We start from the raw sequence: 57,719 nt of genomic DNA, 5'->3' as shown, positions 1-57,719 counted from the left end.
AAGTATTTCGTTTCATTGAGAGGGCGTGGTCGGGAGCAGTAAAATTGAAAATAAAATGAAACTAGGCGCATGAAATTAAAAAAAATGGTTTATTATGCTTATTTTTAATAAAAATACATAAGTTAAACCCAAAATTCGCGGATTTCCACTATCCCTTTAAGTCATACAATGATTCGAAACCTTTACTTTTCATAAAATGCAAGATGTAACTTTCAATGTGGCTTGTGTATTTATCACATTTTCAATGTAAATAGATCTGATTAAATAAAGAGTAAAAGCACAATCTTAAATGTTAACAGTTATCATTTTCCTATGCTTATTGTTAATGTAGTGGTGTTATGAACAAAATGTTGTCCTAAAGGAAATTAAGATGTTTTTTTATTTGTTGACAAAAGATTTAAAGTAGATGCTCACAACATGTGGGAACATTTATAGAGAAAAAATGTTCTATTGTAAAACAAATATTTATCTGCATACTGAACAATTTAGAAACTCTCTAAAAGGTATTATCTTCTGTGACGGTACGACCCTGTAGGGATTGTGGGTATTGCACTTCATAATTACATTCTATGGTATGCTTATGACATTGATGCCAACATACATGGGACTAGGGGAGACCTTCCTGTTGTTTGCATTGTCATGATAAATGACAGTGTAGTATTCATTGTCAAGATTTTGTGTTTTTAAACTTGGGACTCTTTTCAGACTGCTCCGGCTTGGGAAAAGATTTGAGCCTTAATGTGTAATGTTTTCTGTATTGTATGGTAAGCTTATCCTTTCATTTGATAGTCCCATTTGGATGTGATAGCTAACATTTTCAGTAAGCAGTAGACAAAAGAAGTGAAAATATGAATGTAATTTATTTTCAATATTTACATAAATACATAATTATTTTAACAAATAAAATAACAAAAAACATCATAACAAATACAAAATAAAAGGTTTGACAGACAGCCATGCCCAGCATGGGCCTGGAGAGCTGCAGAGTCCATTGGGGGAAGAGGGGGGGGGTGGGATGTGGGGAAGAGGAAGAGCAGCCATGTTAACAGTGTTATGGCTACAGATGTAATATCTAACTCAACATTAGCCATGACAGTCTGGGCTTAGCAAGGGCCTTAGAATACATACTCTAAAGGCCAAATCCAAAAACAGTGATACTGACATTTTAGCAGTTCACAGTCTTTGGAGGTGGTCTTTCAGGCAATTGGCTGGTGACTTTACAAAAATATCATTTCCCCAAGGGGTGAAATTAACTCCATCTCGCAAAAACAGCCCAGGACTGTCATGTCTAATGTTGAAGTGGTCAACAATGGCACCATTTAGGCTATGAACAAAAGTAGCCATAACACTGTTAACAAACTTCCGGGCCTTGTCCATTTTGACAGGATTTGCACCAGCCCTCCACCGGCGCCTCTGGTTCATCTGGGAGAGCATGATCTTCATGCCAGGGTGCCGATGGTGAAGCTGGTGCAGGTCCTCCTTCATCTGGTTCAGCAACTGAACACTGGGCACATCCCCCAAGTCATTGCCGCCACAGTGGATGAGGAGGACATCCGGGACTGCTCTTCCTCGCAGGGAGTAGGAAAAGAAAGGGAGGACACCTCTCCAGCGCAGTCCACCCCAACCGAACCAGCACACCCTCAGGTCGAGGCCAAGGTTGCTGCCGATGGTCTCTGTAGCTCTCTGGGCTCCATGCCGGACATAGCTGTCTCCGATTATCCATACAGTCACTATGGGAGGAAAATAAATGAGAGCAACAAATGCTTCAGATCATGAGGAATATCAAATCAATTATAAAGGGTTTCTCATTTTGTTCCTTTGACAATAACATGCAAAATAACTATGAAATCACACCTGTATGGTTAAAAGTAACAAGAGAGCAAAACCTCAAAAAACAGATTAACAGCACACAGTTTATATATATATATTTATATACTGTGTGCTGTTTATCTAAAATTGTGCACACATGTATATGTATAGTATGTTTGTGTGTAATGTCAACCATCTGAAGTCATGTAAAGTAAGCCAGGACCATCAATTTACAGGTTGTGCAGTTTGGCGTGGAGGAGGTTGCCATCTTCATTTTTCTTAATGCTGAAATAAATAAAAATGGTTTAATCAATATAAAAGCACCTTTCTTTTTCTACAGTCATATTTCATTAATCACATTTAATTCACGCAACACTGGCCATATCTCTGCTAGTTTACAAAGTTTAGTTACAAATGACATTTATATTTGAAAAACGGTGAAGCACTTAAAAAACAATTGTATAGTGTAGGTTCAAGAACATTTAAATCAAAAGAACAAGTTTTGTAAAGTTACAGGGTATCTTACCTTCAGAATATGCCGGGAACGAGGAGCAGTGACCTCAAGCTGGGTTGTTAGCTTAATACTGAATAGAGCATGTTAGCTTAGCTTCTTAGCCTGAGCTAGGTCTGGAACGTCACGCTCGGTGGCAGCAGGTCCCGCCCTGTCCAACCTCGGCTCCGCCTCAGCACCGCCTCTTTGCCCTTATTTGGAGCAGGCGGGAGAAGGCGGGAGTTAGACTCTGACGTCGCTGTCGAGCCGTTAGTGGCCGACTCCGCCTACTAAGGGCTTCACGGCAACTCTGCAGAATCCTATGGGTGACGTCACGGACCCTACGTCCATTTATATATACAGTCTATGGTTCAGACTCAAGTCCTGTGTGTGATGCCACATTCAGGACATTCAGTGTCCTTTCTTTAACAGAAGACCGTTGCTAGAAGCTGCAGCTGTATTAGTTTTTTGTTTTTGAGGATGGAAAAATGTCACACACAGATATAGGGAGGCTAGACCTACAATTGATTCATTATGGTTTATAATTTCATGTCAACACGAAGAAGAAGAAAAGATGGCTGCACTGTTCAGTGTCAATCCTGTGGAGATGGAGGTTATAAATCTCCAAAATCATGTTCAGCTTAAGTCTCAGCAAAACTCACAACATTTCTGGAGCCTTGTATACGCCCAGAAAACTATAAGAACATTCACCAAGCAGCACTGAACATGTCTGCTTTATTTGGTTCTGTATACATCCCTTTGTGAAGCAGCTTTTTCTGGCATGAATGAAATCTAAATACAGAACAAGACCGACTGATGAACATGTAAATGACTCTATTAGTGAACCTAAGTGGGTCCAGCATACACCTGTATGGTGGACTCCATGCAGCGCCATTCATCTCACTAACTGTAAAAAAGAGTGAATGCACTTATTTTACACACGATGCTTGCAAGGTGGTGATTAAGGCGATGTATTTACGTGGGCCATAATAAGAAGTGAAAACATTGTAATTTGCTCTTCGACATGTATGTGAATCTTCAGTGAAGTACTTACTTTGTTGTCCATATTAATATGTTAGAAATTCTCGTTTTCTTGGACCTTGATGTGAAGTTAAGATTTTGGATAAGCTTTAGGTATTGCAATTTCACACAAAAGTAGCTTAATTCAACTGATGAGTGCTATGTGAAGTAGCTCTTGGCCACTTTCATTTTTTCAAAGTAGCTCTCAGGTGGAGAAAGGTTGGAGACCCCTGCTATAAAGTATATTCATTACTCGTTATTCTCTACTAATAGTTAATTAAAGACTGTATATAATGACTATTTTGCACATCCCTTTCAAGATTTCAAGATTTGCTAAGGTTTATTGACATATCATATGGACGCGGTGGACCCGTTCAAATCCAGTTTTGGACAGTCTGCAGTGGTTCCATCCCATTTCAAGTGCTGTTCGAGACTCGGTGTAACCCTCGTAGCACACTCTCCAATCACAGAGCTTGAGGACTATCGGGGTTTTTCAAACAGAGCACATGGTGTAATCCAAACGATAGCTGGGGATTCTGGGTAGTGTAGTGTCTTCTGCCATCCTTTACTCCGAAAAAATATTTGTTTCTCCGAATCGAAGGGGAAAAATACAAAAGCATTGCACACAATTTAAGCCAATCAATGTTGTGTAATTAACAAGGATAATCTGACACAAACGAATGCCGTGCTTCCATGAGCGTCCATAGAAGCATATGGACATCCCGGAAAGCTGAAAATGGACGCTAAGGGCCCCCCCTTGCGTTGAAAATGGACGCTAAGGCCCCCCCCCCCCCCCCCCTTGCGTTGGTAAAAAGCCGACACAGGGGACTTGACATAACGTCAACATAGGCCGACCTGGGAGTGAGGATGTGTTGGTGTGTGTGGTACAGTGTGTAGGTGTGTGCATGGTACAGTGTGTATAGGTGTGTGTGTGGTACAGTGTGTAGGTGCGTGTTGTACAGTATGTAGGTGCGTGTGTAGTACAGTGCGTACGGCGGACAGACGGGTCTCAGTTGGTTTGGTGTCCACTGCTTACTTTTAATACTTGTAAATACAACTTTTGGCCCGTAATTTCAATTCCCCATTTCAGCGATCAGAGAGGGGGGGGGATATATCCAGTCTCTGGTTGTGTTTCGTTATTATGAGAGTGCTCTCATACTTGTTTGATTCTGAAATTGTATATATTTATATAAATATATGTATGTATGTATGTATGTATGTGTGTGTGTGTGTGTGTGTGTGTGTGTGTGTGTGTGTGTGTGTGTGTGTGTGTGTGTGTGTGTGTGTGTGTGTGTGTGTGTGTGTGCTCGCTCCAGGTAAAATCTAACTTTGCTGTTACTCTCAGAGGCGCAGAGAAGTGGGGCAGATTGGTGACAATCCTGACCAGCGCTTTTTTCATTAATGGAATATTCTCCGCGACGCAACGAAACTCGCGTCCCTACGGATTCCAGCTTCTGAAATATGTCGCCAGAATCCTGAAGAAATTCCCTCTTTCTGCGACTGCCCGGTGGACCTTACAGCTGCCTCGCTGACACCTTGGATAGAAATGCAGCTTCGCTTCATCCGTGAGAGAATACAACCAGCGCTGCGGGCCGCCGGGACAGAGACACAACGGCAGCAAAGGAAAGTTTCCAGGAACAAGCTGGCATATCTCTGGCAACACCGCAAATCAAAGGCAATCGATATAATTTTAAATAACAGCTGTGTTGTATATGTAAGACTATGGACTACGACATTTAGGTTGACCGTTTATTGAACACGTTGTTGCATACGCTTCCATGACAACACCACAACAACACAACTGTATCCGGTTCACACATCCCAAAACTCCCGGTGCCATCTTAAAGGCACAGTCACACCTGATGTGACACATACATAACATTTACCCCTCCCCACAAGGAACCCAATTAACTTTTAGCTATCTACTCTCGATTAACTGGGTAGACTGCCAGTCACCAGCATAGCCATGTGGATTATTCTGCCACGCAACAGACTATGCTCTGAACATTACCCCTGAGAGTCACAAGCTCACAATATAGTCCTCCAAGTATCTTGGTCTGACCCGGACACGGGCCGGATGAGCTTCAAAACGAACCACTGGCTCAACCGGCTCAGGTGGGAACCCGGCTGGACCCTGCAACTGCTCATCAGGAAAAACAAAGTCCCCGTCCTCCCTGGGCCCTGGGTCCACGATGGGGGGCGGTGCCACCTTCCGAAGCCGGCTTGCATGCCACCGTGATCCGTCGGCCAAACGAAAGGTGGCTGACCCCAGTTGAGCGGTGACCTTCATCGGCGCCGTCCAGAAGGATAGCAGCTTGTGGTCCCGGTTAGGACGGTGAATCCCGACCCAGTCTCCCACTGTGAAGGAAGGTGCTCTCACCCTCCGTCTCTTGTCGAACCGATGCTTCATGCGACGCTGAGCCTCTGCAACCCTGGCACTCTGGCAGGGTGTGGCTGTTGGCGTGACGGCCGCCGGGGCCCGTAGCCGATCCAAAGGGAGCTGCAGCTCACGGCCCATCATCAAGAGAGCTGGGGAGCTGCCGGTAGTTGAATGCGGCGTCGCCCGGTAGTGAAGCAAGGTGCGAAGCAGCGCGGCTGAGAATGGAAGACCATCTGCCAGGTGTGCTCTGATCCCGTTCTTTAGGGTTTGGTTGAACCTTTCCACCCCCCCATTTGCTTGCGGGTGGTAGAAAGCTGTACGGATGTGTTTAATCCCCCTCTCTTCCACAAAGGTGGCGAACTCAGAGGAGACAAATTGTGGGCCGTTATCCGTAGTGATGGCGTTAGGACTGCCCCACCGAGCAAACAGAGAGGAGAGGAAGTCTGTGACCACCCGAGCCGTTACGGACCCTGTGGCGACCACCTCTGGCCATTTCGAATGGAGGTCGTAGGCCACCAGGAGGAAGCGTTGGTGGTGTGGGACGCCATGCAGCTCCCCACAGATGTCCAGCTGCATGTGCTCCCAAGGCGCGTGTGGCCACTGCAAGGGCTGCAGGGGCGGTGGGAGTGGCGGGCCAGTTTTGCCACTGACCAGGCAGGCCGTGCACTCCTTCACCATTGTCTCTATATCTCGATCTATGCCCGGCCACCACACCAAATCCCTGCAGCGCTGTTTTACCTTCACGATACCCAGGTGGCCCTCGTGCGCCATAGAGAATACGCGGGCCCTGAGGTCGATGGGAATGAACGTGCGGAGGCCCCGAGCCACGCAGACACCGTTCCAGCAGGTCAGCTCGTCCTTGACCCGATGAAAAGACGCCAGGTCATCCGGGAACTTCGCAGGCCATCCCTCCCGGATGTAAGTGCGGAGCCGGGAGAGCGTGGGGTCCTCCTCCGACGCGAGCCGAAGGTCATCCAGGGAAACCGCGGCCTGAAGCGGGGCGTGGAGCATGAGTATGAGCTCTGACTCTGTTGCGTCCGGGCCCTCGCCGGGCGCTGGGGTGGGGATGGCGCGGGAGAGCAGGTCAGCCACCACATTCTCCCTGCCGGGAGTAAACACTGTGGTGAAGTCATACGGCAGGAGTCTCTCTGACCAGCGGTAGATCCTCAGCGGTTTGTGCCCCGACCCCGATGTAGCAAGCAGGGCTGTAAGAGCCTGATGGTCAGTACGCAACGTAAAATGCCGCCCATACACGTACATGTGCCACCGCTCGCACGCCCAGACACAGGCCAGCGCCTCCCGCTCCCCCACTGAGTATTTCTGTTCGGCCGAGTTGAGGGACCGAGAGGCGAACGCCACCGGGCGTTCTGTGCCCCCCTGGATCTGGGACAGCACCGCCCCTATTGCCGTATTGGACGCGTCACAGGTCACGAACGTGGGGCTCTTCAGGTCAAAGAATGCGAGCACCGGCGTTGAGGTGAGCTGCGTCTTGAGCTGGCGAATAGCGGCAGAGCAGGCCGGGGTCCACTCCCAGACCGCATCCTGTTTCAGGAGTTCACGTAGTGGGGAGGTGGTCGAGGAGTACTGAGGAAGGAAGCGCAGGTAGTAGGCCGTCATCCCCAGAAACGAAGAGATCTGAGCCGGACAGGACGGCTCAGGCAGGCGCAGCACCGCCTCTACGTTGGAGTGTAACGGGCTGAGGCCGTCGGCGGTCAGGCGGAACCCCACAAACTCGATGGCTGGAACAGCGAAGGTGCACTTTTCCCCATTGAGTGTTAGGTTGTGACTGGCGAGGACGTCCAGCACCCTCGCCAGGCGTTCATCATGAACGGCTGGTGTAGCACCATGAACCACTGTGTCGTCCAGGAAGACGACCATGCCCGGGATGCCGGCGAAGATGGTGGACATGATTTTTTTAAAACAGCTGGGGGCCGAGCTGAGGCCAAAAGGCATGCGGGTGTAGCGAAACACTCCGACATGAGTCACGAAAGCTGTAAGGCTGCGGCTGTCAGGGTGCAGCGGAACCTGCAGGTAGCCTTGACGAAGGTCTAGTTTCGTGAACATGGAAGAGCCGTAGAATTGTGCGGCTAGCTCCTCCACTGTGGGCAGCGGATACCTGTCGGGTATCACGGCCTTGTTCACCGGCCTGAGGTCGATGCACGGGCGCAGGCCCCCTGACTTCTTCTTCACCACCACCAGGTTTGAAATCCACGGGGAAGCATCAATGCTTGGACGATGATGCCCGCGTCCAAGAGTTTTTGCAGCTCGGCGGTGACGTCGGCGTATGGGCTGAATCACGGGGTGTACCTCAGGCTTGAGGAGGGGCTGGTGGTCAAAGGCGGTGAGGCAGCCCAAACCACTGAACAGGGCAGGCCAGCGCTGATGCCACGGCGAGCCAACAGACAAGATAGCGGCCCCAGAATTGTCCACAAGGGTGAAACCCAACTCACAAAACAAATCAAAACCCATGAGGTTGGCCCCCTGGTGAGACACTTGAAAGGTGAATGCGGGGAGAGTCTTAGTCCCGTAACGCACAGCCAAGGTGATTGTGCCCGCCATTCCAATTTTAGAGTGTCCATACCCGTACAAATCCTCGGCGTCGGCGGTGATTGTTCGGAGCGGAAAGAGACGCCGGACCGTGGAAACATTCAGGAGGGACTTGGAGGCCCCCGTATCCAGCAGCAGCGGGAGGCAGACCCCATCCAGCTCCACCGTGCAGCACTTTAGCCGTCGGGAGATGGCGCCCACGGAGTGGATGGTCGTCGGTGCGTGTGGCCCAGGCGTACGTGGAGGTGGGCCGTCGGCTGCAGGAACAGAGCGACAGACCCGTGCAAAATGGTTCTGTCTGCCACAGTGTTGACACCTCTGTCCCTTGGCAGGGCAGTTCGGAGCTCGACTCTGGTGCGATGATGAGCCACAATTATCACAGGGCCGGCGTGCTGCCGTACCCTGGCGTGCTGCCGTACCCTAGCGTGCTGCAAAGTTCACATCAAAGTTGTCCTCAGGGAAAACCCCCCCGTGAGGCTCCATGGGTAGCGCCACCGTTTGAGTTAGTAGCATGGGTCTGTGGGGAAAAGAACCGGAGGAGGGAGCTAGCTGGGATGCTAAGGCTGCTGCTGACTCAAGCTGGAAAGCTACCTCCACTGCTCTTGTTAAAGTGAGCTTGTCTGTCATCATTAGCAGCTTTTCTCTGAGAGTCGGGCTGTTAGTGTGCTCAGCCAGCTGATCCCGTATTAGTTCATCCTCCAGCGCCCAGAATTTACAGAGGCTGGCTAGTCCCCTCAGATCAGCCACGTAATGGTGGACGGACTCACCCGCCTGTTGCCGGCGTTGCCGAAAAACAATCCGCCGGAGCATAACATTTTGTGGGGCAGCAAAGTGTCCAGTGAGCAGTGTAACACAGTCCGCATATTTCGGAGCGAGTCCGAGAGTCCGAAAAATCCGCTGTCCCTCGCTGCCCAGTGAGTGTATCAGCAGGGCTTTCTTCCTGTCGTCGTTAGCTTCAGCTAGCCCCGCGGCTACTATGAACGTTTCGAAGGACTCAAGCCAGCGAACCCACGGAATCGGCGGTTCGCCCGGCAGTGCGAGGAACGGGGAGAGAGGTGATAGTAGAGAATCCATAATCCTCGTCGCCAATGTTGTATATGTAAGACTATGGACTACGACATTTAGGTTGACCGTTTATTGAACACGTTGTTGCATGCGCTTCCATGACAACACCACAACAACACAATTGTATCCGGTTCACACATCCCAAAACTCCCGGTGCCATCTTAAAGGCACAGTCACACCTGATGTGACACATACATAACAAGCTGTTTTCCGGAAACCCCGCCCACTGTTAGTGATACAGCCAATGTGTATGAATACTATAAAGCCAAATGTCAAACTGTGCCGAGGGCTACTCCCCTGGCCACGCCCCCTTGGTACAATTTCATTGACAGAATAGAGCCAGGTTATTTCCCAGATACCCAGGAGTTTACAACAGAGGAGGTGATGCAGTTCTGGCTTCTCTTCCTAATAACAAGGCTAGTGGATCTGATGGGGTCATCTATGAGACGCTGAGAGCTACCAGGCCCACGTCAACACAGACACTCACACACATCTTCAATGCCTGCCTGATCAATGAGAAGGTGCCTGCTTCGTGGAAAGGGGCCCTCATTCACAGGATACCAAAAAAGGAAAATGTCCCAGATGAGGTCAAGGAATAGGAGATAGGGTTAGAACTTAGGAGCTGATTTTTAAACGATCCGACCGCAACCCTACAGTAACTGGCTGAGCGCGCTCCAGCCAGTTACTGTAGGGTGAGGTGAGGCACAGATGAGCTCTGCCTCACCTCAGAATGCGTCACCCCACAGAAACTGTCTGGAAAGCGGGCCCTAAGCGCATGCCTGCACCATCTATATGTCACCGAGGAGGGGACCCGAGCAGAGAGGAGGGGAAGCAGCAGACGTTTAAAGAAATGAGAACTCCTCTCCTCTGAGCGGTCATATTAAAGCGACGTCCGTTCATTATTACATGGCAACAGCTGCATCAGCTGTCGAGTGTTTTGTCATATTTTATAAACTCTGTTAGATCAGCTGAACATTGTTCCCCCCAGGGGCGTCGCCTGGACCTGGAAACATTCGGGGCTTAGCCCACAGTGGCGGCGCTACAGTCGAATTTTCTACTGCAAGACTCCCCACACGCAGATACACAATTGCGCCATCTGGTGTCACAAACGTGTGCCTGCATTAGCTTTGTTATGGCAATGGATTGTGGGAGATTCTCATAGCACGTGAGGATCTCTTGAGTGTAACGGCCCGTCCACACTACAGCGTCGACAGCGTCGGAAGCGTCGACAACTCCAATATGCCCATTCACTTTGAATGGGGTGACGTCACGTTGCCTCGCTTTTTCGCCGAACTGAATTGTGGGTAGCAGAGCGGTCCGTCTCCGCCGGAGACGCCAGAGTAGCCAGCGCCAGCCAATCAAATCTCCCATAAAATCCCTGGGGTTTTTTGCTTTGTATGTCGGGGACGGGAGATTCATGTGATTGGTTGTTGGTCGCATTACTTGAATAAAATCCCCAAGCTCCAGACACGCCCAGCTCCAAGCTTTTTTTGAAGCTGTAGTGTGGACGCTCCGTCAGGTGCCTGTATTATGTCGGTGGACAAAATGTATGTTTTTATTTTATAAGGACAATAACATACTGTTGTGTTTGTTTAGTTTAATGTTAATTGTTTAATGCTCACAGTCACAGCAACATGTTTTGTGTGTGATTGGCTATTTGTTTTATTTGATGTATCAACGTGATCATCAATAGCTAATCTGAGCTAATAAGCTAATGTGAGCAGCATGGTGCTATTTCTCCAACAGAACCCAGCTCACATGTCCTTTTATGCTGTCCATTGAAATGCAGGTATGTGAGTTTTGTACACCAGTTTATTTATGTTTAATGTTTCACATTGCTCCTGTGAAGCTGACGGTTGAGCGGCCCAGACCAAGCAAGGAGGCAGAACGTCCAAAAATATAACCCGGCGTGGGCATTTATTAAAACCATACACATGACACAGACTCAATCTGCTGCTCCTGTGCACACATCCTGCAGCCACAAGGATCTCACACACACCCAGTCCTCCCAACAGACAGGGCAACAGAGCCTAAATACCCACACTCCCAATCATCACAACAAGACACAGGTGAGGGGGAAGGAGACAACACAGGACACCAGGTGCACACCGTCATCAGCCACAGACAACATATACTGTGCAATCACGCTAATAAAGTGCCCTATCACCCGGCCTGAAGCCGTCAGTCCATAGTGACGAAGTTACCTTCGTCACAGCTCCACATGATGCCTCGACTACAAAGTCTTCCATGTTTCTACGCTTCTTCCTCTGTGTCACAGTTTCGTGAATATCAAGATCATTGCACAGGGCCTTGGTCTTGTCATAGACCTCATGTGCTTTCTCGTTACTTCGGTAACTTTTCAGTGTGTTCTCAACTGCTGTCTTGTAATCTACTGCCTGCACCAAGTCAAGAGTTTCTTTCTGCAGGTATTTGTGCAGGCCCTGAGTGGTTGAGAGCAGTGTCTGGAAGCCCTGAGTGGTTGAGAGCAGTGTCTGGAAGCCCTGAGTGGTTGAGAGCAGTGTCTGGAACATGACAAGCATGTAGATGGTACTGCATGTTCAAAGCTTGCTTTCCAGTCCCTTTGCTAGAGGGGCTGAAAGGCTCCCTAAAGTCTTGATCAAAGCAGGGAGGTCTTTGACATGCCCAGCGAACAAGTTGTTTGTCCCCTACCTCTAGCTGTTTCTGAAATGTTTGCAATCTCTGATGGTGGACAAGAGATGTGGAGAAGAACGAGTAGAGACACTCCAGGAGATCAACGCAGGTATGTGAGTATTGTACACCAGTTTGTATAAGTATAATGTTTCACACTGCTTGTGAAAAATATACTACCACTATACGATCACTGATGTTTTGTTGTTGACTGGACACTTATTTTGTAAAAGAGATAGCATGTGAGGATCTCTTAAGCAAAGCAGCTCACGTGTCCTTTTTATATGCTGTCCATTGAAATGCAGGAAAGTAATCACCAGCTCTGAGTGATCTGTTGCCGAGGGGACACTACACCAGAGTTACATAAGCAGAGATAGTGCTATTTTGGGGGAACTCACCTCCTCTGGGGTCCCCCAGGAAGAATTTTTTTAAATATTGAAGTTAAAAGCATCAATCTGATTCCCGGATTATGAATACAAAGTCATTAAACACACACATCTACTATTCAAAGTATGTAGACTTCACTGACATGTTGGAGATCTTAACAAGAAGGTACTCTCATCCACCTAGCCCCCTGTCCGGCATAACTACACCTCCCCCACAGAGTAATACAAACCTGTTTACGCCAACCACCCCACAATGTTCATAGCAATTTTAGTCCTCACTTTTATGAAAGAATAAAACAGAGAAATCAATATAAAACACAAACATTGTTTGAGCAGTCTTCACATAGCTGGAAGAAAAAGACTATTGCGCTAATCTACTTTTAAGAAAAAGGGAACATTTGTTGAATATAAAAAACATCTCTATATTTAAGAGGAAAAATGTACTTTGTTCCTTCAACTATTAACACATAGGAATGTATAAAACCACACATATATTAGTGATAACATGATGCAATGCAACACACCTCTTATATATCAGGTGTCATTAAAATGAATATACCAAAAATACGCTGTATCAACTTTTCACTTCAAACTTTCAAGTTACTTCAATTTCCGCACAGTATATATATATAGAACTATAAATAAATATGTATATAAATAAACTGTATGTATCATGAATATCATTTACAAATAAAGATGGATGAATGAGTGTATTGTGTTATTGAGGAGAGGGTTCTGGGAAAATATGGCATAGATTATGGTGCGCTTTTGTAACTGTGGCAGGGGGTGTTCATGTGGGATGGGGAACACTCAAATATTTGTATTCAGGAACATTATTTTTTCAACAGTTTTTGGATTGAGCCGATTTCTTTTCTTGCTTACAATTTCCCCGCATTTTGAAAACACTCGCTCAGATGGAACCGATGATGCTGGCATGCATACAAATTGTTTCGCCAGTTTGAACAGATTGGGATACACATTTTGATGGTCCACCCTGTACGCCAGTGGGTCTTTCGATCTTTCCAGCGGTGGATCAGTCATGTACCGCTGCACCTCCACTGTAGCATCTGCTGTGGCATTCCTTGCTGTCCCCGCTTCAGAAGCATCTCTGTCCAGAGTTTCCCAAAGGTTAAGACCTGAAAGACAAACATGACTGTAATCACCAGTACTGAAAGGTTTCAATGTGTATCCTTTTTTACTTATACTTATTTTGTCCTGCATTTGATCAATTAACTATTTATAACATTACCTGTGGATGATGGATTGTCAACAGTTGCTAGTGCCGGTTGAGCTGATGTGGAGGGCTGTTCTTCTGTAGGTGTGTCAGGTTGTGCGTTTTTCCTCAGTTGTGTGCAAAACGCTGCCAGTCGTTTAACTGATGCCGCTGCCTGGACTTGATTGCAGAATCCAATAGTTTTGAATCTAGGATCCAGCAGTGTTGACAGGGTCAATGCAGTTTGGCTCTCGGTGGTGTCAAACTTGTTTTGCATATTTGACACCATGTTCTGTCCCAGTAGTTTTGCTGTGTCGTGGCTTGTTTTTCCAATTGTGTCGTACAAGTATAGCATTAACATTTTCGTCATTGGGATGATCTTGGATCCTGAGACTCTCTTCTCCTCGGAGAGTTCCACTGTTGCCTGGAAAAAGGGGGAGAGCAATTGCAGGCATGCATCTGCTGTTTCATAGTCCTCAGAGGACAGAGGTCTCACATCTGTTTTCAGCGTCGCAAGAGCTGCCCCCACTGACGGCCTCTCTTTGAAAAGGCGTTGTAGCATTAGGTAGGTGCTGTTCCAGCGGGTGTCCACTTCCTGAATGAGCTTCAGCACAGGGCGATTCATCTGCTCCTGCACTTCTCTGAGCTTCTCTTTTGCTGTTGTGCTGGTTTGAAAGAACGTGACTACTTTTCTAGCCCTTGTGCGTAGGTCTTGTAGGCCAGGAGTTGCATCCAGAGATTTCTTCACCACTACATTTAGAGAATGAGTAAAGCAAAGTGCATGTCTTAGATTTAAACTTCTGACAGAGGCAACCATATTTGCTCCTGCATCCGTCACAATTGAGGTCACTTTGCCTTCAGTGCCCCATCCCTCCATGAGAGACCTCATTGCAGCAGTGATGGTAACCGCAGTATGAGCTTCAGGGAAAGGCAGCACTCCCAAAAGCACTGGGGCCAGCTTCGCAGAGTCATCCACATAATGGCAGGTCACGGCTAGATATGCGTCCATATTAATGGAGGTCCACACATCAGCAGTCAGGCTCACAGCCTCTACCCTCTGCATGACAGCCTTGGCCTTCGTCTTCTCCTCCTCATAGCGCTTGACCACCATGTCCTTTAGAGCCCGTCTGGATGGAAGAGTGTATCTAGGATCAAGCAAGGCCACAAGCTCCTTGAAGCCACAGTCATCCACGATGGAAAAAGGCTGCGAGTCTTTCACCACCATATTCACAAGAGCCCCATCCAGCTCTCGCTTCCGGTCCACTAAGACAAAGAAATAAGGACATAAAGAATAATAACAAAACCCAAAAAAGCAAATAAGGATTTATGTGAAATTGCAATCAAAGGAAGCAGACTTGTGAGTCATGGAATACAGTCATAGCATATTGTGTTAGTGTTACTAGTTAATAATAATATAATACATACCATGTATTACCATACCCTGGTTCACAGCAGCTCCATGTTTGGCAGTGAAGTGCCTAATCATGGAGCAAGTATTCCCATGATACTTCAGTTCAGTTGAACACACCAAGCACTGGACCTGTAGAGAAAGGCATTTGTAAATAAAAATGCAATGTCAGTCTATAAAGCTATAGCCTAATGGCTACATTGATCATATACATAATTGTACTTTAATGCTACTTAATGTAGATTTGAGATAAACCATAGCTATAATACGGTAGTTGACCTACCTTACCATGCGCAATCAGATTGAAGTGATCCCACATCTCAGAACGACCTCTCTTCCTGGCTGGCTCCATAATGATCCAGACGCAATACTAACAACTCAACAGCAACACGGCAAACTACGACGACAGTCCCACAGATTGCCAAATTGTGCATTTTTTTTTGAGCGGTTACAAAGTGTCACTTACTAAGTGACGCTCAAATTCAAACAGTTTCAACCAGTCAGAATCGAGACGAGGCAGTGCATTGAATCACCTGATTGGACGGCGAACCAGTGAGTTGATTCATTCAGGAAATGAAGCAGTTGCTGCTTCGGACGTCACATGTCACGTGATTTGAAGCAAGCTTCGAAGCACTGCTTCTATAATTAATAATAATAATTCCTTATATTTATTATAGCGCTTTTCCAGATGCTCAAAGCGCTTTACATATACACATTACACATATATTTTATACATGCAATGGTCACTGTGGACAATACCCACAGGAGCAAGTTCAGGTGAAGTGTCTTGCCCAAGGACACACCGGCTTTACAGACGCAGCAGCGGCGGGTTTCACCCCTTGGTCTGATGATCATTGCACAGTGCACTGCGCCACACCGTCCATCTTCACGGAATATGGAATAGGAAGTCCAGGGTTGAAGCTCCGTTTGAAGCTTCAGTGTCAAACTGCCATCACTACTGAAGCCTCCCCCAGCCATACCCTGGCGCCGCCACTGGATGTATGAGACCGGATGCGGACACGACGGGTCATGCTACTATAGTATAGTATAGTATTCGTTTATTAGTCCCGAGGGGAAAATGGGTTGCAGCACATCACAGAGGCATTTAAAAAGTTAAGACAATACATCACTGACAACAACATAGACACAGATAAAAACAAACAGAAATAAGAAAACCAGATATCGACAGACATGACAAGGGGCCTATATGCCCTCATTTGCGAAATAGGGGGGACCGGGCCAGACCAGCTGGGTAAACAGTGCGTCCTAGCCATCATTTATTCAGGAGTTTGATGGCTTGTGGGACGAAAGACAGCCTAGATCTGTTCTTTTTTAAATAAGGGGCACGATATCTCCGCCCGGATGGCAACAGTTCAAAGTAAGAGGCAAGAGGGTGCCTCAGGTCACTCATAATATTGTGTGCCAATTTTAAAACTCTGTCCTTATATAAGCATTCTATATTAGCAAATGTGATTCCTGTCAATTTACTGGACAAAGTTACGGCCCTCCTGACTGACTTTTTCTGTGCCTCAGTTGCGTTGCCGAACCAGCATATAATGCCGAAGGAGAGCACACTTTCGATAAAAGCATGATAAAACATCTTCACCATCTGTTGCCGACATTAAAAGACAATAATTTACGTAAAAAAAACATTCTTTGTTGAGACTTAGCATTTATTTTCTCAGACCAAACATCCCATCTGAGCTTGTGGTCAAGCACGACGATACTTGTACTCAGTGACACATTGAATGGGCTCGCGAGAGTAGGGTTGGGTGATTGTGCTATTCTAAAATCAATTTCCATCTCCACCGTTTTTGAGGTGTTTAGAAGCAGGTTTGACTTCTCACACCAGTTAGTAAAGAAGTCAAGGACAGGCCCATGCTCCTCTTCCTCATCAAAGAGGAGGCCGTATCATCTGCATAATAAAGTGCCTGTTGGCAAAAGTGCTGATGCAGGAGGTGGTGTGTAAAATAAACAAAAGAGAGGATAAGACACATCCCTGGGGTGAGCCTATCCAGGTAGTTATTGTGTCAGAAAGGGCCATGCCTATTTTGACCTGCTGAGTTCTGCAGCTGAGGAAGTCCACGATCCAGGAGATCAGACCAGGTTCAAGTGACAATTCTTCAGTTAAAATGTTTGCTAAAATACTTGGCTTAATGGTGTTAAAAGCTGATGAGAAGTCAGCAAATAGAATCTTTAGATGGGCTTTTGGCGTCTCGAGGTGAGTGTGCAGAAGATGCAAGAGGGTTGCGATAGCATCTTCCACCCTCTAGAGGCCTGATATGAAACTGCATGGGATCTAAGAGGTCTGTGAGATGAAATGCCTCTTAACTAAACGCTCAAAACATTTCATTACAGTGAGGTGAGTGCTATCGGCCGAAAGTCATTGGGCTCACTGGCCTGGGGATTTTAGGCACTGGAATAATTGTGGATGTTTTCCAAAGAGAAGGGACTTTTTGCAGATTAAGGGAGGACCTAAAAGTGTCTGTAAATACAGGTACAAGTTGTTCTGCACAGTGTTTGAAAACAGCTCCTTCAATATTACGAAATGACATGGAGAGTACAAGTAACCACCATGCTCTAAACCGTCTGTATTACTTTATGCTTACCACGACAGTTACTGTCTGTATATGTCTCACATGGCTCACATAACTCCCAACCATAGGCGGCGCGTGAGGCTCAGGTTTGGGAAGGCTACATTTCATTTCATTTCATTTCAAACCTTTATTTATACAGATAAAATCCCATTGAGATCATTGATCTCTTTTCCAAGGGAGACCTGTTCAAGTAGTTCCACATGAAACATAAAAGCATAAACAGAACAACAAAAGGACATCATACAGCATAATTTACATAATTATCCACATAAACAGGTACCAACAGCTTCTGATTGAGTAGCATCCAACCGAGCTTTAAAAACATTTAGTGGCACCAGATTGTTCAGTTTCCATTTAATTTGCAGACTATTCCAAGACAGAGGAGCTGCGCATCTAAAAGCTGTCTTCCCTAAGACAGTCCTAGCAGTTGGCACATTTAATAAAACCACAGCATTCGATCTCAGGCAGTAGCCACTTACAATTCTCCATGAGATCAGGGAGCAGATATAAGATGGAGGTTTCCCTAGCATGGCTTTGTATATAAAAATGTACCAGTGACTGAGCCTCCGTACAGTTAGTGAAAGTAAACCAGCCCTTGCATACAGGGTACGGTGATGGGTTAATGCTTTACAGTTTGTCACAAATCTCAGTGCGCTGTGATACGCAGCATCTAACTTGACCAGGCAATTGGCAGGTGCATTCATATAGACCAGATCCCCATAGTCCAGCACAGGTAAAAGGTCACAGAGCCTTTTCCTGGCCTCAAGCGAGAAACAGGACTTGTTTCTGAAAAAGAACCCTAGCCTAACCCTCCGTTTTTTAAGCAGGTTATTGACATGAAGTTTAAAAGAGAGACAATCATCAAGCCAGATACCAAGGTATTTGTAACAGGCAACAACTTCAAGTTTTGTTCCTTGCGTAGTTACAATATCTAAAACAGACTCTGGTGTCTTTTTAGCTTTAGAAAAGAGCATTACCTTGGTTTTATCCACATTTAAAAGAAGCTTTAATTCAGAGAGCTGAGTCTGAATAGTGTTAAAAACAGCCTGTAATTTAACAACAGCCTCTTTAATGGTGGGACCTTCACAATACATCACAGTATCATCCGCATAAAAATGTAAAGTAGCTTCATCCACCTATCACCTTGGCCAATACTGAGTAGCCTCTGCTTTCAGATGCGATGATCAACGGTGTCAAACGCTTTGGAAAGGTCAATAAATAGAGCTGCACAACTCTGCTTATTATCTAAAATAGTAGTAATGTCATTCACCACTTTCATTGTGGCAGTGATGGTGCTGTGTTTCTTTCTGAATCCTGACTGATGTTTAGACTCCTTTACCTGTTCACTCACTAGGCGTTCAAGAACCTTAGCCAGAACTGACAACTTAGAGATGGGTCTATAATTGTTTAATAAGGTGGCCTCCCCTCCTTTCAGTAAAGGCAAGACATAAGCAGACTTCCATACTTTTGGAATTGTGTTCGTGCTGAGGGAGAGGTTAAAAAGAGAAGTAAGAGGTGGAGCAATAAAGTCTGCAGCTATCTTTAAAAAGAAAGGTTCTAAGTTGTCCGGGCCAGCCGGTTTCCTAGGATCTAGCTTAGATAAGGCTTCATGAACAACATCAACAGTAAAAGGGGTCAAACTGAAAGGGTTTTCCAGACCACGTTGTTCAGAGTCACAGACTGTGGTGTTTACAGAAGCAGAGTTAGTGACAGAATCAAATAGAGAACCACAGGACACAAAATGCTCATTAAAGCAATTTAGCATAGTGGCCCTGTCCGATATAGAGCCAGATGCTGTGGTAAGGCACGGAGGTAGCTCATTACGGATCTCACCGGTTGATATCGATTTTATTGCTTTCCAAAATTTCCTAGGATTATTTAGGTTTTCTGTGGTAACTGACAAATAGTACTTCGACTTTGCACTTTTGACATTTGAAGTGAAGCTATTCCTTAGCTGCCTAAAACGCAGCCATTCTATCTCTGAGCCTGATTTCCAAGCCTTTGCCCAGGCCTTGTTTCTCTCATGAAGGAGACTAGACAGCTCAGCAGAAAACCAAGGATTGTCTCGTCCCTTTACTCTAAATGTACGCAGGGGTGCATGTCTATCAATGATCTCCATAAAACCAAGATAAAAATAAGACCATGCGGTTTCAGCATCAGCACACAGATCGATTTTACCCCAATCAAAATCAAACAGATCATGAACAAAACCCTGCTCCACAAAATGTTTTTTGTCTCTCTTGATGATAATGCGAGGTTTAACCTTTTGGACCTTAGTGTCCCTAATTGTGGCTACAACACAGTGATCGCTCAGATCATTTGCAAATACTCCCACAGATGAATATTTATGGGGAACATTAGTTAGAATGAGATCAATTAGGGAGGATTTATTAGGGGACTTAATATTTGGGCGAGTAGGACTGTCCACAATTTGAGTAACATTCAATGAGATACAAAGGTTTTTAAAATCCTCTGACACTGCAGTTAACCAGTCCCAGTTAAAATCTCCAAGTAGCACTATTTCCTTGTAGTCTAGTTGTGATAAAAGATTTGCTAGTGAAGACAAGGAGTCTTTGACAGCTGAGGGGGGTCTGTAGCAGCCCACCACCATGACCTGTTGACCCTTTGCCACTTCTATATTTAAGGCTAAAAATTCAAATTGCTTACTGATCGATTTGGAAACTAATGTGGATACACTGAACTTATTCTTAACATAAATGGCAACGCCACCACCTTTATTAGGCCGGTCGGTACGATACACATTAAAACCATTTAAGGCAATGTCAGAGGCCAAAATAGACTTATTTAGCCATGTTTCAGATAAGACAATTACGTCAGCGTCAGTCGATTTTGCCCAGATAAGGACAAAATCTAGTTTACCTAACAGACTGCGCACATTCAAGTGGATGAAACCCAACCCAGATCTAGCTTTAAAATCAGCAGGAGTAGCGATCTGACTACTACTACTGGGCGGACCAGGGTTAGGTTGTACATTTCCTGACAGTAATAACAACAAAAAAAACAGGCATCTTTTCCTCTTAAATGACACACATACATTGTCATCTAATTTAGAATCACCGTAAAAGTCTGCGAGAGTGTGATTAGAGCTTAAGAAGCAGTCCTGAAGAACCATCATCGCAGGAAAATAAAAAAGACAAACATATTTTGTCGAGCAGATTGACTGTGACAAGGCAACCGGTAATTGTTTGAGCAACACATCCGAACCTTTGCAGGGGATGCCCACTGCGGGTGGCAGAACAGACCTGAATCCAGTAGACTTCTCAGAATGACTAGAGATCTTCTCATAGTCCAAAACAGTTAATAGGCACAGCAGAATCCCGATATGGGCCATTTTCCCAGATCAGCAGAGCATCCGGATAGGCGTGCAAGCAGGCCCGAAATGTGGAGGCGCTCCATTCTCCTCGCGATATCCCCGGTGCAGAACCTCCTCAGTACAGCAGGATAGGCGAAGCAGGACCAGCTCGAGGCGTAGAGGCGCTCCGGTCTCTCAGCGATATCCCCGTGGTAAAACGTCCTCGGCACCGTAGAGCACGACAGGTGGAGCAGGTGGATACAGGCCTCAGCTACAGCAGGTGTAAGTAAAGCAGGCCGCAGCCCGAACGCGAAGCCACTCCGGTCTCTCCGTTACGCCCCCCGGGGTAAAATCTCGCCAGGACAGCAGCACACGACAAGTGGAAGCAGGTCCCTGCCACAGCACAACTGGGCAGGTGGAAAAAGGGGGCCCAAGCAACAACGTGCAGCCGCTCCGTCTCTCCGCGACTTCCCGGGAAAAACCTCCCCACAACAGCACAGGTGCACAGGTAAACCTCCTATCCACGCCGACAGAAGAGAGGCAGCCCTGCCCCTCACTTTCCACGCTCCGTGAGGCGGATGAGAAAATGTGCTCCGCTCGCGAAAATGCGCTCTGATCGACGAGTGTAGAGTGACGACGAGTTTACAGAGTGACATGTATCAATGTTTGGACTTTTTCATTGATGATATCGGATTATATCCCTAAAACGATCCATCAGTGTAAATAACTTTTTTTACCTGACGCTGCCCGCCTCCGGCGTCTATAGAAAAGAGATTAACTCAGTGAAAGCACCGCCGGCTGATCAGAGCTCAGTGTGCGGAGTTTAAATCTATCAAGTCATATTACAGGATAAAGGAAATACAGTTTCTGCCGTATGCAGGGAAGACACTGACGTGTCGCACATATCATTCATATCACATTATCAATCATATAATATCATAATATATCATAGGCTATATTTCTTTATCTGAGTCAGCTTCTCGAGCCTCAAATGTAACTCAAATGTAATTAAAGTCAGATCCACTCGTGTCTAGATGGGGCAGTGATATCATAAAACTGTTGTACGCTTTCAAACACTCGGTAGTTTTTGTTTTAACCAGTTGTTATATTCACCTTGCAGGTGCAACTATGTGGCTTGTATCCTGGTCACAGAGGTCGCGTTAACCGAATATTTTCTTTCAACCTGGATATGTTTGAGTTAGCCGGTTGGCCTAATCCAAAACATACGCGCTCTCGCTAAACTGTACTACGACGCTGGTTATCAAGTGGATCGCTCAAGCCAGCCGTGTCCTATCTAGTTAGGTGGTATCTGGAGCATTCGACCAATCACAAACATGGAGAAGCGCACTGATAGCGCAGCGTCATACTTCCTGAATGAAAAGTCAACTATATAATTAGACAAATATGAAGACGTTAAACTTTAAACATGACTCAAACACTTTATCCAGGATAAAAGCCACATAGCTGAACCTGCAAGGTGAATACAGCTGGTAAAAGAAAAAAGCGTTTGAATGCGTACATTAACATGTTTATGATATCACTGCCCCGTCTAAGACACGAGTGGATCTGACTTAGAGTGTTTCGTCAACTTAATGTGTTGCTTAAAATAATACTTCTGCATACAGTATGTGACACTGTGAGTGTTGCACGGCCAGATACGGCTCAGCTGACTCAGATAAGGAAATATATGTTTTCGAGTTTTCCCTGAAGTTAGCCGGCTAAGCGAAAATCCTGCTTCGTTGTATACCCCCCTGGTCCCGACCAGGTTAGCCGCACAGCATAAGTTACCATGGAGATCTAGCCTGCTAAAAAGAGAACCAGCTTCGTAGGACCCAGACCCGGCGGCAGACATATATCTCTGGGCCACCACGACACTTAGCCTACATTTCCCGGGAAATCTGAATTGTCAACGGGGGGCTGTTAGACGCTCGCGATTTGTCAACGGGGGGAGGGAGGCCCTCGTGAATTGTTGTTACGGAAAGAGAGGGGTTAAGGCTGTTGACGGTCTTATACATCCATTGGTTGGTTTTGTGGCACATTTGTAACGCTGTGCCAACTTGGGCACACAGGGTGGAGAGGTGGAGTGAGGTTGAGCAATGGAGAGAAAGGGAGAGAGAGAGATTGAGCGAGGCAGAGAGCGTGTGCAGCGGTCTGCTTGCGCACAGAGCAGGAGTTTGTGAGAGAGCCGGCTTGAGTCAATTTCTCTTCAAAATATAATTGATTGCTTGCTCGTTGGTAACGTAACTGATTTCTTCTAATGTGCCTGCATCTGGCACTGAGTTGCCATATTCCTTTCGTGAACCACTAACCTAGCAAGAGTAAACTGACAGGCTGCTGTGCCACATCTCACTCAAAAACCCACACGACTCAACCCAGCGAAAAACCAGTCTTGCGCGCAGCCTTTCATTCAGAATGTCCTAGCAAAATAAAAAAATGATATTAAACTAATACAAAATTAAATATTAGGACAAAGCCCTACAAATAACTACAATAAACATAATAATAAAACTATAAAAATGTTGTATTCAGCCCTGATTACAACAGCGGGCCGAAATCCTGGATGGGCGGGCCCGGCCCCATGGGGCCCGCCCATGACGCCGGGTCGGGTAGGACCGGAAACCCCGAGTTTTCCCTGAAGTTAGCCGGCTAAGCGAAAATCCTGCTTGGTAGTATACCCCCCTGAACCTTCAAGATAAGTTTTTTTGGATGTTTGTCATGTGGTCAAATGCAGGATGTTTGTTTTTAAATGTAGAGAAATATTGTGTTCGAATTGGTTGGAGTTATGCTTTCTGTCAAAAAGTGCAGCTGGCAGAAGCGCTCCTCTTTTGGGAGCCATTATTTTTTTGTTTCGGCTAGGCTGTGCTCACCGAGTCTGTACTGGGTCAGGGTGGCTCTGTGTTTACCGACAGTTACCGGGTCTGTACCGGGTCAGGGTGGTTCTGTGTTTACTGACAGTCACTGAGTCTGTACCGGGTCAGGGTGGTTCTGTGTTTACCGACAGTTACCGAGTCTGTACCGGGTCAGGGTGTCTGTGTTTACTGACAGTCACTGAGTCTGTACCGGGTCAGGGTGGTTCTGTGTTTACTGACAGTCACTGAGTCTGTACCGGGTCAGGGTGGTTCTGTGTTTACCGACAGTCACTGAGTCTGTACCGGGTCAGGGTGGTTCTGTGTTTACTGACAGTCACCGAGTCTGTACTGGGTCAGGGTGGTTCTGTGTTTACCGACAGTCACAGAGTCTGTACCGGGTCAGGGTGGCTCTGTGTTTACCGACAGTTACCGGGTCTGTACCGGGTCAGGGTGGTTCTGTGTTTACTGACAGTCACTGAGTCTGTACCGGGTCAGGGTGGTTCTGTGTTTACCGACAGTTACCGAGTCTGTACCGGGTCAGGGTGTCTGTGTTTACTGACAGTCACTGAGTCTGTACCGGGTCAGGGTGGTTCTGTGTTTACTGACAGTCACTGAGTCTGTACCGGGTCAGGGTGGTTCTGTGTTTACTGACAGTCACTGAGTCTGTACCGGGTCAGGGTGGTTCTGTGTTTACTGACAGTCACTGAGTCTGTACCGGGTCAGGGTGGTTCTGTGTTTACTGACAGTCACTGAGTCTGTACCGGGTCAGGGTGGTTCTGTGTTTACCGACAGTCACTGAGTCTGTACTAGGTCAGGGTGGTTCTGTGTTTACTGACAGTCACTGAGTCTGTACCGGGTCAGGGTGGTTCTGTGTTTACCGACAGTTACCGAGTCTGTACCGGGTCAGGGTGTCTGTGTTTACTGACAGTCACTGAGTCTGTACCGGGTCAGGGTGGTTCTGTGTTTACTGACAGTCACTGAGTCTGTACCGGGTCAGGGTGGTTCTGTGTTTACTGACAGTCACTGAGTCTGTACCGGGTCAGGGTGGTTCTGTGTTTACTGACAGTCACTGAGTCTGTACCGGGTCAGGGTGGTTCTGTGTTTACTGACAGTCACTGAGTCTGTACCGGGTCAGGGTGGTTCTGTGTTTACCGACAGTCACTGAGTCTGTACTAGGTCAGGGTGGTTCTGTGTTTACTGACAGTCACCGAGTCTGTACTGGGTCAGGGTGGTTCTGTGTTTACCGACAGTCACAGAGTCTGTACCGGGTCAGGGTGGTTCTGTGTTTACCGACAGTCACCGATTCTGTAATGGGTCAGGGTGGTTCTGTGTTTACCGACAGTCACCGAGTCTGTACTGGGTCAGGGTGGTTCTGTGTTTACCAACAGTCACTGAGTCTGTACCGGGTCAGGGTGGTTCTGTGTTTACCAACAGTCACTGAGTCTGTACCGGGTCAGGGTGGTTCTGTATGGGCTCAGAACAGTCTCATAATACACACATGCACACAGAAGGATCCACACTAGTGTTTTTCAATGCACACACAAATGTGTTCGTATAGGCCTACATGTAAATACAATCCAAATACAGAAAAAAGTAGTATTTCTGATCCTCACATATTTGTTTCCCGTTTAAAACCGCTGCACCTGCAAACACAAACCGCTTTCTGTGCATGGATCGCTGTGCTGAGGCTGCGGCCACTCGAGGACGAATTTGGTCGTTTGCGTTACTGTTTAGTGTCATATAGACCGTTCGGCCACACGAGGACGAACGAATACGGCACTAAACGACTGAGGAAACGATAACGGGTCCCAAGGTGGATAGAAAGGCATACGCAACTCTCTGGGGGGTCAAACGGCTCCGTGTGTGCGCCCTATCCGAACATTTTCAAATCACTGATAGTAGGCTTGTTTGAGACACATTGCGGCTCGCCTCGAAAGTAGACGAGAGTAGCCGATCGCAGCCGGGGGAGGTGTCAAAAAGCTCGTCTTAAATCGGACAGCTCGGACTCGGAGTCGGCTTGACTGGCTGGGTTTGCAATGGCGGAAATTGCGTTGGCGTTTTTCGTTGCAGATGAAGTGGATGCAATAGATTTTATTTTAATGATTTGGTTTAACTTAAAGATAAACTTTATTGTTATTGCACATATTACAGGTACTGAGACAACGAAATGCAGTTTAGCTTCTAACCAGGCGCAACAAGCAGTGAAGTGGAAAGTAATGTACACAATCTACAGAATAACATATAGAATGAATTGAATGATGAATAAACAGTGGGGTATGAATACACTAGATATCAGCCTGTGAGCAGTATGAACAGTGTGTATGAATATTCTAAGATATATAAAGTATGAAAACGGTAAGCAGTATAGTATAAAATATATAGATATTAATGTCATGATGATAAACATTGTGGAACAATGATGAAAAATGGGAATGGATGTGGCGACGTAAAACTGACACAAAACAACAACAAACTTTTGCCAGCCAATTGGAGTTTCATCAGCAGCACGTGTTAAAAACCACCAATGAGCGCTCAGCTCGAGATACCAGCGAGCCGTTTCCCATCAAGCATTTCGCTTCCGCAGCTCGTGGAGAGCAACTGCGCCAACTCATAGATATATATAAACACTAGATGACTCACCCGCGCTGCTGGCCAATTGAGACCGACGTTGCCACTTGGCCGCCATCTTGCTACAGGGAGTTCTCTCATTCATAACATTATGGTTTACTATTTAAATAACCATAGCTTGCTCAATCTTCAACCAATTTTCAAACGGTTTGGTTTTTTATAAACATCAAAGATGTAGTTATGATACTGCATACATATAATCATGGACTTTCATATGAAAATAACATTAATCAGATAAAGCAATAGCTATACACACACACACAAGGTATTTATATTAAACATGAGACCGATTTTTATATATAAATGTATTTTAATTTTATAATTTATTTTAAATATTAACAATATAATAAAATAAATGGAAATCCATTTATTGTATTATATAAATGGTTATATAACTCTGTAAGCCAAGAGTTGTTAATTTAGCAATGCCTTAGCTTTAAGAACAGGGACACAACTAATGACAATAGCATATGTTGGTATATTATTTAGATATTCACACCTTTATCAGAAGAACCAAACCAACATAAAATGCACTCACAGACAGGCCAGTTCTGTCTAATTTATCACAATTATTTTTGACATGAGATCTTCATATCATCCTAGTTTTGTATTTAGTTTCTAGATTTGTAAACAAATCCAGAACCTTTGAAATATGTTATTGAAAAAAGACCAAGAATAATATAAACTGTACCATGTGTCCTTTTGTGTCCTTCTGTAGTCCATTTGTGGTTTGTCTTGTCTCACCCCGGCTGATGTATCACAAATTCCACTGTTTAAATTGTTCCCTATATTGCCCCTATGCAATATAGGGAACAATTTAAACATAAACTATCCTATGTGTCCTTGGGTGTTATGAAAGGCGGCACCCCAAAATAAATGTATTATTAAGAAGAACACATGGCACACCAACAATCAATCACCGTCCAGCCTCAGCTTTGGTATTCTTTCACAACCATGTTATGGGTTTATTAGACTGAGCAAACATAAACATATGTGGGGAACATAGTGCTGCGTCTCCTGTCCGGTCAAATTCCTCACTCCTGAAGTGCTCACTGCAGAGCAGTGTCCTGTCACAGGAAACAAAACCGTCCCTTCTTAGGGCGAGTTCCCACTGCCTCCTCCTCTCTTTGGTTTTGGGAAACCTTAAAAACATGAGAAAGGTAGCCAGATATATCAATTATTGTCAACATGTTCCTCCCTTCTTTCCTTTAACATTAAGGGTAGGACAAAAATACACACCGAAATTATCATATTTTTGGTTTGTATGCATGTATGTATAGCCTACTTTAAGAATAAGACAACCACACTAAGAGTAATAAAAAAGGTGTCCAATAGAAACATTAAATAATTGTGTAAAGAAATGGTAACAACATATTCTAAAGAGGCTGGGTCAACAACACTCTTGCAATACTATTATCTCACATAGCCCCACTGATCCTGTGTAGCAGGACTTGTAATGTACATACATCCACTAAGTAATTAACGATTATCCTAATTTTAGTCATAATATTGTCATATCTTACACGTGAAAGGTGATCCCACGGGTTCTTGTTTCCAGACTGCGGTGATTAGAGCATCCGTAGGCTGCACAAAAGTCCGGCATAGTCAGGTACTTCTGTAAACACAAAGCCAGCAAATTCCTGTATCATAATGCAAGATGTTTTTAACAAGCCAAACCACTTGGAAGAAATCATGTGTAACTTAAGTTGTGTTGAAAAGAAAGAGCAGTTCTGCCTCTCCCACTGGTGTAAAGTTGCTGGGTGAACTTTGTAATACTAGGTCTCACTGACAGCCTCTTGTTATTAGCCAGCTAATAAATACAACCACATACACAAAGAAAAGCTGCAATTTCAACATGTCCAAGCATCCTGTATCATAGCCATGCTAATCATGTTTATAATAAACCAAACCGTTTGTAAATCAGTCAAGATTTCAGTGAGTTAAGAGTATTTTTGTGCAGATCACTCACCTTACAACAGCTACCATAACGCGAATCAGAGTAACTGTTAACTGTAGCAAGATGGCGGCCGGTCAGCTACGCTGGAAAATCTCCCATGAGCCATCTAGTGTTTTTATATATATATCTATGCGCCAACTCGCCTCGCCTCGCTCTCAAGGCTGCGGGCGTCTTTGTCCCGCGAGATTTCAAAGTCTCATGTGGGCGAGCCTCCAGAGCAAGTCGACAAAGTAGGCTTGTTTGAGACACATTGCGGCTCGCCTCGAAAGTAGACGAGAGTAGCCGATCGCAGCCGGGGGAGGTGTCAAAAAGCTCGCCTGAAGTCGGACAGCTCCGAGTCGGCTTCTTCTTCTTCATCTTCTTCTTCGCATTCTTCTTCTTCTTCTCTCGGTTTTTTGGCGGATTGCAAACAACTTTAAGGTGCATACCGCCACCTCCGGAGTCGGCTTGACTCGGTTTGCATTTATAAAGAATGCACACATGTGTTTAATCGTTAATGTCAGATATGTACTAAGTAAATACATTTGTTCCTGCTCAAGATTAGATTCAACTTTATTGTTATTGCACAGATTACAGGTACTGAGACAACGAAATGCAGTTTAGCTTCTAACCAGGTGCAACAAGCAGTAAAGTGAAAAGTAATGTACACAATCTACAGAATAAAATATAGAATGAATTGAATGATGAATAAACAGTGGGGTATGAATACACTAGATATCAGCCTGTGAGCAGTATGAACAGTGTGTATGAATATGCTAAGATATATAAAGTATGAAAACGGTAAGCAGTATAGTATAAAATATATAGATATTAATTTCGTGATGATAAACATTGTGGAACAATGATGAAAAATGGGAATGGATGTGGCGACGTAAAACTGACACAAAACAACAACAAACTTTTGCCAGCCAATTGGAGAGTTTCATCAGCAGCACGTGGTAAACACCACCAATGAGCGCTCAGCTCGAGATACCAGCGACCCGTTTCCCATCAAACATTTCGCTTCCGCAGCTCGTGGAGAGCAAGTGCGCCAACTCGCCTCGCTCTCAAGGCTGCGGGCGTCTTTGTCCCGCGAGATTTCAAAGTCTCATGTGGGCGGGCCTCCAGAGCAAGTCGGACAAAATGACTAACCATCATGCAACGCACGAGCAAGACGTTGATCGCAACTGCGCAGGTCTGCGCAGGTCTTGCTTGTCTCAAACAAGCCTAATGACTAACCATCATGCAACGCACTAGCAAGACGTTGATCGCAACTGTGCAGGTCTGCGCAGGTCTTGCTTGTCTCAAACAAGCCTAGTGATTGCGCAATAGCCCCGCCTCTCCCCACCTCCTCTGCTCACCTCCGCTTACCGCGCGCCAGCGCCATATAGATAGAAGAGTTACGACACCGGAAGTCCAAAAACGGTTATCGTCACGTGGTTCATGTAGACGAGGATCGTTCCCCGGAAGTTCATGGCGGGCAATGTGAATACATTGATAACAGGAGATAGAACTACGATTTTTGTTAATTATTAGTGAATAAAGGTTATGATTTGCAATATTTATACAACAAATCGATATGTGTATGTATTTACATCAATATGTTTTAAAAAATAAAATCGAATTTGCTAATATTAAGTGATAATATTAGGATTAGTGTGAACAACTAGTTTACATGTTACTAACAGTGCCTTGTTAAAGAGCCTGTTGCTGTTTATTTATAGCTTTGAATTTTTTCAAACCAATATTATCTTCTTAAACTTGTATGGTAGTCAGGAGCTTCACTTTCTAATGTTTATTGATACATTTAGAGGGAGGGGATCTAAATTAATGCTTTAAAATTCAGATTGGATTCATTTCTACCATTTTCTTAAATTCATGGTAGTTTCAGTAATCCCATGGTAATTGAGGACACAAGTTATCTAAATGACTAATGTCATCTTTATGGCTTTCAGAAAGGACAGGAGACCGACAGGTGACTATCAAAGGACGAGCAGCAGCAGCAGCAGGACTAGCAGCATATGATGATAATGATGATGTTAAATGTGTTGCTTTAGGAACATCCATTGCAAATACATGGAATTCAATAAACATTGAATAGCATATCAAGCAGTTTGTCGGTGCCTTTTCCTCCGTGTTGTCCTGGTGTGCTGTGCTGCCTCCTAGTCTCCACCATGGTTTGCTGTGCTGCCTGGGGATGCTCACATCGCTCCGAGAAAGGAGTACGAATGTACGGCTTCCCCACTGACACAGAGCGGAGGAAAAAATGGCTGGCTCAAGTCAGCAGGAGCAATTTCACGACCAACAGCAACACAATATGTGATGTAATTATATACAAACACTGCATTTGCACTTTTTCATAAAACGAAAACCACACCATTGGGAAAGCTTAATGTTTTGTTTAATACAAAAAAACAGGGAAAGGCTTGAAAAACACTGAGAGTTGAGACTCAGGGTGCAGGGTGAGGGTCTCAGTGCAGGTATTCAGGCTCCATTGAATCCCCCTCTGGTTCCTGTGCTGAAAGAGGGAGTAGCAGACAGGAGAAAGGGTTATACACACACAGCACACCTATTGGATGGGAAATGCCTTGGGGAGATAAGGTGTTTACTTATATAAAACAGTAGTATTAAACCTACCTTGTGTTTTCACTCTCACTTAAGTCCCTCTCCCTTTGCCATCAATCCAAAATCAGCTGAGCTGCAACATTATACAGGTAATAATCAACATAATCACAAGGACACAATATGGCTCTGCTAAAAACACTCACTCTTACACGCACCAAAGTTATATTTATCTAATATTTAACTCCCTCCACCCCCGCATACAATCCCGTTTAGAAGCCCCTCTTCTCTAATTCAACATGTTGGACGGAATGACATTAAGAGAACGGAATGTACAATTAAAAGGCTGTTCAATGTGTGTTGCTAACTTGCATCGGTATGCTAGCTTGATCTGTTATCTGTAAACGTTCCCTAAATCTACTAATTTAGGGATAATCCACTGACATCCTTTAATACACATGTTCATTAGAATCAGATGTACTGATAATATCCGCAATATAAATCTTTAAACTTCTTCTTACCTTTAAAAGTCCGTCACGAACGGTGTATTATGCTGCAACTCCACAGCTCTGCTAGCCTTGGCGCTAACTTCCGGGGAACGATTGAGAGGCTCCACGATCCGCCATTGCTGTAAAAAAGTGGTCCATTGGAGTGAACGGAGATGTCGTAACTCTTCTATTAAATAGCTCTGCCCCGCGCCATTGCTGAAGTGTTTCGCCACCAACAACAACAACAATGGGGGATCGCAGAGTTGCTATCGTGCTCCGGACGCTATTGACCATGCTACAGTTGTTTGTGCAACATCTACAGCAATAATGATGAGGCAATAGCCCCGCATCTCCCCACCTCTGCTGCTCACCCCCGCGTCAAAGTAAACTGCACCCTGAATTCAGATTATTTATCTTTCTCTCGATATGGACCTAAACGCGAGTGAAGTCTAATCTGACAGGACGGAGACACGCAGCTCTGCTCGCCTGCAGCTCCTCCCGCTGCAGCAAAACACACACTTCAAGTCAGATCATCACCCTTAGCTATTTTAATTACCTCTCAAACTACCTAAGCTAGTTATAAATAGGTTTATTCTTACTGTCGGCCGGGTCACTCATTACTGGATCAGCTGCTGCATGAGACAGACACTGGCGCTGTCCGAAGAGAGGGAGGAAAAAGAGAGGCTCCGTGTATTTTATTATAGAGTCGTTATTCATTTGTTTTAAAGCTCAATAAATAACAAAGAAGACCTTTGACCGGCACTTTTATAATTTTGTCCGGAAGATTTAACCTTTAATACACGTTGACTGGCGAAAAACTCTGCCCGGTTCCCTCGGCCCCCACCGCGGAGAATAAACAGAAGGGCAACCATGGCAACCATGCTTCTTCGCTGCTTTTGTGGAGGAAGTTACAGCGCCACGTACAGGCTCGGCATATGTACTGCAGCTTCTCCAGCGGTTGGAGCTAAACGGAGCGGTCTCGTGTGGACAGACACTATCCGGATAACTATTGCGTGTGGACGGAAGCTTGTTTGCGTTTGCGTTAATCCTATGCGTTTAGCCGTTTTCGTCCTCGTGTGGCCGCAGCCTCAGTGTGGGTTTTTTGAGACTCCCCTGACGGTCAGCCGATTCGTACTTGTAATTGTTTCTATCTATAGCCAATCAGATGTCTCCTCAATTCTAAGCCAATGACATGAGGGTAGATTTCTTGCGTTCATGACGTAGCGCTTCATGTACGCATTTTGCGCTGTCCGGAGCTGACAGGTCCATGGAGCCTGCCTGCAGGCGCTAGTCTCAGGACACCTCCACTCTCAGCACAGCGCCACTTTCCGAACAGGAAATGCACGCAAATACAAGCCTTTATATTATTAAGGTACAGCGCCACTTTCCGGACCCTTGATGAATGCTTGTGTACACAAAAACGGAAGGGAAACCCGTTTTAAATGTGTGTTTCCTGTGTGGCGAATACAGCTGCTTTATTGATGTCTGTATGAAGTTGTTGTGAGTGTGGAGGGAGCAGCTACAGGTTAGCTTAGCCTAATCGATCAGTGCACTACGAAGCCATTGCTAGACAGTGAACTGTCAACGGGGGGGGTGGGGGGGAGCCCCGCCGGTCATTATCGGCCGATATTCACTCTTAATAGTTTGATCGGTGCTCTCTATAAAGGCCGATCAGGAGAGCTGGATCTGATCGATATGGACATAAACGCGAGTGAAGTGTAACCGGATGCGAGAGAGAGATCAGATCAGCTGCTGAGTCTGACGGAGACACGCAGCTCTGAATGATCACCTGAAGCTCCGCCCTCTGTTTAGCGAGCTTACCGGACAGCGCAAAATGCGTATATGAAGTGTCCTGAACGCAAGAAATCATACGTGGGGGCGCGCTCATGTGATTGGCTTAAAATGAAGGAGACATCTGATTGGCTATAGATAGAAACAATTACAATTACGAATCGGCTGACCGTCAGGGGAGTCTCAAAAAACCCACACACGAATGCACAGCGATCCGTGCACAGAAAGCGGATTGTGTTTGCAGGTTCAGGGGATTTAAATGGAAAACAAATATGTGAGGATCAAAAATACATATGTAAAACTTTTTTCTGTATTTGGATTTTATTTACATGTATATGAAACGGAACACATTTGTGTGTGCATTGAAAAACACAAGTGTGGATCCTTCTGTGTGCATGTGTGTATTATGAGACTGAACTGAGCCCATAGTTCTGTGTTTACCAACAGTCACTGTGCTCAGGTACACAGTGCTGTCTCTTTAGAGTCAGATAGCACTGTTTTTGCTTTGTGCTTTTGTTTGTGTGTTCCAATTGGTGATACATGTATCTGTGTCCTGCCATCAATATGAAAAAACACAAACACCCTGTGTCTCCTTGAGGTATAACAAACATGTTGATTGAATTTCCTTCCAAACAAAACAGTATTTTAAATCCAACATTATTTACATACATGTAAACTAGCTGACAGTGTTCTTGCCTACATTGTTGCATGATTTAGTTGTTACTATGGAGTGAGATTTGGGTCAATATTCTAGCGTGTAAAACAAGCTACCCACGAGCGGAAAATGTGCTTTTACACGCGCATGAAATGACCCTCGCGCGCAGATTAAACAGAGACAGCCCTCTTGCTCGCTCGCGGGAGTGTCAGCCTCACTCGCTCGCTGAGTCTGTCTAATAGCGCGTGAAAAGTTTCTGACACTTTGGGGCGGAGCCACTGGACTTTGATTGACAGCTGCCAGGAAGCCCGGAGTTGCCAGGTTTGATAAATGCCTGCACTACCAAGAACCGAGGAGTGACAGCTGCAAGATCAGTTGGACGAGATTGAATGGTAAAGTTGTCCATAAAAAACTATTATATTCGTAAAGTGTACAGCTAATATATATATATCAATTAATTTGCTCGCGGGGGTTTAATCTGCGCCTGAGGGTCATTTTATGCGCGTGTAAAAGCACATTTTCCGCTGGTGAGTAGCTTGTTTTACGCGCTAGACTATTGACCCAAATCTGATTCCATACAGGGACTACTGTTTCCATACCCACAGTCAGCTGTAGTGCTGCAAATAATGGGCAATGTCTACACCACCAGTTCTTATCTTAATAAAGAATTATAAAATAAATGTAAGTGTTTAGTAGTCCCCTTTGCTGGACTTGCAGTGGAGCATTCCACCTTCCATTTACCTAAAGTTTCATGTGCATATTTTAGGTTTGAAATTATACTGGTTTACTTTATATTGGTGAGTCTCACTTTTGTCAGTTGAAGTGCTACATTATTACAGCATATTTGCCAGGTTGATAGCTTAATGTAACAGACGGAAAATAGAAGCAAGTTCAGTCATGACATTATAGACCAGAAAAAACAAGAGGCACACATTGATTTTACCATCTTGCCTCAAGGCCTGAGTATTTTAACTCTTTCGGTTCTGGCTACATCTATGTCCCCACACCAGTAGAACAGAGTTTAAAAATAATTGAATATCTGATTTGCAGTATCCAACGGTAAGGCAGGCACCCCATTTTTAAGTAATCATTTTGAAAATACTATCATTCCATTTATAATGTTTCAATTAACAGACTTAGAGACTTTGCTTTCCATTATTACAGAAAACATTTTGCAGGTGCTCTAAAATTAAGGTTATTGGTGGTGTTAGAGCAAGGTCAATTACACAAATTAATTAATGTTTGCAAATTCATAGTTTATACTGTCTTAGCAAATAGCTTTAAAATCTTTACTTATTTATAACAAGATATGCATATGATTAAAAAGGCTCTTACTCAGTTAAATTGTTAAAGGAAAGAGAGGGCAGAAAGAAATATGGAGGTAAGCAGAGAGACAAAGAATGAACTGACATGTTTGTATGGAATTACCCACTGCTGCAAGGAAACAATGTAGTGTGATGTAATAGAAGAGTGAGCTCCACATCCGCCATTATTGTAAGTGTGTGTGTGTCTCTTTGTGTGTCTGTAATCTATATGAGACAGAGGGGGAGAGATATAATCTAAAAAGGCTGTGAGTCGGCTATGTGAGTTGATAAAATGAAATTGATTATCAGGGATCAACAAAACCATATCAGCCAAGATGTAGCCAAACGCATTCAAAAGGAAATGGCGTATCCGCCATTGCTGCTCATTGCTTGTTCTTCCACCTAGGACACACACACGCACACGCACACAGGCACACAGGCTCACAGGCACACAGGCTCACAGGCACACACATAGTGACGTAGGGCTCATGCTGCAAAACACCGTCAGGTTGTTATGGGCGTTAAACAGAATATATTTCCAGTTCAGTAAAAGTTGTTTTAACTGTGTTTCCTACGACAACATGTCCTTCACGGCACTACTTTGGTATTTGTCTAGCAATGCATAGTCATCCGCTTCTTCATGAGTGTCAAGAGCACATCAGTACCCGGATGGACTGTCATGGCCGCCGTCGCTGTGGATCCATAGAGAGGAGAGAAGGAAGGCAAATGTTTTTCCTGTGTGTTTTGTACACATTAACCTCGTTCTCATAATGTCGGTCGTTGACGGGACACCACCTGAACTTCCATCGAGTTCCTAGTAAGAAACAACACATTTTCCGTAACTTTAAATGTCTTCGCGTGGGTGGGGGCTTTTTATTTTGGTGTAAAATAACTGCTTATTAAACTCAACAGACACGAACATTTTCGCAAAGTGTCTCACATGTTATCCACGTATCGAGGTATAAAATGCCACAGTGAAATAAAATACGGCAGCGTACATTGTACAGTCCTTTGTTGCGGTCTGTCTACAGCCTTTTATTCTCCCACTGATGCAGCGTTCCCTCGCGTTTCCTAAACTTAGCGACTATGGAGCAAGTCACTCGAAGAAGTGAACACCCATTAATTTAGAAGAAAGATATCAAATAGTGAAGTGGAGGCTGAGATTCGCGTGTTTGTAACATGTTGCAGTTGTCCCTGTGTGATGTTAATGTCCTTAAGGCTGAGTGGGGTTACAGTTATGAGACGAAGCAACTTTACTTTTCATCTCCAAGCTTCATTTATATCTGATGCATGCTGATGGTGTAGCATACCTGTCTGCACTCCAGGTGTTCCCTACAGTCCTGCTCACTTTCATTAAACACATAATTTCATATATACAGTTTATTACAAAGAATAATAGTTGAGTTTTATTTGCAAGCTGTTTATAGTGTTTTCAAGTAGATTAAGTTATTAATATACATTGTTTAAGTTAGCCAAAGTGTTTGTGAAGACGTTGTTAGCAGATAGTGTACGTTCTTATGTTGAATGAGCTGCTGCTGATAAGTCATTAAATCATGGCAGCCATTTTTTCCTCCAACATGGCTTCCACAGTGGTGACAGCTGACTGATACATATGGAGTCTAGGCTATTGCAGAGCCCCTGCTGACCAACATGTGTCATGATCTATTCAATGGAATTCATGTTTGCCATCTAAGAAAGGTGTACAAGTTACTTTGTTGAAAAACAACACTGCACATTTAATTGATCAACAAATTGTTTGTTTTTATATTGTCATTTAAGTTCTCAGATCATTTTATGAATTACTCAATATAATGTGTTGTTGTTATGCCTTTTCCAATTGCTGGGGTAGTTGTGTATGCTTCAGGTAGTTTAAAGCAATACTTGTGTCCAGAGGGAGCAGTGAGAAGTCTGATGAGAGGTCCAAATGATCTGACTTAAGTCTGGACAGTTGGAATTAAAGACTACAAGTTTGAAAGTAAAGGACACCGCAGTGAGGAGGATGTGAGCGTACTGTACCATTGTAGCGCCTCACCTTTTCTGCAGGTAGAAGGTTACCTGCTATCCTCAATACATGGCCGATCTCTGACCTCACTGTTTGTTGTCTGTTGCATTGTGGGTAATGTAGATTTTTACAAGGTAAACTACTGTAATGTTTGCCGTTAACAATAATCCTTGCCACTGGTTCTGCTTCCATTGTTTGTTAGACAGTGTCTGATTTTTCTTTTTGTATTGATTGTTTAAGGCTTATATCCCTGAATGCACATCAATGCAGCTTTTTAAAAAAAAAATGTATTTGAACTCACGCAGCTTGTCTCACTTGTAAGTATAAGGGTGATCTTATACAGGGTGTTTTCCTGTTCTTGCTTTAAGATTACTATGATTAAATAGGTGAAAGCTGGTCAATAAAACTTTTTGGAATGAATATCTGTATGTACCTTTATGACATGAATACACACGTAAATACTTAAGGTAGACAAAAAAACCTGAACACTTTCAAAAGCCAAGGGCTTCATATAAGATGACTTAACAATTAATGTTGCTGATCATCTTTTATTTTAAATGCTTTTATTCAAAGGCAGTTATTCCTCAAATTGTAGGCATGTCATTCAGCAGTTTGTCTTTTTTAAAGTAACCAATGAATCTGGTTACCAACTGAATTGCTGGTTATGTATTGGAGATGTAAAGAGGACCTGGTGTGTTTACATTACATAACATGTCACTTGTTAGATCCAAAGTGACTTACATGCTCAATACTGTGGGCAATCCCCACAGGAGCACTTTGGGGTGAAGTGTCTCAGGGACACAACGACATGCTGACTGCAGTGGGGTTTGAACCCTTTCCCGACCTGATATCCACTGCGCCACACGCCTCCCCTCGATTTACTTGTGAACAAACAAAAGTGTATTTAGTGTTACTCACCACAATTCATTGAGTATCTTTGATCCCTACCAAAAGTGCTACATGTAGCTCCTCCTCAAACGTTTTGAAAAGCAATTACAAGTCATTCAAATCCTCGATTGTACACATTCATGTTACCTAGTTTTCTTTCTCCTGTCAAATGCCACTTTCAGATCAGGGGAATAGTTCTAAACTAATATAATAATGTGTATTACCTCACCGACATGCACAGTCTGCTCAACAAAACAGATCCCTGTCCCTGTCATAAAGACTGCTCTATACATCCAGAGGTCAACAACTCAACAGGATACCTTTGAGTCCTGACTGCCAAAATGTAGTCTTGTTAAGATATTAAGGGAAATGTTGTAGTGGCATGTCCTCTTCAGATAAATGTGAAACACTCATTGGAAGGCATTATATAAAGGTTATACAACACCTTAAGCATTAGCTACAGTTAGTAATGTGTATAATGTCACTCAGCAGCATACTGCCTTTCATGTGGCTTAAGGGCTGTATAGAATGTATTGTTTTACATTCAAAGATTATCTATTGAATCTTTGAACGTGAGTTGTTATATTTTTATGATGTTTCCAACCTAAATCGAGAAAAAAAGTTTTGTGCAGTAACGCAGCGTCCACACGGCAGCGTGCGTTGGGCGTGTCTGAAACTCGACCAACAGCCAATCACATGAATCTCCCGCCCCGGACACACAAGCACGCGGTTTGATTGGCGAGAGCATATGAGTTGATTGGCTGACGCTTCCGTCGAAGCTTCAAAAGTTGAACTTTTTTCAACTTTTGAAGCGAGCAACGCGAGCAAAGCGAAGCGACGGAACCACATTGCAGTTCGGAAAAGCGTGACGTCACCCCATTCAAAGTGAATGGGATGAAGCGTTGAAGCTTCAACGCACGCCGCCGTGTGGACGGGCCGTAAGAGCTTTTCTCGCTTTATGTGCAGAAAGCCAGGAAAAAGCGCAGTGAAAATGTTGTTTTTGAATTGCTAAATGCTTAAAACTGGATTGAGAATTTTTTTTTGGGTAGAAGCAGAATATTTGGTTGGATAGAAGATTTTTTGAAAAGATAGCATCTTTATATTTCAATATGTTGACTAAGACGCTCTGGAGTTGGATAACACTAGTTTCGGACAAAGTCTTTGCTGCCAACACTCAAATCTAGTTCTGAAAAAAATAATAGTTTAATTTCCACACATCTTGTTTAACAACGACATGTTTATTTAAATACCACACATTGTTCATTGTGTTTTAACAGAAATGTTAAATGTAGAGTTTGAGAATGTAAAGTAAGGTTGTGATTTATGCTTCTGTCTTACAGGCGCTGTGACCACGCTGCAGACTGCTTCTCCTCAACAAGACATGCATTCATGTGTGAGTTTGTCCTAAAGGAGTACAGGTAATAACATTAATTAATACATTACTTGTTACCATGTTATTACGTCAGCAATGCAGCTACATCTTCAGTGTGGGGCTAATAATCTGTAATACATATGTTTATTAAGTTGAGTGACCTGATGTTTTGGCACTTGTTTAGACATTATTTAGTAGGGATGCACGATATTGGGTTTTTGAAACCGATACCGATAACTTCCTGCTTCTCAAGACCGATACCGATAACCGATAATAATATAATATATATATATATATATTAAATGTACCTGTAGTTTTTGCACACCTGGTGGTAAAAAAAAAGACCAGTAGTGAGCAAATGACATGAGCATTACTACTATGAACAAAACTAACCCTGGGGTCGTCTCTGGCAAACTTCTTGCCTTTTTCAAAAGCCTCGTCGATAGGTACAAATTCAAATTCAAAACCTTTATTTATCCAGGTAAAATCCCATTGAGATCAATGATCTCTTTTTCAAGGGAGACCTGCAAACACACTGCAAAAAGCCCCGGTGCCTCTGCAGCTGGCTTTGGATTCGCCGCTAGTTTAGCAGCGCAGGCGTCTTCGTACGCTTTTAACACACCATCGTAGCCATGGCGATGTTTCAGGTGACTGATCAGGTTGGAAGTATTATAGCTCGTTGCCTTCTTCCCTCCTCGTGGAACTTCTGCATTGCATTTGTTAATACAAATAGCAAGCGAACTATCTAACTCTGAAACTTTGAAATAGTCCCATACTACCGACGACATGTTTGTTTACTGTCCTGGCTTCACGGCCGCACGCCATTTACGTCACAGCCAGGCATGAGTTAGGGAGCGCTGGATTTGTGAAGAACTCCCCTCTTCCTAAACCACTAATACCACAGTACTGGCAAAACGGGAGGAGCGAGTGAAAAACAAGCGCCCCTCATCCCAATCCACCCACACCGCAGGATCTGTTTCTTTTTTTTACCCAAAAAATATATTGTATATTATCGGGGCTATTAATACTTTTATCGGGTTTATCGGGATGACGTCATAATTCCTAATATCGGACCGATAATTATCGGCCGATAATTATCGTGCACCACTATCATTTAGATGTACTACCCCTTTAAATGTCCTTCAACAAATACGACTTTACACAACTTTTGAAGCCTCGGCAGAAGCGTCAGCCAATCGAATCATATGCCAGTACAAGCTCTAGCCCAGGGGTGGCCAACCAGTCAGAGGTTAAGAGCCACATGTTTCTCTGTTACTGCAAAGAGCCACATCAAACACACAGTCACTGATACCGCTTGTTTCCGTTTTTTGTTTTCTGGAGACAAGATTTCAACCACGTCACTGATGCATTTTTGTGGCATTGGGATATATATTTTAAATCCTCTGGAGCAGAGAGAGGAGCTGTGGATTATTGTTATTGATTAATGCATCAGTGTTTCTTAGGGTCCAAAACACTAAACCCACAACTTAAGATTTATTTAATAAAAGAGCACATGTTCAATGTGAAAAGTGACAGCAGTTATAGATCATTTGCAATTTGGTGCTACATATATATTTAAAAATAATAATAATTATATAACACCTGGAATTTCAGGGTGGGGGGGGGGCGCGGGGCTCCGTTGGCGGGGCGCATAGTGTTTAATCAACGATGGGTTTCCCCCCCTCCCCCCTCAAAGGTGATTGGTTCACTGCATTGCAGGTATTATTGTGATTGGCTCTTTGGCCACATCAAAATTAGACGCGCTGTCATCCTCTCATACTGACACCTGACACCACACATACACATGGGTCGCACGTACACGTAGGGAGAGCCGGTGTTGCAGTATAACTTGAGTCATGACAACTGGCGACATTCTATTATTTTCGTCATAGGAATCCGGGGCGTGAACATTGAGGACCCATTGTTGACGAGGAAATAAACATGTCGATCGCCTCGTTTGTCGTTTACGTTCATCTTTTGCTATGTCTGCCTTCCTACGATCACTTTGATGCACATTCAGTACTCGTATGTGAGGTTGTGGGTGAGAGGTGGATATCGTGACGCTTACAGGGAGGTATCGAACTTTACAAATTAGGTGACTGTGTGGATGCCTGTTCAAAACATAGCAAACTTGAATAAATCATTTAAATTATATATTTGTGTCCGACTTTCATTTGTACATCGTTCTTAATGTGATGTATAGTAGCTTTGGTAGCTGTCCATACCTTCAGACAGCCTAAAAGTAAAACACAAGTTGTTTATTCACAGCCCGAACGCTCATCGAGATGACTGGATCACTCATGACAGGTTGTGATCAGCTCCGATTAAATTGTGATATAAAAAGGGAGCACGTTTTTTAAATGAAATACCTGTATCCCTCTCATCACAACAAGACTCTATACTGTGCAGGAAAAACAATTAGGCTACATGAAAATAACTTTGATGCATCGGAATGAAACACACAAACTATCTTCCGTGGCTATAGTGATATGTCACAGTAACAAGTTGAATACATATATATAACATTTGTACATTGTTCTTAATGTAATCTGTATAGTAGCTTTGATAGCGGTCCATACCTTCTTCAGACAGCCTAAAAGTAAAACACAAGTTGTTTATTCGCAGCCCGAGAGCAGCAACGAGATGACTGGATCATCTGCAGTGTTGGGCAAGTTACTTCCAAAATGTAATTCAATTACTTATTACCGTCTTTTTTAAGTAATAGCCTACGTTACATTACAATATTACTGTCTCTGAAATGTAATAAGTTACACTACTTTTATATTAGCCTACTTTTGAGTTACTTTACCAAAAGAGCATCAGGACTGTTTGAGGCATATGATAGTGATTAACATGATGATTCAGCCTCTATGGAGAGAGACATATGACAAGCATGATCATTTCTGAGGTGGAGCTAATCTGAAGTAAACATTGAATACTGCTTTCTATTCCTCCATCTTGTGACTGTGTGACTCTCTCTCTTGGATATCAGCATGTGAAGAACACTGCTCAGGAACTAGTTGATGCTCTGTATGTGACGACTCCTTCCCTTCTGGAGAGGATCACAGATACATGGGTCCTGAGGTTGAAGCTCAAGCCTGTGACGAGTGAGATTGTTCTAACAATTTCCAATAAAGGTTATTCTGAAACATAACTATCACTGTTATCTTTCCTTCTATAACAGTAATGTAGGCCAAGAAAAACTTTGCATTGCATAATATTTAAACTTACATTCAGGCACTATAAATGAAGCCAAAAACATGTCAAGTTGGGGCTTAGCCCACCAAAAAGTGCATAGTTGCAACTTAGGCAGTTAAGCATTTTATATCAGTGGGTCCTAATGGTGCAACACGGAAGGCAGACAGAATTGCTAAGACACAGGTGTCACATGAAATGTAAATGTTCTGGAAAGTTCCTTATACAGCTTCAGCCTTTTTTTATCTCATGAAGTCCCGAAGTGACACACCCTGAACAGTCTGGTGGGTCATGGTCCTTGTCATTTGCTTTTGTGTTCCCATAACCACATGTCCAAGATGTCTATGTGACAGAACTAGCTACATTTGGAAAGGTTTTTTGTTGCTAAAGTTAACATTCAAGCCATTTAAGAATAAAAATGCTTACATGCCATTTGTTAAACATTAAGCTGTCTTCGGCTCTTTTCGGCTGTAACAAATGTAAATGTCCCCTCTGTGGGACGAATAAAGGTATTCTGATTCTGATTACATTTAACCTGTTGTGGAAACATTTCTTGATTAAATTGATATGAAATAAATGCCATAAATATTGCTGTGACACTGGTGTCACATCGGGACTTTAGCCCTAAACATTCACAGTAGAAATAAGATTATGATCTGGTCAGTTAATTTAGCTGATTCAATTATATTTAGTTAACATATTCTTTATTCTTCAATTCAAAGTATGTTCAAACAAATCTAAACCAAAAAATCATCTTCGTTAATTAAGTTATAAATAAGTGTTACTTTACCATTGAAGCACAGATATTTGACACTAGGGGGGGCTACTTGTCAGAAATGTGTTCTAGGTGGTCTATTTAGTCTAAATGACGTTCCCCTTAATTTCCCCAAAAGTAGAAATGGGTCCGGGTTCTTAAGGGTTAAACGTATAGGCTTAAAGGCATAATAGAACTACTGTATTATATGTATTCAACGTGTGCCCCGCTGGACTTACTTTTCTGTGGTTGGCCGTTACTGTCACATATCAGTATAGCCACGGAAGATAGTTTGTGTGTTTCATTCCGATGCATCAAGGTTATTTTCATGTAGCCTAATTGCACAGAGTCTTGTTGTGATGAGAGAGATACAGGTATTTCATAAAAAAACGTGCTGGAGAATAGCTACAGAATTTATATCACAATTTAATCGGAGCTGATCACAACCTGTCATGAGTGATCCAGTCATCTCGATGAGCGTTTGGGCTGTGAGTAAACAACTTGTGTTTTACTTTTAGGCTGTCTGAAGGTATGGACAGCTACCAAAGCTACTATACATCACATTAAGAACGATGTACAAATGAAAGTCGGACACAAATATATAATTTAAATGATTTATTCAAGTTTGCTATGTTTTGAACAGGCATCCACACAGTCACCTAATTTGTAAAGTTCGATACCTCCCTGTAAGCCTCACGATATCCACCTCTCACCCACAACCTCACATACGAGTACTGAATGTGCATCAAAGTGATCGTAGGAAGGCAGATAGATGAACGTAAACGACAAACGAGGCGATCGACATGTTTATTCCCTGGTAGATAGAGATAGAGCTCAAATACTTCCACATTTCGCTTCTGCCATCTTTTTTGTCAACAAGCCGAGGCGGCAGCTGCACTCCCACTTGCAGCCATGCTTCTCGTTTTCTCACATGCTTTGGCAGCTAGCGCGTGCACGAGAGAGGGGAGGGACTTAGAGCGTGCTTGAGAGGGGCGGGACTTAGAGCGTGCTTGAGAGGGGAGGGACTTAGAGTGTGCTTGAGAGGGGCGGGACTTAGAGCGTGCTTGAGAGGGAGGGACTGCAGGCACAGCTGCAGTGCAGGGAGTGAAAGCAGAGCGCTGAACACACATGGCTCTTATTAAAACTGCGCTTTCTCACCGGAGTACTTTTCCCCCGTCATTCTTAAAGTACCGATACTAATGAAACGGAGGAATCGTTCCGTTTTTAACGGCAGGGTATCGCAGTACCTTTCAAGTATCGGTACACCGTGCAACACTAGTCAGGAGTCAGTGTCTCTCCCCCAAACTCACACATATACAATTCAATGTGAACTGAAGAGCCGCATGAAACCAGGCAAAGAGCCGGGTTGGCCACCCCTGCTCTAGCCAATCAAACCGCTGCTTGTGTGTCAGGGGTGGGAGATTCATGTGATTGGTTGTTGGTCGAGTTTCAGACACGCCCGCCGCTGTGTGGACGGGCCGTAAGGAAGGAGTATCTCAAAGACTGTCTGGTCACATAACACGTGACAATGTTTTTTCTTACATTTCTTGTAATATTGGATATTGATGTTCTAGGATAGGGTTTGGCAGGTTTAGATTATTTCTAGTTTCTGCATGATGTCTACATGATGTCTACATGGGGAAACGGCATGCTCAAAAAGGAAGTGTAGGGGAGGCTGAATGGCAGAAACGCATCTCTGTCTAATGCACTACAGCTCAACACTAATACAAACTACATCCTCCAAAAATGATCATCAAGTTTCCATTGTATCCACTTGTTATTGACTTGTCCATGCATGTACATTGTTCAAGATACAAACACGTTTTTTTTCAACAATTGATACGGAAATTCACAAGAGAATTAATCATATTCCAAATAAAGGCTTTAATGTTGCTATAATTATAACTGAGTTGTTGAATGCTGACGTCCACAGATACACGACCACACATTCAATTTAATTACATGACATTTTGACATACCATGCATACCAAGTTGAAGGCAATATTCTGAAAAGGTGTTACTCATTTATCTAGGTACCGTTAATTATTGCGTGTCATTGGGGCCAGATACGAATGGTGTCCCATTGTCGAGGGGACCGTAGCAAATGAAGCAAGCTTTAATGCTCATTACTCTGGACCAGTGCTGAGAAGCCCCAGTCACAAAGATACGTTGTGCTGAATGGTAGGATATGTTCAATAGTGAGGGAGGAACACTCATCACAATGCACCCGGACAGAGGCGCTCACCTCGCTGGATTTCCCTTCAGCCTGCTGTCACATAAAACGCTCCAACAGCTGAGGCTGTGACGCTGTCCACATCGACTATATTGGATTGTATCTACTTATGCTAAACTGCAGCTCGAGTAAATCATTACGGTCACAGCGAGACGCATGGACGATGCGTCTCGCTGTGACCGTAATGATTTACTCGAGCTGCAGTTTAGCATGATGTGCCATAATGGCTTTTGTCTGAGCATCTCTGCCTGATGTGTCATGTGTTGCCTTTTGTGGGAAAAGGTTGAGAAACATGTCAAATCTTCCTCTGGAAAACATGACGTGCCCTCAGTGCAATCTTCTTTTTAAAAGCCTCACATCTTTACAGATATTACAGAGAAACACTCAACATTTTCTACTTTTCAAATACATCAGCAAAATATTCAACTTTTGTGAACCACAGGGCGAGGCTCAGTTGTATGTAATAAATAATAAATAAAATAAATACATATGTTACATTTGAAGGTTTATCTGCTGTAGAGCAAGCTAGCTAGCTTTCTCTGCCAAGTAGCGACCCATAAGCATAACGATCTATCAGTGGCGAACCGTCAGGGCCTTCAAGGTTCTTCAGAGAACACCCTGGAACACTCAGATTAAAAAAAAACAAAAAATCGATTTAATTATATAAATAAAATGTATATAAAATGAATAAATGAGAATCGTATCTGTGTTGGTGATCTGTAATATTACAGTGTTACGTTGATTTGTTCGGACCATGCACTACGCATTTCAGTGGTGTTGTGTTAGAAAAGAAAGCAACCAATCAGATCTTGTTCTGGGTCTCTGGGTAGAATATCCTTCAACCAAGGTATTCTACATCCTTGATCGAATGCCCTGGCTGTTGCACTGAATGAGAGCGTACGTTTGGATTGACAGTTAGATCAACCAATCATATTGATTTGTAGTCAATGGGTGTATTCTTTCAGAGTTTCTCTCGGCTCCAGGGTACTCTAGAAGCCCACTAGTTAACTGGCTCGAGACAGAGGATCTAGATGAATGCGATGAAGCAATTCATGCCGTTTTATTGTTTTTAACGTTGAAATGGCAAGTGCAACAGGTGAAGATGAAGTTGTTGCGGAATTGTTGTGAGTACCATTTTCAAGACGACAATTCAGTGAAAAGACGGACATTATAATGAGGGGGTGGGCGGGTCTACAGAAGGTCCAGTTGTGATAGACACGGGTCGCCACTGCAATCTATACAGCAGGAAAGGGTGCTTCAAAATAAAAATTCTGCACACAGCATTCTCAACCCTCTAACGCTATCTGTGCTTTTTCTGCATGCGTTTAGCGCCACCCAGTACAGTCATAATTGGTTTAAAGAAATACAAACAAGTCGGAGCAATTTTTCCCTATAGCAGACGGATAATGTGTGGAGCCAGTCCCCCCGATACAGTAGACATTATTTAAAAAACTTGTATTCACTCTTTGCAGTTTAGCTTTAGCTGCATGATGTCACAGTGGTCGGTTCATTGAATGAACAACATGCTGGGCCATGTAGGACATTATCAGCTCTGTTTTAATGTCTTACTTTCAACAGCAATGGTGCACGTTTCCAGCAAAGCCACAAGCCCAAAGGAGATGGATATGAGGTGTGTGCAGGTCAATACGCTGTCAATGTAATGTCATGGTAAGCCTGAAGCTTTACAAAGGCATGTGGTCTGAAATGGTTTATTTTTTCAGTGAGATTTGCACTGTAATTGAGAGCTTAGCATGGGAGCAGAGAACAGGTCTGTGAGAAGATAATTTGCATGCAAGCAGGGAGGAGAGACTTAGTCTTCAGATTGGCGGCATTTGTTTCTCTGAGCTTTCAGTGAGCAGACAGCACTCTGAGCCAAGCAGCGTGTCATTTCCGCCTACATTGACAACGCTGGTATGCAGACCAGAGATTCCATTTTGACTATATGTCTTTCAATATCTGTATTTTGCTTCTACGGCGAGCTGAAGACAATTGTTTCCTCTAAGTTTGAGGGGTCATTAATGGGGGGGTGTAACGGTTCACAGAATTCACGGCTCGGTATGTACCTCGGTTTTGGGGTCACGGTTCGGTACAACAAGAAAAAGCAAAGAAAAAGTCCCAAATGCATAATTCCAGGTTTGTTTATTATTTATTTTGAACAGTAGTGCAAGTTTCAGTTTAAAAATAAGGAACTCTAACATTTTGAATAATTAACTGTATTACACAGTTAAACACAAACCACAAACAGTACCACACACACTCAGATGGCCAGATTATCTATAATGGCTGATGTCAAACAAAAAGGTTCAATAAGCTGTAAAACTAAAAAGAATGTCTTGAAAATATTCCAAAAATAAATAACAAGATAGTGTTTCAATCACTTTCAATCACAATCAATAAAAGCCGGGGTCCTCTATTATTGCATATGCCAATAGCTTCCGTTATTTATTTTGGTCTCACAGCTTTCATGTCTATTGGTTTCTTAAAAACAGCGGGGATCAGCTGTTTGAACTGCAACTGCTGTTGTCTTTTGCCGGCTCCGGTGATTGGCAAATCTGGGTGATGCCTTCCGATATGATTTAGCATGTTTGGCGTATGTTACCATTAGCATACCGCACCGCTGTCGAACAACGCCGACACACCGTCCTCGTCCGATCCACCGTCCTCGTCCGATCCACCGCTCACATCGTTATTGTAGTCCACAGGGAACCCGAAATGTTCCCACACAACTGATTTAAAAGAAGCAGGTGGGTTCTAGCTCCTGTGTTATCTGAACTCGCCATACTAACTTTTCTTCTTCTTGTATTTTGTTCGTTTTGTTGTGTTTTCTTCTTCTTCTTCATTTGTTATTTAAGAGCGGCTGGCAAACAGCTTTTAGGCGCAATACCGCCCCCTGGATTATATATAGTGTAGTGGATATACTGCCCTGAATGACAGACTTTTTTCCCACTCGTAAAAAAAAGGCGTATTCGTCGTGTGACTGCATGTGCCGAACCGTGACGTCCGAACCGTGACGCCCGAACCGTGACGGTACAGGGCGAATACGGATACCGTTACACCCCTAGTCAATATGCAACATTCTAACAAAATGCATATTATTATTGGCAATAACTAAATTGATTGATGGAGTGTTAGATAGTTTTACTTCAACTTTGGCCTATACAGGCTACGTGAGCCATCTTTGTGCCACTCACTGTGGGCTGTATTGCCGTGTGCTCAGTGATGTACAGTACGGAGCCCCCTAGGGGGACAAGGAGAACAATTATTTGATAAAAAAAAACTTGCAAAACTTTCCATTTAGCTCAATGTACTTCCTGGTCAGTTCGCCAACACAGAAACCACAACAATGGAGCGGTTCATCGATCTTACTTTGAGCTTGTCCTTAAATATAAAGATATAACATCAGTGCTTGGCGATGGGCACAGGTTTCAGCATACTCTGAGCTGAGTTATTGACAGATTCGAATTTCGAGGATCAATTACTCATGAACATAACGTTGTCAAAATACAAACAACATGACTTTACAATCATAGCAAGGTAGACAACGAGCTACAGAGTCGTTTTTATCAGAACAGTTCGATACGCCATCATCCGAGCTAAACTTCAAGGATTGGTCACAATCTGCAGCTGGAGGAGGGAGAGGAGTGCTTAGGGACCGTCTACAAACTGCAACGGGGTTTTACGAGATCTCGCAAAACTTTTTTTTTTCTCTTCTCCATGTTGCTAGGGGGCTCCGTAGTAAAGCAACAAAGTGCACGTATTCAAGTACTGTAATTAACTACAATTTTTAGGTACTTGTACTTTACCTTAGTATTTCCATTTTATGCCATTTTATACTTTTACTCCACTACATTTTGGAAGCAAATATTGTACTTTTTTGTAAGCAAATACATTTATTTGAAAGCTTACGTTACTAGTTACATATGGGATTTAGATTATATATCTAAATACAAAATATGAATCATTAAATAAATCCAGACATATGTTAAATATCTAGCAGGAATATATAAAGCAACTCAAATTAGCTGCACTGTGCAGCTGTGATGAACACGTTAATGCTTCAATAATCACAATCCTTGTATTAATATATGATTTTGAAATGGACCATTACGCATAACAAGTACTTTTACTTTTGCTACTTTAAGTATATTTTGATGCCGGCTACTTACATTAATAGCTGCACTGATCAAATATTATTTTTTCACCAATTTAATTTTCTTTTGTTTTGAGGTTTGCCAGTACGGGCTTCAAATTACTTTTTGATAACAATTTATGACACTACTGATTTAAAAAAAGTTCTTAGGCCATTTAATTAATTTGTCACTTTTGTTCCACACCTTCTAAAATGTAAATGCTATTTAGTTTGTCATTGTTGACTGAGAACTACATACATAAAACCTTTTGTTGATAAATGCATTTAGAGTAAGTGGGACTCGTCTGACTGTGCTAATGAAAACTTTTGTGTTTACTTTCCAGATATCTGTAGATGTACAACTATGGAAGAAGACCTCACAATACTGACTGATTCTCTGAAGAACTGCAACACAGGAGATGAAAAAGAAAAGGTCAAAGACTTTGTGTACAAGCATTTCAGAGAAGTGGCAGACGGGTCGCTCTTCAATAATGCAGAAGAATCTTCCAATAAGGAACATGGAAGTTCTTCCAAGAAAGAGAAACACAGTCTTAAAAAGGCCCATTGTAAAAGTCAGCAAGGTGCCGTCTTCTCTGGAAAGATTCTGAGCTTTGGATGCTCCGTGTGTAAAGATGATTCCACATATAGCCCCAATGATCTCCTTAAGCATTTCCGAGCGGCCCATAAAGGAACCCTTCCTACGTACCCTTGTGACCTGTGTGCTTTTTCCGCACACGAGTTCCCTGCTCTTCAACGCCATCGGATTGAGCACAGGAATACTCTGGTTACATGTGAGCTCTGCAACAACGATGTTCAGTACTCTTTGCTATTGCTTACCAGACACTACATCATGTGTCACAGTCTAAACGGACAGTTTAACTGTGACTGGTGCGAGTTTACAACTGTGGATGCAGGTACATTCGTCCAGCACATCCATCATCACAATGAGAGTCCTTGGAAGTGTTTGAAATGCAGACATATCAGCCTGAATGAAGAGGCTCACCAGAAGCATAAGAAAGCTCACTCGTGTACATTCCCCTTCACTTGTCAGATCTGTGGATATGGTGCATCAAGAAGCGACCATCTTAAAAAACACACTGCAGCTGTTCACAGAGAGCATGCTGAGAGACGGAATGTATGGACAGCCTTAGAAGACAGCGGCACTTCAGCAAATCCATCTGCAAGCTTCAAACATTTGTTGAAAAAGGGTGGTGAATCTCAGGAGGCTCAGAGGATATCAAAAGTAAACTGTCTTTCTGGAAGTCAAAACCAAAATGGCAGGCTAATCAAAGCAGAGATATCCTTTGAGGAGACCAACCACTCGGTGGATGCAAAAAAGGAAAGAAAAAGTATTCATACTAAAGAGCAGTCAATGTCAGAGATGTTACAGGAATGTGACACTTCTCCAAGCTCTGATGCTGTCAACCCAAATGGACTGACTGTTCTAATGGTGAAGAATAAAATCTCTCTTCCGCCCAACTGCACTACAAAGGTGATGGGATTCAAGATGGTTGATGGCAAAAAACATTTAGTACTCAAAGTAATACCAACAGCAAAGCAAGATTCATCCATCCAGAACCACTCCCTCGTTGAAGATGTCGGCTCGGCACCAAATCCTGAGTCAGATCAAAGGAAAGTCTCGAATGAGAATGGGGAGTTCTCTAACAGCAATAACTTAACATCACATTGTTTAGCTCTTTCACCGCGAAGTGGGTCTTCCGTACAGATGGATCAGGACGATATTCTGGCAGTTAAAGTAAAGATTGAGGAGGAAGAAACTTCTGTTTGCAACATTGATTCCACATCACCTAGAGCTGACGCAGAGGAGCAAACTAACCCTTTACCTCGAAGGTCTTCGACGTGTGCAGATACGTTATACCCAATGACTGATGAGTTTGATCATGCAGGCAAAAGAAATCACGCAAGTCAGATAACCTGCTCAGAGAGAAGCAAGTTCGATAATAATTCAGTCTCTGCAACATTGAAACCCGATGCAACCTACCATAGTGGTCCTCACATCAGTAATACATCACCAACACATGCTAGGAAGATCACTACTTTATCTTCACCTTTAAAAGTTGCTCAGGAGATATTGTCTTTAGAACACGTTTCCAAAGAAACTATTGAGAATTGTGGGGCTGCAGATGAGTTATTAATGACTGATGCAGATCAACTCAATGATGACCAACATTGTCAGAGTACTCCAGAAACAACTGATAGAGGTAAAAGTCAGATTAAACATAACAACAGCAAGCTAAATGTTAAGCATGTGACTAATCCATCACTTCAATCAGAGTTAGCCCAACCCAGCACAGGAAGCTGCAGAGAAAGTGCTATCGGCTCAGAAAGCTCCAACACACAACACTCCCCAAACCAAGAAGTATTTACATTTCACAATTATTCCAAGGAAACATTTGGCACTCAGCCCAAATCTACCCAACACTTTGACAACATGTCGGAACATTCGGCAAACAAAGAAAATATGTGTGAATCCTCACAGTTTAGGTTGACATTGGCAGAGTCTCCAGATTCAGGAGAGGACTCGGATCAAGAAGATGTGCCAGATGGTGACATCGATGAGGGCACAGGTAGTGTTGAGGATCCTTCCACTGAGGATGAACATCCTGATTCAGTGTTCCAAGACTTTAATATTATCAAAATAGAGGAGGATAGCATTCCTATATCTGACAATCAATCAGAAACAAAGAGTAATTCAACTGGCCTGGGCAATTTTGTGGAGGAACATTCAGATGCAATAATCTCGCAACAACTAAATAAGGAAAGAGTTGAACTCTCTAGTAATGATTCTCTAAAACAAACAAAAACGGCTCTTCGATTTCTTCAGTTGCCAGAGGGTAAGCAGTCAGTGTTCCTGAGAACTACTGAGAATAAATGTGCCATGCCCAAGGCAACTCCAGGTTTCAAACTGATAACAAATTCTGCAAGTCCCCAGATCAACGTATCTTATATGAAGCCAGGGTTTGAAAACGGCAGGAGGGTAGGTGCATCAGCACCAAAGGCAGGAGCTTCTGAAAAAGGGACAACACTTCTCTCTGCTGTTCAACCAGGTGTTGGCACCACCTCAAATCACTACCTTATCAACAGCCAAGGGTTAAAGGGCCCTGTACTCTTTTCAAGCACACCACATAATACACCTACAGACAAAACGGTAAAGACACAGCCAACTTGCTACTTGGTACAGAGGTCGGTTCCATTTGGTCAGACCCCCAGTGCTCCTGGCCTCAGACTGGCAAGTACACAACTCCCACTGAACTCAAAGCCCGTTCTGGCCATGCCTGTGAACTCTACAGATAAAGCCAACACTTTGCAGACGGGGCGCCAGGCATTCTTGCTTCGCTACATTTCTCCACCCAAATCAGGATTACGGTTGAATAACCAAGAGACAAAGACTGGAACACAGTGTAGCCAAACCAGTGAAAGTACTGGAAACAAAGTCATGTTTCAAATTGTCAGTCCTACAGGAAGCCTTCTCACAAGTGGCGCTCCCACCTCAAGCAATCAACCTTTGTTTTTGGCCACCAGACCTCAGACCCAGTGTTTTCTGGTGTCATCAAACAAAACCAATGCAAATTCATCCAATGGAGTAACACAATTCATTCCAATACACAATACTGCACAGATAGATGTCAATGAATCTTGTATTTCACCCTCTCGGATGAATGTAAAGCTTCAACTGTGTGAAGCAGAGAAACCTATCCTAGCCCCAAGGCCAATTCGTCCCCCAAGCCAAAGGAAAAGGCGCAGGAAAACATTGTTCGACGAGCTTCCAGCTACAGTGCATAAAGCTAGAAGACTCTCGAATAAAGGACTGCCTGAGAAAGAGACTACTCTGTTCTGGAAGCCTATAGCCAAAGAAGTAGAAAGGACACTGAGGCTCGCCCCGTTCAGTTCTCTCCAGCAGATCAAATGCCCTCGTAGATTCCAACCTGTTGTGGTGCTCAATCATCCAGATGCTGACATTCCCGAGGTGGCCAATATTATGAAGGTAGTAAACAGGAACAAAGGTGCAGTTACTAAAGTCTCTCTATCTCAGAACACAACCCAAGCTCTCTCTGAGCAAGGAGCTCTATGGAAGAGTTCCTTGACCAAAGGTGCATCGTCTCAGAGCGACGATACAAGACCCCGGCCAGTTCTGAGTTCTGTCAGAGAGCGGTTCCTCCTGAAAATGAAGTTGAGGAAAAAGAGCAAGAAGAAGTATGAGGTAGTTGACCCTCGACCACGTTGTGGACAAGAGCCTGTGGTGTTTGACTGCTGGTTTTGTGGCCGGCTCTTTAACAACCAGGAAGATTGGATTGGCCACGGCCAGCGACACCTCATGGAGGCAACTAGAGACTGGAATAAACTGTTCTGAACATTTCAAGTCACCTCCGAGTGGAATAACTTCTCTTTTTCGGTGTGAAACAAATGGTTCGAGTTGTATATTTTTAATGACCTTCCACACTATTTTGGTTTAGTTTTGTGTTCCTGTAAATACATATTCTGAAGCAAATCATAGTTTATCTTTTCATAGGTGCATTCTCTGGTCAACTGTACTGTAAGCATGATCTCCATCATGCATGCACAGGTCACGTTAAACTGCGAACATGGTGCACTGTAATCAGGAGAGTTGAGAGACCACGAGTTCGATGAAAGGGACGGGGTATTCTGAGCTGGATTGAATTGCTCAGGAGATTTCATATTAATCTGGTTTGTTATTTTTGCTCATACATTTTAAGTAAGCTGATGCCTAGTTTAAGGGACTTTAGTATCTTATTTGCTTAACTTTAAAGCTTGCATAAAAACTCCTTTGTTAAATGCTTGTCATGGAAGAATGTTCCGGTCCAAATTGTTACATTTTGTATGATGTTTTATTAATGAAGATTTCATTTGACTCTGTTCTATCACCAGGGGTAGATGAGCGTTTCCTTGCCAGGGTTTTGCCAACCTGTAGCATACATGTGTAATAACTAGCTGAGAGTTTCCCAACTTATCTTTTAAGTCTGCCATCAGTGTTGCTTTAATAAAATACCTTTGCAGAACAATGGTTAAACTAGGGCTGCAACTTAGTCTTTGTTTTCAGTCCAAATCCCACAGATACTACGTTTATTATCACATCAAAGAGTTAAAGGAGCAAACCATCTTCATTTGAAAGCCAGCATCTTTGTCTGAAAAACGCACTATTGAAAAGTTGAAAAAACATTGTCCTGTTGATTGAGCAATGGCTTTACCTGTAGGTCAAACATATTACCTTTCTTATATTAAAGCAGGTGTTAAAATAATGACTTGGTAATAATAATATAACAAATCCAATTGCTTTTATTTTTGTAATTTAAGATACCGTTAATAAACCGCAACACTTGAAATGGTTTCACATTAAAGCCTGTTGGGAAGGTGACCAAACCTGTATACACCAGAATAATGTCAAACATATTTCTGAGGGTCAGAAGCACAATGGTGGGTTGGCTGGATTCCTTTACAGGAAGAGATCAGGGTGTGTAAAAAATCTGAAATGGCTTGTTTGCTATAGAACAAAAAAAAACATACTTTTAGTAATGAATTTAAAGTTACTGTCACATTTGTTTTAAAACTGTAATCATGTATACTGTCGTAGGAGCCCTGGACTCTGTATCAACTCTCACCTGTCCTTGCATTCTGTTATTTAATCTGTCCCCTACCATCAAGTCCAATATTTGGACATTTGTTTCAATGTTACGTTTGACACTTTTTTCATGGCGACAGGACAGGGACGTTGTTTCTTTAGGATGTTAATGATTGTATTACATGATGATGGATCTGTGGAATTCATGTTTTATTCTATTTAATATGCAAGTGATTGAACAATGTAAGCCATACTGATGTTTTTATACTTTCACAATGCTTGTTTGGAGCCCATCTAAATTACTGAAGTTCTGACCTCAGCAGGTCCTGAATTTTACCAGCATTTACTAAATGTTCATCTTCATCTTTGCTACAATCATCAACAACAAACATTTATTCCACATTAGGTCAAGTCCCTGAAATCATTTTCTGTAACACTCCTACAAATGTATCTTGTGTAGTATCTACATTCCACTCATATTTGTGACTTACAAATGGAACCAAACGAGCATAAACCTTCACTAGCATTATGGGGAGTTCTCTTTTGTAAGACATTGTTAAACATTATGGAAAATATGCTTACTTAAATGTCTGTGTCCTTACTACAGAGCTGGAGTTAGCTTAGTTAGCCTAGCTTAGCATAAAGAGGGGAAGCAGGGTAAAGTAAAAAATACTCTACCTACACCTGAAAGCTCCCTCTTTAATACGCTGTTCATTAAATCTGTGTTGTGGTTTAAGTGGGAGTTGGCACTATTTCTTGAAGAACACCGGCGTATCCCTCCACCCAATACTTCTGCAAAGTGCCCCAGCTACAGAGTGTTTTTAGATATGCCAAGTCAGCTAGCCTAGCTCTCTGTGCAGACTGCTTGAAGACAGTGACTGAGGTTCAGCCTGTACATTCTTAAGACACAAGGCTCATTAAAGTTAGATAAGTGTTCCTTAATTCCAAATTTAAACTAGCATTGTATTTATACGTTTTCTTATGTTGGAGCTCACCCCCTAATGCAGTTAAAAACGACCACAGCCAAATGGATGCCAACACCAAATGACTTCTGGCTTTTATGTCAGCTTGTCTCAGAGTTCCATGTTTCTGATGGGATGCACCGAGTCTTCTCCTCTGCTCTCAGGCCAAAGAACCGTTCGGTGGGATTTCTAACACGAGTTCTGAACTGTGATAACTACAAACCACTCATGTGATACTCTACTACATCAGCTAATTGTGTCCGTTGTATGAGCTGAAATTGAAACGTGAATAATATTTGATATCTGTTTTGAGTTTGTACATAAACACAACTCCATCATGTACAGTACACTGCTCCTGTCCACATCTGTACCCAGTCTTTCCTCATGCAAAGTGCCTCGAATGTCCTTCAGCAGGTTGACAATGAGTACTGTATTATTGTGTTCAACTCAGTGGTTCACTCCCTTTAATAAATGTACATACCCTATGGATGTATTGTGGTGGCGTGTTATTGTTATCAGGAATAATGAAGTCGCCTGTCCTTCTGATGGACGCTTAGAAGTGATGATGCTGAGAGGATCCACACGAGGGCAGCACCAGACCAAATGTTACAGGATGTCCCATCCGACTCCCATGTGGGCATAATCACAGAAAACATTGTTGGCATCAAACTATATTTGAACTAGATATTCTTATTAATAGAGGACTTGAAAGAACTGTAGGGAGCGCACGGATGCTGTGAATTAGTTTTATTTGGAAACCATTGATAACAACAAACTTAACTGAATATCTCATAACAATAATAAACCAAAGTCCTCACAGAAACATCAGTGTTCATTTATCATTTCTGACCGTGGTCCTGTCTGACATTTAATGTAAACTCCCAAAAGCTTAAAACACACACTCATAGTATATGATATATATATATATATATATATATATATATAAACCTTTTATACTAAGAGAGTGATGAAATATGTTTGACCTTGTTTTGACATTTAAACTGTGACTGGAAAGCAACTTCTAATTACACTTCACAATGTTTCCCTTGAGATAGAATCCATTCTGCATTGTTCTGTTTAGAATATTTATTTAGTTACTTGTTGAGTTTGTTGAACACCAAATGACTCGCTAAAACTCCTGCTCAATCGCTCTCTGAATGAAGACGAATAGAAAGTGTAAATAGAATACAATAAAACTGGAACACACTCAACTAAAGGCTAAACTGAGCGACTTGTATACGCAGAATACAGTATTCTTTAAGGTGAGAGCATATCATACTGGCCTGATATATTGCGTAATCCTTTGATTTTGGTTAAAGATGAAATCTATCAGAATTGGATTGGCTCTGATGTAGACTCCTTTATTAAAGGACTTGTTTAAGATATATGTATCGGTGCTACACCTGTACTTCAGCAAAAATAAAGCACAACAACAGGTGCATTTTATTGATTAAGTACATTTAACACAATACCTTCTAAACTTCATATATGATAT

General features: G+C 43.3%; 1 protein-coding gene and 3 long non-coding RNA genes across 6 annotated transcripts; 1 reads left to right on the top strand and 3 right to left on the bottom strand.

The window, feature by feature from the left end:
* Window positions 1–950: 950 nt before the first annotated feature.
* On the bottom strand, window positions 951–2,606 carry LOC139435824 (uncharacterized). Its single transcript, XR_011645027.1, has 3 exons — window positions 2,336–2,606; window positions 2,033–2,094; window positions 951–1,730 (listed from the first exon to the last, which is right to left on the bottom strand). It is a non-coding gene; the product is annotated as an uncharacterized lncRNA (long non-coding RNA).
* Window positions 2,607–21,027: 18,421 nt separating this feature from the next.
* LOC117464739 (zinc finger protein 518A) lies at window positions 21,028–54,791 on the top strand. Of its 3 annotated transcripts, XM_034107368.2 has the most exons (4): window positions 35,499–35,907; window positions 39,321–39,398; window positions 41,978–42,038; window positions 50,008–54,791. In XM_034107368.2, exons 3-4 carry the CDS (start codon window positions 41,996–41,998, stop codon window positions 54,033–54,035), a joined length of 4,071 nt encoding a protein of 1,356 aa, XP_033963259.1. In that variant the 5' UTR covers window positions 35,499–35,907; window positions 39,321–39,398; window positions 41,978–41,995; the 3' UTR covers window positions 54,036–54,791. The 3 variants fall into 3 exon arrangements, with proteins under 3 accessions (XP_071062770.1, XP_033963259.1, XP_033963260.1); XM_034107369.2 differs by lacking the exon at window positions 41,978–42,038; XM_071206669.1 differs by lacking the exons at window positions 35,499–35,907; window positions 39,321–39,398; window positions 41,978–42,038 and adding an exon at window positions 21,028–21,385.
* On the bottom strand, window positions 26,790–28,484 carry LOC139435821 (uncharacterized). The gene is made up of 3 exons (XR_011645021.1): window positions 28,324–28,484; window positions 27,878–27,969; window positions 26,790–27,496 (listed from the first exon to the last, which is right to left on the bottom strand). It is a non-coding gene; the product is annotated as an uncharacterized lncRNA (long non-coding RNA).
* LOC139435853 (uncharacterized) lies at window positions 30,675–31,162 on the bottom strand. Its single transcript, XR_011645067.1, has 2 exons — window positions 30,928–31,162; window positions 30,675–30,808 (listed from the first exon to the last, which is right to left on the bottom strand). It is a non-coding gene; the product is annotated as an uncharacterized lncRNA (long non-coding RNA).
* Window positions 54,792–57,719: the final 2,928 nt, after the last annotated feature.

The sequence above is a fragment of the Pseudochaenichthys georgianus genome, chromosome 19 (assembly GCF_902827115.2).
Source record: "Pseudochaenichthys georgianus chromosome 19, fPseGeo1.2, whole genome shotgun sequence".
Taxonomy (NCBI): Eukaryota; Metazoa; Chordata; class Actinopteri; order Perciformes; family Channichthyidae; genus Pseudochaenichthys; species Pseudochaenichthys georgianus.
The sequence above is the reverse complement of the archived record's forward strand: the minus strand, read 5'-3'. Positions and strand labels throughout refer to the sequence as shown.

Coding starts and splice junctions, on each gene's coding strand:
- LOC117464739 (XM_034107368.2), top strand. CDS start 41,996: ATGACTGGATCATCTGCAGTGTTGGGCAAGTTACTTCCAAAAT. Junction 42,039..50,007: donor GGGCAAGTTACTTCCAAAAT/GTAATTCAATTA, acceptor TTTACTTTCCAG/ATATCTGTAGATGTACAACT.